At 44.9% G+C, this 72,089-nt stretch overlaps 2 protein-coding genes across 3 annotated transcripts in view; both read right to left on the reverse strand.

The window, feature by feature from the left end:
- Window positions 1-30,667: 30,667 nt before the first annotated feature.
- On the reverse strand, window positions 30,668-39,352 carry LOC115119420 (protein disulfide-isomerase A3-like). Its single transcript, XM_029648202.2, has 13 exons — window positions 39,041-39,352; window positions 37,541-37,619; window positions 37,241-37,358; window positions 37,030-37,137; window positions 36,770-36,899; window positions 34,187-34,303; window positions 33,770-33,895; window positions 33,299-33,481; window positions 32,612-32,720; window positions 32,265-32,393; window positions 32,091-32,170; window positions 31,929-31,986; window positions 30,668-31,150 (listed from the first exon to the last, which is right to left on the reverse strand). Exons 1-13 carry the CDS (start codon window positions 39,172-39,174, stop codon window positions 31,046-31,048), a joined length of 1,476 nt encoding a protein of 491 aa, XP_029504062.1. The 5' UTR covers window positions 39,175-39,352; the 3' UTR covers window positions 30,668-31,045.
- A 26,982-nt stretch (window positions 39,353-66,334) lies between these two features.
- Window positions 66,335-72,089, reverse strand: part of LOC115119417 (creatine kinase U-type, mitochondrial-like) — a 13,691-nt gene continuing 7,936 nt past the window's right edge. For both annotated transcript variants that reach the window (XM_029648194.2, XM_065002972.1), the window contains 2 exons: window positions 71,392-71,517; window positions 66,335-67,697 (listed from right to left, as the gene is read on the reverse strand). In XM_029648194.2, coding sequence (XP_029504054.1) covers window positions 67,590-67,697; window positions 71,392-71,517 — 234 coding nt within the window. In that variant the 3' untranslated portion in view covers window positions 66,335-67,589. The remainder of the gene's footprint in view (window positions 67,698-71,391; window positions 71,518-72,089) is intronic.

The following is a 72,089-nucleotide window of genomic DNA, read 5'->3' on the forward strand; positions in this document are numbered from 1 at the left end:
CATGTGGGTGAAGGTAGGGTTAGGGTGGACTATAGTGACATGTGGGTGAAGGTAGGTTAGGGTGGACTATAGTGACATGTGGGTGAAGGTAGGGGTTAGGGTGGAATATAGTGACATGTGGGTGAAGGTAGGGATAGGGTGGACTATATTGACATGTGGGTGAAGGTAGGGATTAGGTGGACTATAGTGACATGTGGGTGAAGGTAGGGGATAGGGTGGACTATATTGACATGTGGGTGAAGGTAGGGTTAGGTGGACTATAGTGATGTGGGTGAAGGTAGAGGTTAGGGTGGACTATAGTGACAGGTGGATGAAGGTAGGGTTAGGGTGGACTATAGTGACATGTGGGTGAAGGTAGGGGTTAGGGTGGACTATAGTGATGTGGGTGAAGGTAGAGGTTAGGTGGACTATAGTGACATGTGGATGAAGGTAGGGGTTAGGGTGGACTATAGTGATGTGCGTGAAGGTAGGGGTTAGGGTGGACTTCATGTGGGTGAAGGTAGGGGTTAGGGTGGACTATAGTGACATGTGGGTGAAGGTAGGGGTTAGGTGGATTATAGTGACATGTGGGTGAAGGTAGGGGGTTAGGGTGGAATATAGTGACATGTGGGTGAAGGTAGGGGATAGGGTGGACTATATTGACATGTGGGTGAAGGTAGGGATTAGGGTGGACTATAGTGACATGTGGGTGAAGGTAGGGGATAGGGTGGACTATATTGACATGTGGGTGAAGGTAGGGGTTAGGGTGGACTATAGTGACATGTGGATGAAGGTAGGGGTTAGGGTGGACTATAGTGATGTGGGTGAAGGTAGGGGTTAGGGTGGACTATAGTGACATGTGGGTGAAGGTAGGGGTTAGGGTGGACTATAGTGACATGTGGGTGAAGGTAGGGGTTAGGGTGGAATATAGTGACATGTGGTGAAGGTAGGGGATAGGGTGGACTATATTGACATGTGGGTGAAGGTAGGATTAGGGTGGACTATAGTGACATGTGGGTGAAGGTAGAGGATAGGTGGACTATATTGACATGTGGGTGAAGGTAGGGGTTAGGGTGGACTATAGTGATGTGGGTGAAGGTAGAGGTTGGACTATAGTGACATGTGGGTGAAGGTAGGGGTTAGGGTGGACTATAGTGACATGTGGGTGAAGGTAGGGGTTAGGGTGGACTATAGTGACATGTGGGTGAAGGTAGAGGTTAGGGTGGAATATAGTGACATGTGGGTGAAGGTAGAGGATAGGGTGGACTAGAGTGACATGTGGGTGAAGGTAGGGGTTAGGGTGGACTATAGTGACATGTGGGTGAAGGTAGGGGTTAGGTGGACTATAGTGACATGTGGTGAAGGTAGGGGTTAGGGTGGACTATAGTGACATGTGGGTGAAGGTAGGGATAGGGTGGACTATAGTGACATGTGGGTGAAGGTAGGGGTTAGGGTGGACTATAGTGACATGTGGGTGAAGGTAGGGGTTGGGGTGGACTATAGTGATGTGGGTGAAGGTAGGGGTTAGGGTGGACTATAGTGACATGTGGGTGAAGGTAGGGGTTAGGTGGACTATAGTGACATGTGGGTGAAGGTAGGGTTAGGGTGGACTATAGTGACATGTGGGTGAAGGTAGGGGGTTAGGTGGACTATAGGGACATGTGGGTGAAGGTAGGGGTATAGGGTGGACTATAGTGATGTGGGTTAAGGTAGGGGTTAGGGTGGACTATATTGACATGTGGGTGAAGGTAGGGGTTAGGGTGGACTATAGTGACATGTGGATGAAGGTAGGGGTTAGGTGGACTATAGTGATGTGGGTGAAGGTAGGGGTTAGGGTGGACTATAGTGACATGTGGGTGAAGGTAGGGGTTAGGGTGGACTATAGTGACATGTGGGTGAAGGTAGGGGTTAGTGTGGCCTATAGTGATGTGGGTGAAGGTAGAGGTTAGGGGTGGACTATAGTGACATGTGGGTGAAGGTAGGGGTTAGGTGGACTATAGTGACATGTGGTGAAGGTAGGGGTTAGGGTGGAATATAGTGACATGTAGGTAGTAGGGATAAGGTGGACTATATTGACATGTGGGTGAAGGTAGGGATTAGGGTGGACTATAGTGACATGTGGGTGAAGGTAGGGATATGGTGGACTATATTGACATGTAGGTGAAAGGTAGGGGTTAGGGTGGACTATAGTGACATGTGGATGAAGGTAGGGTTAGGGTGGACTATAGTGATGTGGGTGAAAGGTAGGGTTAGGGTGGACTATAGTGACATGTGGGTGAAGGTAGGGGTTAGGTGGACTATAGTGACATGTGGGTGAAGGTAGGGTTAGGGTGGAATATAGTGACATGTGGGTGAAGGTAGAGAGATAGGGTGGACTATAGTGACATGTGGGTGAAGGTAGGGGTTAGGGTGGACTATAGTGACATGTGGGTAAGGTAGAGGTTAGGGTGGAATATAGTGACATGTGGGTGAAGGTAGAGGATAGGGTGGACTATAGTGACATGTGGGTGAAGGTAGGGTTAGGGTGACTATAGTGACATGTGGGTGAAGGTAGGGGTTAGGGTGGACTATAGTGACATGTGGGTGAAGGTAGAGGTTAGGTGGAATATAGTGACATGTGGGTGAAGGTAGAGGGATAGGGTGGACTATAGTGACATGTGGGTGAAGGTAGGGGTTAGGGTGGACTATAGTGACATGTGGGTGAAGGTAGGGTTAGGGTGGACTATAGTGACATGTGGGTGAAGGTAGGGGTTAGGTGGACTATAGTGACATGTGGGTGAAGGTAGAGGTTAGGGTGGAATATAGTGACATGTGGGTGAAGGTAGAGGATAGGGTGGACTATAGTGACATGTGGGTGAAGGTAGGGTTAGGGTGGACTATAGTGACATGTGGGTGAAGGTAGGGGTTAGGGTGGACTATAGGGACATGTGGGTGAAGGTAGGGTATAGGGTGGACTATAGTGATGTGGGTGAAGGTAGAGGTTAGGTGGACTATAGTGACAGGTGGATGAAGGTAGGGGTTAGGGTGGACTATAGTGACATGTGGGTGAAGGTAGGGGGTTAGGGTGGACTATAGTGATGTGGGTGAAGGTAGGGTTAGGAGTGGACTATAGTGACATGTGGGTGAAGGTAGGGGATAGGGTGGACTATATTGACATGTGGGTGAAAAGGTAGGGGGTTAGGAGTGGACTATAGTGACATGTGGGTGAAGGTAGGGGTTAGGTGGACTATAGTGATGTGGGTGAAGGTAGGGTTAGGGTGGACTATCGTGACATGTGGATGAAGGTAGGGTTAGGTGGACTATAGTGACATGTAGGTGAAAGGTAGGGGTTAGGGTGGACTATAGTGACATGTGGGTGAAGTAGGGATAGGTGGACTATAGTGACATGTAGGTGAAGGTAGGGGTTAGGTGGACTATAGTGATGTGCGTGAGTAGGGGTTAGGGTGGACTTCATGTAGGTGAAGGTAGGGTTAGGTGGACTATAGTGACATGTGGGGTGAAGGTAGGGGTTAGGGTGGACTATAGTGACATGTGGGTGAAGGTAGGGTTAGGGTGGAATATAGTGACATGTGGGTGAAGGTAGAGGATAGGGTGGACTATAGTGACATGTAGGTGAAGGTAGGGGTTAGGGTGGACTATAGTGACATGTGTGTGGGTGAAGGTAGGGGTTAGGGTGGACTATAGTGACATGTGGGTGAAGGTAGGGGTTAGGGTGGACTATAGTGACATGTGGGTGAAGGTAGGGATAGGGTGGACTATAGTGACATGTGGGTGAAGGTAGGGGTTAGGGTGGACTATAGTGACATGTGGGTGAAGGTAGGGGTTAGGGTGGACTATGGTAGGGTTAGGTGGACTATAGTGACATGTAGGTGAAGGTAGGGGTTAGGGTGGACTATAGTGACATGTGGGTGAAGGTAGGGGTTAGGGTGGACTATAGGGACATGTGGGTGAAGGTAGGGTATAGGGTGGACTATAGTGATGTGGGTGAAGGTAGGGGTTAGGGTGGACTATATTGACATGTGGGTGAAGGTAGGGTTAGGTGGACTATAGTGACATGTGGATGAAGGTAGGGGTTAGGTGACTATAGTGATGTGGGTGGTAGGGGTTAGGGTGGACTATAGTGACATGTGGGTGAAGGTAGGGGTTAGGGTGGACTATAGTGACATGGGGTGAAGGTAGGGGTTAGTGTGGACTATAGTGATGTAGGTGAAGGTAGAGGTTAGGGTGGACTATAGTGACATGTGGGTGAAGAGTAGGGTTAGGGTGGACTATAGTGACATGTGGAGGTGAAGGTAGGGGTTAGGGTGGAATATAGTGACATGTGGGTGAAGGTAGGGATAGGGTGGACTATATTGACATGTGGGTGAAGGTAGGATTAGGTGGACTATAGTGACATGTGGGTGAAGGTAGGGATATGGTGGACTATATTGACATAGGTGAAGGTAGGGTTAGGGTGGACTATAGTGACATGTGGATGAAGGTAGGGTTAGGGTGGACTATAGTGATGTGGGTGAAGGTAGGGGTTAGGGGTGGACTATAGTGACATGTGGGTGAAGGTAGGGTTAGGTGGACTATAGTGACATGTGGGTGAAGGTAGAGGTTAGGGTGGAATATAGTGACATGTGGGTGAAGGTAGAGATAGGGTGGACTATAGTGACATGTGGGTGAAGGTAGGGGTTAGGGTGGACTATAGTGACATGTGGGTGAAGGTAGGGGTTAGGGTGGACTATAGTGACATGTGGGTGAAGGTAGGGGTTAGGTGGACTATAGTGACATGTGGGTGAAGGTAGGGGTTAGGGTGGACTATAGGGACATGTGGGTGAAGGTAGGGTATAGGGGTGGACTATAGTGATGTGGGTGAAGGTAGGGGTTAGGGTGGACTATAGTGATGTGGGTGAAGGTAGAGGTTAGGTGGACTATAGTGACAGGTGGATGAAGGTAGGGGTTAGGGTGACTATAGTGACATGTGGGTGAAGGTAGGGGTTAGGGTGGACTATAGTGATGTGGTGAAGGTAGAGGTTAGGTGGACTATAGTGACATGTGGGTGAAGGTAGGGGATAGGGTGGACTATATTGACATGTGGGTGAAGGTAGGGTTAGGTGGACTATAGTGACATGTGGGTGAAGGTAGGGGTTAGGGTGGACTATCGTGACATGGATGAAGGTAGGGGTTAGGGTGGACTATAGTGATGTGCGTGAAGGTAGGGGTTAGGGTGGACTTCATGTGGGTGAAGGTAGGGTTAGGGTGGACTATAGTGACATGTGGGTGAAGGTAGGGGTTAGGGTGGACTATAGTGACATGTGGGTGAAGGTAGGGGTTAGGGTGGAATATAGTGACATGTGGAGGTGAAGGTAGAGGATAGGGTGGACTATAGTGACATGTGGGTGAAGGTAGGGGTTAGGGTGGACTATAGTGACATGTGGGTGAAGGTAGGGGTTAGGGTGGACTATAGTGACATGTGGGTGAAGATGTAGAGGTTAGGTGGACTATAGTGACATGTGGGTGAAGGTAGGGATAGGGTGGACTATAGTGACATGTAGGTGAAGGTAGGGTTAGGGGTGGACTATAGTGACATGTGGGTGAAGGTAGGGGTTAGGTGGACTATAGTGATGTGGGTGAAGGTAGGGGTTAGGGGTGGATTATAGTGACATGTAGGTGAAGGTAGGGGTTAGGTGGACTATAGTGACATGTGGGTGAAGGTAGGGTTAGGTGGACTATAGTGATGTGGGTGAAGGTAGGGGTTAGGTGGACTATAGTAACATGTGGGTGAAGTTAGGGATAGGGTGGACTATAGTGATGTGGGTGAAGGTAGGGGTTAGGGTGGACTATAGTGACATGTGGGTGAAGGTAGGGTTAGGGTGGACTATAGTGATGTGGGTGAAGGTAGGGGTTAGGGTGGATTATAGTGACATGTGGGTGAAGGTAGGGGTTAGGGTGGACTATAGTGACATGTGGGTGAAGGTAGGGGTTAGGGTGGACTATAGTGATGTGGGTGAAGGTAGGGGTTAGGGTGGACTATAGTGACATGTGGGTGAAGGTAGGGGTTAGGGTGGACTATAGTGATGTGGGTGAAGGTAGGGGTTAGGGTGGATTATAGTGACATGTGGGTGAAGGTAGGGGTTAGGGTGGACTATAGTGACATGTGGGTGAAGGTAGGGTTAGGGTGGACTATAGTGATGTGGGTGAAGGTAGGGGTTAGGGTGGACTATAGTGACATGTGGGTGAAGGTAGGGGTTAGGGTGGACTATAGTGACATGTGGGTGAAGGTAGGGGTTAGGGTGGACTATAGTGATGTGGGTGAAGGTAGGGGTTAGGGTGGACTATAGTGACATGTGGGTGAAGGTAGGGGTTAGGGTGGACTATAGTGACATGTGGGTGAAGGTAGGGGTTAGTGTGGACTATAGTGATGTGGGTGAAGGTAGAGGTTAGGGTGGACTATAGTGACATGTGGGTGAAGGTAGGGGTTAGGGTGGACTATAGTGACATTTGGGTGAAGGTAGGGGTTAGGGTGGAATATAGTGACATGGGTGAAGGTAGGGGATAGGGTGGACTATATTGACATGTGGGTGAAGGTAGGGATTAGGTGGACTATAGTGACATGTGGGTGAAGGTAGGGGATAGGGTGGACTATATTGACATGTGGGTGAAGGTAGGGTTAGGGTGGACTATAGTGACATGTGGATGAAGGTAGGGGTTAGGGTGGACTATAGTGATGTGGGTGAAGGTAGGGGTTAGGGCGGACTATAGTGACATGTGGGTGAAGGTAGGGGTTAGGTGGACTATAGTGACATGTGGGTGAAGGTAGAGGTTAGGGTGGAATATAGTGACATGTGGGTGAAGGTAGAGGATAGGGTGGACTATAGTGACATGTGGGTGAAGGTAGGGGTTAGGGTGTACTATAGTGACATGGGTGAAGGTAGGGTTAGGGTGGACTATAGTGACATGGGTGAAGGTAGGGGTTAGGTGGACTATAGGACATGTGGGTGAAGGTAGGGTATAGGGTGGACTATAGTGATGTGGGTGAAGGTAGGGGTTAGGTGGACTATAGTGATGTGGGTGAAGGTAGAGGTTAGGGGTGGACTATAGTGACAGGTGGATGAAGGTAGGGTTAGGGTGGACTATAGTGACATGTGGGTGAAGGTAGGGGTTAGGTGGACTATAGTGATGTGGGTGAAGGTAGAGGTTAGGGTGGACTATAGTGACATGTGGATGAAGGTAGGGGTTAGGTGGACTATAGTGACATGGGTGAAGTTGGGGGTTAGGTGGACTATAGTGATGTGGGTGAAGGTAGGGGTTAGGTGGACTATCGTGACATGTGGATGAAGGTAGGGGTTAGGTGGACTATAGTGATGTGCGTGAAGGTAGGGGTTAGGGTGGACTTCATGTGGGTGAAGGTAGGGTTAGGTGGACTATAGTGACATGTGGGTGAAGGTAGGGGTTAGGTGGACTATAGTGACATGTAGGATGTAGGGGTTAGGGTGGAATATAGTGACATGTGGGTGAAGGTAGGGGATAGGGGTGGACTATATTGACATGTGGGTGAAGGTAGGGATTAGGTGGACTATAGTGACATGTGGGTGAAGGTAGGGATAGGGTGGACTATATTGACATGTGGGTGAAGGTAGGGGTTAGGTGGACTATAGTGACATGTGGATGAAGGTAGGGGTTAGGTGGACTATAGTGATGGGTGAAGGTAGGGGTTAGTGACTATAGTGATGTGGGTGAAGGTAGAGGTTAGGTGGACTATAGTGACATGTGGGTGAAGGTAGGGGTTAGGTGGACTATAGTGACATGTGGGTGAAGGTAGGGGTTAGGGTGGAATATAGTGACATGTGGGTGAAGGTAGGGATAGGGTGGACTATATTGACATGTGGGTGAAGGTAGGGATTAGGGTGGACTATAGTGACATGTGGGTGAAGGTAGGGATAGGGTGGACTATATTTACATGTGGGTGAAGGTAGGGGTTAGGGTGGACTATAGTGACATGTGGATGAAGGTAGGGTTAGGTGGACTATAGTGATGTGGGTGAAGGTAGAGGTTGGACTATAGTGACATGTGGGTGAAGGTAGGGGTTAGGGTGGACTATAGTGACATGTGGGTGAAGGTAGGGGTTAGGGTGGACTATAGTGACATGTGGGTGAAGGTAGAGGTTAGGGTGGAATATAGTGACATGTGGGTGAAGGTAGAGGATAGGGTGGACTATAGTGACATGTGGGTGAAGGTAGGGGGTTAGGGTGGACTATAGTGACATGTGGGTGAAGGTAGGGGTTAGGGTGGGACTATAGTGACATGGGTGAAGGTAGGGGTTAGGTGGACTATAGGGACATGTGGGTGAAGGTAGGGTATAGGGTGGACTATAGTGATGTGGGTGAAGGTAGGGGTTAGGTGGACTATATTGACATGTAGGTGAAGGTAGGGGGTTAGGTGGACTATAGTGACATGTGGATGAAGGTAGGGTTAGGTGGACTATAGTGATGTGGGTGAAGGTAGGGTTAGGTGGACTATAGTGACATGTGGGTGAAGGTAGGGGTTAGGGTGGACTATAGTGACATGTGGGTGAAGGTAGGGGTTAGTGGACTATAGTGATGTGGGTGAAGGTAGAGGTTAGGTGACTATAGTGACATGTGGGTGAAGGTAGGGGTTAGGGTGGACTATAGTGACATGTGGGTGAAGGTAGGGGTTAGGGTGGAATATAGTGACATGTGGGTGAAGGTAGGGGATAGGGTGGACTATATTGACATGTGGGTGAAGGTAGGGATTAGGTGGACTATAGTGACATGTGGGTGAAGGTAGGGGATAGGGTGGACTATATTGACATGTGGGTGAAGGTAGGGGTTAGGGTGGACTATAGTGACATGTGGATGAAGGTAGGGGTTAGGTGGACTATAGTGATGTGGGTGAAGGTAGGGGTTAGGTGGACTATAGTGACATGTGGGTGAAGGTAGGGGTTAGGGTGGACTATAGTGACATGTGGGTGAAGGTAGAGGTTAGGTGGAATATAGTGACATGTGGGTGAAGGTAGAGGATAGGGTGGACTATAGTGACATGTGGGTGAAGGTAGGGGTTAGGGTGGACTATAGTGACATGTGGGTGAAGGTAGGGGTTAGGGTGGACTATAGTGACATGTGGGGTGAAGGTAGGGGTTAGGTGGACTATAGTGACATGTGGGTGAAGGTAGGGTTAGGGTGGACTATAGGGACATGTGGGTGAAGGTAGGGTATAGGGTGGACTATAGTGATGTGGGTGAAGGTAGGGGTTAGGGTGGACTATAGTGATGTGGGTGAAGGTAGAGGTTAGGGTGGACTATAGTGACAGGTGGATGAAGGTAGGGGTTAGGGTGGACTATAGTGACATGTGGGTGAAGGTAGGGTTAGGTGGACTATAGTGATGTGGGTGAAGGTAGAGGTTAGGGTGGACTATAGTGACATGTGGGTGAAGGTAGGGGATAGGGTGGACTATATTGACATGTGGGTGAAGGTAGGGGTTAGGGTGGACTATAGTGACATGTGGTTGAAGGTAGGGGTTAGGGTGGACTATAGTGATGTGGGTGAAGGTAGGGGTTAGGGTGGACTATCGTGACATGTGGATGAAGGTAGGGGTTAGGGTGGACTATAGTGATGTGCGTGAAGGTAGGGGTTAGGGTGGACTTCATGTGGGTGAAGGTAGGGGTTAGGGTGGACTATAGTGACATGTGGGTGAAGGTAGGGGTTAGGGTGGACTATAGTGACATGTGGGTGAAGGTAGGGGTTAGGGTGGAATATAGTGACATGTGGGTGAAGGTAGAGGATAGGGTGGACTATAGTGACATGTGGGTGAAGGTAGGGGTTAGGGTGGACTATAGTGACATGTGGGTGAAGGTAGGGGTTAGGGTGGACTATAGTGACATGTGGGTGAAGGTAGGGGTTAGGGTGGACTATAGTGACATGTGGGTGAAGGTAGGGGATAGGGTGGACTATAGTGACATGTGGGTGAAGGTAGGGGTTAGGGTGGACTATAGTGACATGTGGGTGAAGGTAGGGGTTAGGGTGGACTATAGTGATGTGGGTGAAGGTAGGGGTTAGGGTGGATTATAGTGACATGTGGGTGAAGGTAGGGGTTAGGGTGGACTATAGTGACATGTGGGTGAAGGTAGGGGTTAGGGTGGACTATAGTGATGTGGGTGAAGGTAAGGTTAGGGTGGACTATAGTAACATGTGGTGAAGTTAGGGATAGGGTGGACTATAGTGATGTGGGTGAAGGTAGGGGTTAGGGTGGACTATAGTGACATGTGGGTGAAGGTAGGGGTTAGGGTGGACTATAGTGATGTGGGTGAAGGTAGGGTTAGGTGGATTATAGTGACATGTGGGTGAAGGTAGGGGTTAGGGTGGACTATAGTGACATGTGGGTGAAGGTAGGGGTTAGGGGTGGACTATAGTGATGTGGGTGAAGGTAGGGGTTAGGGTGGACTATAGTGACATGTGGGTGAAGGTAGGGGTTAGGTGGACTATAGTGACATGTGGGTGAAGGTAGGGGTTAGGGTGGACTATAGTGATGGGTGAAGGTAGAGGTTAGGGTGACTATAGTGACATGTGGGTGAAGGTAGGGGATAGGGTGGACTATATTGACATGTGGGTGAAGGTAGGGTTAGTGACTATAGTGACATGTGGGTGAAGGTAGGGTTAGGGTGGACTATAGTGATGTGGGTGAAGGTAGGGTTAGGTGGACTATCGTGACATGTGGATGAAGGTGAGTTAGGTGACTATAGTGATGTGCGTGAAGGTAGGGTTAGGGTGGACTTCATGTGGGTGAAGGTAGGGGTTAGGGTGGACTATAGTGACATGTGGGTGAAGGTAGGGGTTAGGTGGACTATAGTGACATGTGGGTGAAGGTAGGGGTTAGGGTGGAATATAGTGACATGTGGGTGAAGGTAGAGGATAGGGTGGACTATAGTGACATGGGTGAAGGTAGGGGGGTGAACTATAGTGACATGTGGGTGAAGGTAGGGGTTAGGTGGACTATAGTGACATGTGGGTGAAGGTAGGGTTAGGGTGGACTATAGTGACATGTGGGTGAAGGTAGGGGATAGGGTGGACTATAGTGATGTGGGTGAAGGTAGGGGTTAGGGTGGACTATAGTGACATGTGGGTGAAGGTAGGGGTTAGGTGGACTATAGTGATGTGGGTGAAGGTAGGGGTTAGGGTGGATTATAGTGACATGGGTGAAGGTAGGGGTTAGGGTGGACTATAGTGACATGTGGGTGAAGGTAGGGGTTAGGGTGGACTATAGTGATGTGGGTGAAGGTAGGGGTTAGGTGGACTATAGTGACATGTGGGTGAAGGAGGTAGGGGTTAGGTGGACTATAGTGATATGGGTGAAGGTAGGGGTTAGGTGGACTATAGTGACATGTGGGTGAAGGTAGGGATAGGGTGGACTATAGTGATGTGGGTGAAGGTAGGGGTGAGGTGAGATGAGATGTTGTAATTTAAAAGGATACTTTTACGTAAGCGGTAGTTTGAGGAGAGTTGAAAAGGGGAGGCATTTAGAAGGTGAGGGTAGTTGATTGCACTCCAATGCTTCATGGAACAAGTGAAAATGAGCTTCTGTAAATAGTCTCTCTGTGGCCTGCAACGTGAACAGAGCTCTGGAGAGAGGGAGGTTCAGACCCACCCTTTACATGTAGCACCATAAATGTGATCTGTCTATTTCGGATCAGATCCCATCGCTGCCACCAATTGCACAGCCAGGTAAAGTGTTCAGGATATCAATAGAACTGGATTATCATATAAAGGAGGGATCATCACCTAGATTCAGCCGCGGGCTTATTTTCTTCTTGTGCGGATAGCAGGGGGGCTGGAACATAATTTGAAAATATTTGTAGACGGCAAATTGACCACAAGAAGCTCAAACAGATATGTTTGACTAAAACACAATAATTTCAAACCTTCCTTACATTTGTATACGAGCACCTGTCTATCTATTATGCGTGGGAATACTTGGGAACAAATGTATTAAATGAAATTCACTTGAAGCTGATTATCCAGTGTTCTACAGTCTATTATGTCCAACAATAAAAATTACACATTTATTTTTTGGGGGGCTCAGAAAACTTGGTGGGCCAAATAAAACCACTCGCGGGCCATATTCGGCCTGCAGCCTGCTAGTTGGGGAACCCTGATATAAAGCAACAGCATATTTTCAGTTCTCATTAATTGTTTGACAACTTCATAGTAGAGCATTAGAAATCAATCATTCTCAACCAGTTTGAGTTGGCAATATTATATCATTGACAATGAAAAGGAACTTGCAGTGAGAGGTCTTGCTAAAGTCGCAAGCCTAGAAGGAAGTGTCTTCATGTATAGACAAAACCTGTTTTTCAAAGGTCAAAGGTACACTTCACGTGATCACGTTTACTTAAAATATGACCCAACCTGGGATTTAAACTCACACCTTTTTGATTTGAAGTACACTGACCTTTTTTGCTGTGCCACAAAGTCTGTAGTGTTCCCAATCATATTAATTACATATACTCTTTTAGTATTTAGCAAGACTGCCATCTTTACTGCTATTTTAGTTATCAGTTATTCTGTCTATACTCTCATCATTGATTTAATTTAATTATTTCAGAAATGCTAGTGTTTTCTGTATAGTTGTCTAATGTTGGTGTGTTAAATTATTCTGTTTTAATTACTCCTGAATCACCATGATAAATATAAATTGTTTTCTAAAGCTAATATTCGCTTTGAGGTCCAAAGTGTAGGATTATTGTGTAATATAATGTAGCTATTGACACAGACATGGTGGTGTAGTAGGAAGATTGGAATGCAGTGACCCAAGAGGTTGTGAGTTCACATCCCAGATAAGGACATGTTGTAATAATAACTACTCTATAAAAATATACACACAGTGTAGTCATATATGTCAAAGTGGGTCAAATATGTAAATTAGGAAACGGTATGTTAGAAGGACTGTGTGTATGATAGAGGGGGCATCCCTGTGAAATCTCATGTGAAAATGTGAATTCACATATGTAAGGTTATGCGACAAGTGGAAATCGACATGTGAAAAATCAACATGAAGTGTTCCTAAAACACATGGATTTCACATGTGAAATCATGTGGTTTTTCCATAGGGAATATAAAATTCTTATGTTCTATAGGATCAAATGTTACACACATGCTCTGTGGTGACACAATGCAAAGCCTGTAGAATAGTGCTGTGTTTATATAACGTAGAGTTTGTTACATAGTCCCCTATTTTAACCGTGATAAGAACGAGGGTTAGAAAATGTGAAAGGGTGATTGAAGTGAAATGAACTGAGTGATTCAGCATTCCAGAGTTAAATACAAATCTAGGTATTAGTTGTGGTCTTTGGTTCTTAGCATGGGAAACATTGAGGAACAATGCAATTAGTGAGTGAGTCAGTGGGTGGGGAAATAAATGACTTAGGAAGTGAAGGAGAGAGCTACAGGTCGAAGCATGTGTGTTACAGTATAAAGCAGATGAAGGATATTTGGTAGTGAGCCCCTTCAACCCCAAAATGTCACTGATGCAATGGTGGAGCAGGAATAATCTCTTAAACCAGGTCTGATCCGCTCAATGGGGGAGTCTGTGTGACGAAATCAACCCGAATGGCAGCACAATGCCTGGCTCCGTATTCCCATGGTGTGTGTGTGTGTGTGCAAACCGGCAGCACCACAGATAGTGGCACCATATATAATCAAAGGTCTTAAAGAATTTTATACAGTAAAGTGAGTAAACGATCGAAGAAAGACATCCAGCATCACGACTGGACAAATTCTGAGAATATAATACACCTACTGTATATAATGCACCTATATAATACACCTACTGTATATAATGCACCTATATAATACACATACTGTATATAATGCACCTATATAATACACCTACTGTATATAATACACCTACTGTATATAATGCCCCTATATAATACACCTACTGTATATAATGCACCTATATAATGCAACGACTGCGTGAATCAGGCATTCATGGTCAAATTGCTGTAAAAAAAAAAAAAAACACTACTAAATGACACCAATAAGAAGAATAGACTTGTTTGGGCGAAGAAACACAAGCAATGGACATTAGACTTTTGGAAATCTGTCCTTTGGTCTGATGAGTCCAAATTTGAGATTCTGGGTTCCAACAGCCATGTCTTTGTGAGACGCAGACAAGGTGAACGGATAATCTCGGCATGTGTGATTCCCACTGTGAAGCATGGAGGTGGTGTGATGGTACTTTGCAGTTGACACTATCAGTGATTTATTTAAAATTCAAGGCACTTAACCAGCATGGCAACCACAGCATTCGACAGAAATACACCATCCCATCTGGTTTGTGATTCGTTTTTCAACAGGACAACGAACCAAAACACACCTCCAGGCTGTGTAAGGGCAATTTGACCAAGGAGAGTGATGGAGTGCTGCATCAGATGACCTGGCTTCCACAATCACCCGACCACAACCCAATTGAGATGGTTTGGGATGAGTCGGACAGCAGAGTGAAGGAAAAGCAGCCAACAAGTGCTCAGCATATGTGGGAATTTCATGACTGTTAGAAAAGCACTCCTCATTAAGCTGCTTGAGGAAATGCCAAGTGTGCCAAGCTGTCAAGGCAAAGGGTGGCTACTTGAAGAATCTCAAATATATATTTTGATTTAACACTTCTGGTTCCATGATTCCATATGTGTCATTTCATAGTTTTGACATCTCCACTATTATTCTACAATGTAGAAAATAGTACAAAATTCAGAAAAACCCTTGGTGTCCAAACTTTTACAAGTACTGTAGGTCTGACACATCATGCTGCAGCATACAGCCAGAATAGGCACTGCAGCACCTGCCCAAGACCGGTCTGCTCGTCCGTTTTAACATCAGTGGACATTTGATTTCCCATAGTAACTGCATCTGCAGTCGTGCCTTTCACCTGAACAACTTCTAGGGTCTCTAGAGGAAAGCTGATTATATGAAAGACAAGAGGACATACATTTGACATGTCACCAAAGGTTTTGAAACAAAAGATTGAAACCATTTATTTTTAAGGCTTGCACTCCCACATAGTTTGAGGGAAAAAAACAAGTGGGAGTCAGGAAATCAGTATTAAAGACTGGGGGAAAAACTATTTCCATGATAGGAAACAAAAGGCTTTCGAGACTGGGGACAAAGTATGTGTTCTGATGTGGAACATTTAGAATTCTAAATTCAGAAGGGACAAAGTATGTGTTCTGATGTGGATCATTTAGAATTCTAAATTCAGAAGGACAAAGCACCTTAATTGGGGGAGGACCGGCTTGTAGTAATGGCTGGAGCGGAATGCTATCAAAAATACGTCAACCACATGGTTTCCATGTTTTTGATGCCATTCCATTAGCACCATTCCAGCCATTAATATGAGCCGTCCTCCCTCAACAGCCTCAATTTTTTGGACCGAGTGTACGTCCAGACAGAACCATGATTTCACCTTGCATACAACCTAAGTCCAGATCATTGCATGTGCATTTAAAGTTAAAGGCATTGTTTAACAGCAGCCATTTAACTCTAATTCAACACCAACATTTCTTTCCACAAAATGAACACAATCGTGTCTGCAACATGATTATTCAAATCACAACTTCAAACTCCATGCAACTCCATGCAAATATTTTCACAATATGTGAAATACAATATGCCCAATACAATATGCTGTATAAAATTTCCAAACCACATTTAAAGTAAAGTTACAACGTTTCATATCTGAATAGCACTAGTATCTGCAAGTTACATCAACCTCAACACAGGCTGTATTCCCAATTATCATCAAGCCTATTTCTTAATTCCTCCCACTTCAAATCATTGATAGAGATGAACAATTCCTCATCAAGCTAATTTCCTAATATATGTACTTACCATAGTTTGACCGGGGGGAGGAGGGAGCGGTAACTGGAGTGGAATCCTGGGGACTGTAAGACAGAGACTGGGTTTTGGGGACTACGACAGCTGACTTTGGAGGGCAAGGTTTTAATCATTAAAGCTGTGATTTTACCTGTGCTTTTATTAATCAGTTCTGTTTTTATCCCCCTCGAAGGAGTATTTTAGACCTGGAGCGAATGCTTTTTACTTCCTGTGGGGAGGCAAGTGGGAGAGGCTGAGGAGGGGAGGTGGTCAAGAGGCCCAGGTCCAAGGGGGAAAGGCTTGCCTGACCTCTACTTGTTCCTGGGCAGCCGCACAGCGTTACATCTGACTCTGGCCACCTCCCCGGTCAACAACAAGACACAGGCCCTCGCACGGTTCTGGCTGGGATCTTACCTCAGGACTCTGAGGCTGATCCCAGTCGACCTGCGAGCCCCAGTCTCTTTTCCTGCTACCCCCGCCCTACGTCCAGCTCCAGAAGTTTTTAAGACATTTTAAACTGGAAAAGAAACAGTCACGGTCTTAACAAAACACCGCTCTCTTCTCTCTCTTGTGCAGGATCGGGAACCAGTATGTCTAGTGCGCGGGCTCGCTATAGGTGAGCCCACAACGGTTTGGCGCAACGTGGCCCATCCTGCTCTCCTGAATCGGCATCGGGACCTGTCCTGGATGGTTGCCCACGAGATCCTCCCGGTCAGGGCCGTTATGCACTCACGGGCATGGCGAGACATCCGCGTGCCCCCGACCAGGCTGCGGCCAAGAAGAGTCGGTGAGGCACATGCTCTGGGAGTGCAGAGCCGCCAGGGACCTGTGGAAGGAAGCAGGCCCCTGATCTCCTCGTGTCTGCCAGCAGGGAGGACCTAAACCCTCAGCTCGTGCTGTATGGGGTGGGCGAAGGCCCTTTCCATCGAAGACCTTCACCAAGCTCTGGCCCACCCTCACGTGCCTGAAGGAAGCACTGTGGTCCTCCCGTAACCTGCTGGTAGCGAAAAACGTAGAGACCACCCCCCAGGCAGTGGCCATGGTAGCCACGGAAGCCCTGGGGTGGTACGAAAGGAAGGGGCCTCGACCCCAGGCGAAGGTCCCCCACAACACCCTAGGTCCCGGCTGCCACGGCCTGACAGCGCTGCGGCGCCTAGGGCGATGCGCCTAGGGAGGGATCTCCTCTGGGCCCCGAAGGACGGGACGATGATCTATTCAGAAGAGCAGGATGAGGGGAGCTTGATAAAGACTCACCCCGCTCCTGTACAAGGGACTGAAGACAGCTTTTTAACAAAGTGGTTTTTTTAACATGTTTTTCATGTCTTAAAAATGTTTTACCTTTGTTAGATCATTAGTACACATTTTAAATGGCTTTTACAGATTCAATGTTTTTTACAAAGAAAGTACTTATATTCATGGTTGTTTTCATTGGTTTTAACAACATGTACTTTTTAACAAATTTAAATGTAACGTTCGAATGCTGTGTTTTATGCTTTGTTGCCGTTTTATGTGTATAAATGATGTAAAAAAATGTATGAGCTGTTTTTAAAGGAATTGTGCCAATAAAACTTTTCCAAAAGAAAAAATGAACAATCAAAATGCCGTCAAACCACAACCATACGATACATGCTTAGCTAGCTTGATAGAGACATTGACTAACCAAAACGCTTTGCAAACAAATAATATCCTAAAACATTGGTAGCATTCCATACCTCTACTGACATGTGAGCCCGTCCGGAACACTCTACAAATGTTAATAACTTGGCACTGATTGGCTTGTACGCTGGTAAATCCCGCCTTTGGGGTTCGCATTCAACTCTGATTGGATTATATAATATACCTTTCATGCATTTCTACCAATCAAAGAAGAATACCAACTCCTGAGCCGCTGTCAGTCATTTTACGGAAGAACATCCACCTCAACAAAATGTATTGACAAACAGCAACAATGTTGCCCTCTACTGGATAGAAAGAACAGTTAGTTACTTTATCAATAATCCTCCACCGTTCAAATCTTATTCAAACCGATTGAAACACTGAGTACGGTTACATGCACACAATTAATGCGAATATTGTGAATAGTCAAATTAATATAATAGTTCGGTTAAACGTTTACATGCGTTGCAATTACCTTAACCTTAAATACATGTTAAATATAAAATTAAAATTAATAAAAAAATATTTCCTTAATAATCCTGTTTAAAAATTGACACATCTGAAATCAGGCTACCTGATGGCACTCTGATAAATGCAGAACATCGCAAATCAACTTTCTACCACAGCTACAGTACCATCCTAGGCAGTAACATCTCAGGCACCAGGGCGGCAGGGTAGCCTAGTGGTTAGAGCATTGACTAGTAACCGAAATTCAAATCCCCGAGCTGACAAGGTACACAATCTGTCGTTCTGCCCTGAACAGGCCGTTAACCCACTGTTCCTAGACCGTCATTGAAAATAAGAATTTGTTCTTAACTGACTTGCCTAGTAAAATAAAGGAAAAATAAAAAATCTAAGGCAGTACCATTCCAGGAAGTATCATGTCAGGCAGTACCATTCCAGGCTGTACCATCCTACGATTTACTGTAGAAAACTCTGCAGTAGCTGTTTTCAAAGCATTTCTGCTGTGCTGCTAATTGCACAAATAAATAGGAATCCTATATCCCACCTCAGGCAGCAACACCTCGCATTGTTCTGTGGCAACACTGCCTAGCAGGAGAGTTTTGTGCTCTGAGTGAAGTGCTGATAGATTCGTTTTTGGAGGCGCTGTACACAGACACAAAAGTTGGTCTTATTTACTCTAAAGTGTAAAATGTGAGACTTTGTCCGCGTGTTTCTTGGCTCTTTACATTGTTTTGTTCACAAGCTCGATTGTTTTTCAACGTTAGTTTGAGACTGCTGCTTCAACTGACAGCGAAGAGATGTCCTAGCAGTCAGATCCCAAATCTCACAGACACTCGTGACACCACTCAAGTGGCCACGGTAACCTCCAGCCCTTAAAAGGGGCAGCTGAACATTTTGTCTCATATAATATTTTGGTTAAAAGACACTGGTCATTTCTTGTTTTAGAAACATTAATGAATGGGCATCTGTTTTTTGTTTTTTGGGGGAATGTAATCTGAGTGGCCTGCCACAGTGGCTGGTAAAACAAAAAGTACATTTTTGCCCCTGGCCTGTGTTTGAATGAACCAGTGATGATTCGCTCACCCCTCACTGACCAGGTCAGTTAAGAACAAATTCTTATTTACAATGACGGCCTACCCTGGCCAAACCAAAACCACACTGGGCCAATTGTGCGTTGCCCTATGGGACTCCCAATCACAGATGGTTGTGATACAGCCTGGAATTGAACCAGGGTCTGTAGTGACATCTCTATGTACTGAGATGCAGTGCCTAAGACCACTGCGCCACTGTCTGGAGGGTAAGATAGAGCATATAGGTCTCTCCATGGATGGGAGATGGATATTTAAGCTCATCAACGTTCTCGTTATTTTACTGACTTGTTGAATGATGGATGAATTGATCCTTCCATCCCTCCATCTCTCCCCAGCCTTCCTCTCTTCTGAGGACCCAGTGAGGGTGGAGCTCATTCTGATAACTGTTGAGGGACTGGCTAGGCAGAACACTTCTACAGCCAGTGAGGTGAGAGGTCACACATGGTTTAAATGGTAAATATTTGTCACCATAGCGATTCATCTCATAAGAAAAAAGGGAATATGTTCCATCATCTATGTTCATTTACACTAATGCAAGTTGTCCACCGATATTCATGTAATTTCTCGCCCCTTTGGGTTGTATAAAAGTTGATTTCCCATCAAACACACACGTGTTCTGTGTTATTATGAAGGTCATTTGTATATAATGTGCTTTTCCCCACATTTCTGTTCATTGCTTGTGCATATTCAGTGGCCTGATTGCATCTAGACTAAATTCGAGCGCAATGCCTGTCCTGGCAGATAATGACCTATTGCGAACACAATGTGACTTTCGCGTATCCAGACCTAATGCAGCTTGGAGTGATCGGATGACAGAAGTTGCATTTACGTGCCCGGTATAACCGAGGCCATAGATGCCACATATCCATTACTTTGAGTGTTTTATATACTATAACTAAGTGTTTCTTTCTGTGTTGCAGGGGCAGTCAAGAAATGCAATGGCAAAGCCACAGAACATGACATGTTGTACGCAGAGCTGTGGGAGAGCACCTCAGCGTGCCCCTGGTAAAGCTGGGAGTGATGGTTACCACGCAACCACACCTTCAGCAGGCTTGAACAGTGGGATTGATCGGTTTGTTTCTGTTTTCAGGATTTATTTTATTGAACCTTATTTAACGAGGCAAGTCAGTTAAGAAAAATTATCTTATTTACAATGACGCCCTACCAGAAGGCATAAGGCCTCCTGCAGGACGGGGGCAGGGATAATTATATATATATATAGATATGACAAAACACACATCACAACAACACAACACTACATAAAATACAACAACACAGCAAGGCAGCAACACAACATGACAACAACATGGTAGCAACACAACATGGTACAAACATTTTGGGCACAGATAACAGCACAAAGGGCAAGAAGGTAGAGACAACAATACATCATGCAAAGCAGTCACAACTGTCAGTAAGAGTGTCCATGATTGAGTCTTTGAATGAAGAGATTGAGAAACTGTCCAGTTTGAGTGTTTGTTGCAGCGCGTTCCATTCGCTAGCTGCAGCGAACTGAAAAGAGGAGTGACCCAGAGATGTGTGCTTTCGGGACCTTTAACAGAATGTGACTGGCAGAACTGATGTTGTATGTGGAGGATGAGGGCTGCTGTAGATATATCAGATAGGGGGTGTGAGGCCTAGAGAGTTTTATAAATATGCATCAACTAGTGAGTCTTGCAATGAGTATAAAGAGATGACCAGTTTACGGAGGAGTATAGAGTGCAGTGATGTGTGCCCTATTGGTGGCAAATCTGATGGCTGAATGTTTATTTATTTATTTAACCAGGTAGGCTAGTTGAGAACAAGTTCTCATTTACAACTGTGACCTGGCCAAGATAAAGCAAAGCAGTGTGACACAAACAACATAGTTACACATGGAATAAACAAACATACAGTCAATAACAAAATAGAAAAGAATATTTACAGTGTGTGCAAATGAGGTAGGATAAGGAAGGTAAGGCAATAAATAGGCCATAGTGACGAAATAATGACAATTTAGCAATTAAACACTGGAGTGATAGATGTGCAAGTAGAGATACTGGGATGCAAAGGAGAAAAAGAAGAAAAAAAACAGTATGGGAATGAGGTAGTTGGATGTGCTGTTTAAATATGGGCTATGTACAGGTGCAGTGATCTGTGAGCTGCTCTGACAGCTGGTGCTTAAAGTTAGTGAGGGATATATGAGTCTCCAGCTTCAGTGATTTTTGCAATTCGTTCCAGTCATTGGCAGCAGAGAACTGGAAGGAAAGGCAGCCAAAAGAGGAATTGGCTTTGGGGGTGACCAGTGAAATATACCTGCTGGAGCGCGTGATATGGGTGGGTGCTGCTATGGTGACCAGTGAGCTGAGATGAGGCGGGGCTTAACCTAGCAGAGACTTATAGATGACCTGGAGCCAGTGGGTTTGGCGACGAATATGAAGCGAGGGCCAACCAACGTCTTAGAGTGATTATCTTAATTTACCGAGGTTAGCTAGCCAGCTATTTGTCGTCCTTAACGTAGGAGACACTGCTAGCTAGCCAACAGCTAGCCAACGTCTACCGAATAGAACTTCCTCACTCAACAACCCGGTCGCATTCGCTCCACAGGTAGTATCACATTTTCATTTCATTTCATTACAGTACAACGGTTTGATTTGTTTGATCGTAGCTAGCTACATAGCTAGCTACATAGCCGTCTTTGTATCAAAGATAATTGTGTAGTCTAGAGCGATTTTCTAGGTTAGCTAGCCAGCTATTGTCGTTCTTTTAACGCAACGTAACATAATCAACACTGCTAGCTAGCCAGCTAGCCCCCGAATAGCAGCACTGTAGAAACTATCACACTCAACGGAACGACTTGATTAGTGTAGTGCCAACAACGCAGCCACTGCCAGCTAGCCTACAAAGTCAACAACGCAGCCACTGCCAGCTAGCCTACTTCAGCAGTACTGTATCATTTTAATCATTTTAGTCAATAAGATTCTTGCTACGTAAGCTTAACTTTCTGAACATTCGAGACGTGTAGTCCACTTGTCATTCCAATCTCCTTTGCATTAGCGTAGCCTCTTCTGTAGCCTGTCAACTATGTGTCTGTCTATCCCTGTTCTCTCCTCTCTGCACAGACCATACAAACGCTCCACACCGCGTGGCCGCGGCCACCCTAATCTGGTGGTCCCAGCGCACGACCTCCACGTGGAGTTCCAGGTCTCCGGTAGCCTCTGGAACTGCCGATCTGCGGCCAACAAGGCAGAGTTCATCTCAGCCTATGCCTCCCTCCAGTCCCTCGACTTCTTGGCACTGACGGAAACATGGATCACCACAGATAACACTGCTACTCCTACTGCTCTCTCTTCGTCCGCCCACGTGTTCTCGCACACCCCGAGAGCTTCTGGTCAGCGGGGTGGTGGCACCGGGATCCTCATCTCTCCCAAGTGGTCATTCTCTCTTTCTCCCTTACCCATCTGTCTATCGCCTCCTTTGAATTCCATGCTGTCACAATTACCAGCCCTTTCAAGCTTAACATCCTTATCATTTATCGCCCTCCAGGTTCCCTCGGAGAGTTCATCAATGAGCTTGATGCCTTGATAAGCTCCTTTCCTGAGGACGGCCCACCTCTCTCACAGTTCTGGGCGACTTTAACCTCCCCACGTCTACCTTTGACTCATTCCTCTCTGCCTCCTTCTTTCCACTCCTCTCCTCTTTTGACCTCACCCTCTCACCTTCCCCCTACTCACAAGGCAGGCAATACGCCGACCTCATCTTTACTAGATGCTCTTCTTCCACTAACCTCACTGCAACTCCCCTCCAAGTCTCCGACCACTACCTTGTATCCTTTTCCCTCTCGCTCTCATCCAACACTTCCCACACTGCCCCTACTCGGATGGTATCGCGCCGTCCCAACCTTCGCTCTCTCTCCCCGCTACTCTCTCCTCTTCCATCCTATCATCTCTTCCCTCTGCTCAAACCTTCTCCAACCCATCTCCTGATTCTGCCTCCTCAACCCTCCTCTCCTCCCTTTCTGCATCCTTTGACTCTCTATGTCCCCTATCCTCCAGGCCGGCTCGGTCCTCCCTCCCGCTCCGTGGCTCGACGACTCATTGCGAGCTCACAGAACAGGGCTCCCGGGCAGCCGAGCGGAAATGGAGGAAAACTCGCCTCCCTCACGGACCTGGCATCCTTTCACTCCCTCCTCTCTACATTTTCCTCTTCTGTCTCTGCTGCCAAAGCCACTTTCTACCACTCTAAATTCCAAGCATCTGCCTCTAACCCTAGGAAGCTCTTTGCCACCTTCTCTCCCTCCTGAATCCTCCTCCCCTCCCCCCCTCCTCCCTCTCTGCAGATGACTTCGTCAACCATTTTGAAAAGAAGGTCGACGACATCCGATCCTCGTTTTGCTAAGTCAAACGACACCGCTGGTTCTGCTCACACTGCCCTACCCTGTGCTCTGACCTCTTTCTCCCTCTCTCTCCAGATGAAATCTCGCGTCTTGTGACGGCCGGCCGCCCAACAACCTGCCCGCTTGACCCTATCCCCTCCTCTCTTCTCCAGACCATTTCCGGAGACCTTCTCCTTACCTCACCAACTCATCCCTGACCGCTGGCTACGTCCCTTCCGTCTTCAAGAGAGCGAGAGTTGCACCCTTCTGAAAAAACCTACACTCGATCCCTCCGATGTCAACAACTACAGACCAGTATCCCTTCTTTCTTTTCTCTCCAAAACTCTTGAACGTGCCGTCCTTGGCCAGCTCTCCCGCTATCTCTCTCAGAATGACCTTCTTGATCCAAATCAGTCAGGTTTCAAGACTAGTCATTCAACTGAGACTGCTCTTCTCCGTATCACGGAGGCGCTCCGCACTGCTAAAGCTAACTTTCTCTCCTCTGCTCTCATCCTTCTAGACCTATCGGCTGCCTTCGATACTGTGAACCATCAGATCCTCCTCTCCACCCTCTCCGAGTTGGGCATCTCCGGCGCGCCCACGCTTGGATTCGTCCTACCCTGACAGGTCGCTCCTACCAGGTGGCGTGGCGAGAATCTGTCTCCTCACCACGCGCTCTCACCACTGGCGTCCCCCAGGGCTCTGTTCTAGGCCCTCTCCTATTCTCGCTATACACCAAGTCACTTGGCTCTGTCATAACCTCACATGGTCTCTCCTATCATTGCTATGCAGACGACACACAATTAATCTTCTCCTTTCCCCCTTCTGATGACCAGGTGGCGAATCGCATCTCTGCATGTCTGGCAGACATATCAGTGTGGATGACGGATCACCACCTCAAGCTGAACTCGGCAAGACGGAGCTGCTCTTCCTCCCGGGAAGGACTGCCCGTTCCATGATCTCGCCATCACGGTTGACAACTCCATTGTGTCCTCCTCCCAGAGCGCTAAGAACCTTGGCGTGATCCTGACAACACCCTGTCGTTCTCAACTAACATCAAGGCGGTGGCCCGTTCTGTAGGTTCATGCTCTACAACATCCGCAGAGTACGACCCTGCCCACACAGGAAGCGGCGCAGGTCCTAATCCAGGCACTTGTCATCTCCCGTCTGGATTACTGCAACTCGCTGTTGGCTGGGCTCCCTGCCTGTGCCATTAAACCCCTACAACTCATCCAGAACGCCGCAGCCCGTCTGGTGTTCAACCTTCCAAGTTCTCTCACGTCACCCCGCCTCCTCCGCTCTCTCCACTGGCTTCCAGTTGAAGCTCGCATCCGCTACAAGACCATGGTGCTTGCCTACGGAGCTGTGGGAGGGGAACGGCACCTCAGTACCTCCAGGCTCTGATCAGGCCCTACACCCAAACAAGGGCACTGCGTTCATCCACCTCTGGCCTGCTCGCCTCCCTACCACTGAGGAAGTACAGTTCCCCAAGCAGCCCAGTCAAAATTGTTCGCTGCTCTGGCCCCCCAATGGTGGAACAAACTCCCTCACGACGCCAGGACAGCGGAGTCAATCACCACCTTCCGGAGACACCTGAAACCCCACCTCTTTCAGGAATACCTAGGATAGGATAAAGTAATCCTTCTCACCCCCTTAAAAGATTTAGATGCACTATTGTAAAGTGGCTGTTCCACTGGATGTCTTAAGGTGAACCCACCAATTTGTAAGTCGCTCTGGATAAGAGCGTCTGCTAAATGACTTAAATGTAAATGTAAGCATACAGGTCGCAGTCGTGGGTAGTATATGGGCTTTGGTGTTAAAAAGGATGGCACTATGATAGACTGCATCCAATTTTCTGAGTAGAGTGTTGGAGGCTATTTTATAGATGACATCGCTGAAGTCAAGGATCAGTAGGATAGTCAGTTTACGAGGGTATGTTTGGAAGCATGAGTGAACGATGCTTTGTTGCGAAATAGGAAGCCGATTCTAGATTTAATTTTGGATTGGAGATGCTTAATGAGTCTGGAAGGAGAGTTTACAGTCTGCCCAGACACCTAGGTATTTGTAGATGTCCACATATTCTAAGTCAGAACCGTCCAGAGTAGTGATGCTGGACAGGCGCTGGTAGCGATCGGTTGAAGAGCACACATTTAGTTTTACTTGCATTTAGGAGCAGTTGGAGGCCACGGAAGGAGAGTTGTATGGCATTGAAGCTTGTCTGGAGGTTAGTTAACAGTGTCCAATGAAGGGGCCAGAAGACGACAGAATGGTTTTGTCTGCGTAGAGGAGGATCAGAGAATCCCCCAGCAAGAGCAACATCATTGTTGTATACAGAGAAAAGAGTCAGCCCGTGAATTCAACCCTATGGCACCCTCATAGAGAATGCCAGAGTTCCAGACAACAGACCCTCTGATTTGACACACTGAAATCTGAGAAGTAGTTGGTGAACCAGGCGAGGCAGTCATTTGAGAAACCAAGGCTGTTGAGTCTGCCGATAAGAATGTGGTGATTGACAGAGTCGAAAGCCTTGGCCAGGTCTTTGAATACAGCTGCACAGTATTGTCTCTTAATCGATGGAGGTTATGATAACGTTTAGGACCTTTAGCGTGGCTGAGGGGCACCAATGACCAGCTCGGAAACCAGATTGCATAGTGTAGAATGTACGGTGGGATTCGAAGTATCAAGCTGATTCTATACCATTTTACAGAGGCCAGTTTTTTAGCAAGCGTGTATGACAAATCAGGACAGGTCGTTTCACTGAGCAGCCATTACGAACACAGACTGCTAAACAGTGATCGCTAAGGTCATTACAGAAAACACCAGACGGATACCTATCAGGATTATTTGTGATAACATCAAGAAGAGTAGCCTTTTCTGGGTGTTTGGAGTCATACCTTGTGGGATTGGTAATAATATGAGAAAGATTTAGGGAGTCCCATTGTTTTAGGACTTGGTCAGCCGGTGTAAGCATGTCCCAGTTTAGGTCACCTAGCAGGACAAATTCAGACTTAGTGTAAGGGGTCAGAGAGAGCTTAGGACAGGTGGGGGTATAGGCGGTGCTGATGGAGGACGATAGCACCCAGCAACAAAGAGCTATTTGAGAGTTTAATACTTAAAACCAGTAAATCAAATTGTCTGGAGACAGACTTGTGGAGACAACTGAGCACTGAAGGTGACCATTGGTAAAGATTGCCACTCCACCAACTTTGGAAGATCTGTCTTGCCTAAAAAGGTTATAACCAGAAAGGTTAACATCAGTATTCAAAACACTCTTCCTAAACCACATCTCAGTAATGACCAACACATCTGGATTGTAGCTGTGAACCCACACTTTCAATTGATCCATTTTAGGTAATAAGCTTCTCGTGTTAACGTGCAGAAAACCCAGGCTTTTACGAGAGCAGAAATCAGTGAAGCAGATATCAGAGCACAAGTCAGAATTGGTACTAGCAACTGTAGATGGGCCAGGGTGTACATGCACATTTCCAGATATCATCAACAGTAATACAATCAGGAAATGGCAGAGGACAGCGAGAGCTCTGCAGTGCTGATTTATGACATCAGAATGTGCATCAGATGGCAACAAGATCATATTGTTCCGTAATTTCATCAGGTAACATGAATACAAAGCCGGCGAGAGGTGGTTAGAATAGGATGGGAGGCCAAAAGTCTCTGTAACCAATAGAGTCAGAGTCTCGAGTGTGGGAACAAACATGGTCTGTCCCACGATTGGGTAAAGAATGTTCGTAGTCAACAAAGCATGCAGGAGTCGTGATGCAAATAGCATAATTCACAATAAAATATTTTATATATAACGAGGGGGTAGCCATTGTAAATTCAGAGTCACTCGCCCCAACAGTGGGGAGGGGAGTGGGGGGGGGAGACAACCAGGGCAGACGGTGAACAGATCACCAGGTGGAATCCAAGCAGCAGTGCAGCAGGCAACAGGAGTAGGTGTCACACCCACTTGGGAGAAGCTTTTATTTCTGGAGGCAGATTTCTTGTAGAAAATGCCAGTCTCTGAACAGCAGGAGGGGGCTTCAAGGCCTCTGGGTTTGGGTGGGGTAGCCTGGGTGGGGTAGCCTGGGTGGGGTAGCCGGGGTAGCCTGGGTGGGGTAGCCTGGGTGGGGTAGCCTGGGTGGGGTAGCCTGCCATTTGTTGGGCTCAAAGGCTTCGACACCTCTCGCTTCACAAGTCAGTGCTAATTGAAGTTGTATCTCTTTGCCCTAGCAAGATTGGTAGCTTTCAGTCCTTTATAAAGGCAAATATCATTGTAATGTATTTTCCGTCTTGGCTTTTGAAAGTAAAAAATAGCTTCAGACTAAGCATTACTCACTCGGTTCCAGGTTGGATGGTGTTTTCAGGTTTCTGTTTGCTTCCCGGAACATTTGCTGTATAGTTTGGGAATAATAATCCTTGGGTGTAAGAAGCATTACAGGTAATATCGTCCAAAATCAGGTTGTAGGGTTGGAGTTTTGATTTGGAGTGAAGGTTATGTTGTTTAGTTAAATCCTTTGACATATTGTTGATTTCTCAATTTTTAATTTAACAAAAATGCACTGGATTGGTTGAAAAGTGATATTAAATTTACTGAGTGTGCAAAATCTTAAGAACACCTTCCTAATATTGAGTGCACCTACTACCCCGTTCATAGGCACTGAAATATTTTTGTCTTGCCCATTCACCCTCTGAATTGCACACATACACGATCCATGTCTCAAGGCTTATAAATCCTTCTTTAACCTGTCTCCTCCCCTTCATTACACTGATTGAAGTGGATTGAACAAGTGACATCAATAAGGGATCATGGATTCACCTGGTCAGTCTGTCATGGAAACAGCAGGTGTTCTATAATGTCTTGTACACCAAGTGTATATCATGCACAATTTTGACAAGGTGAAAGATATATACTGAATTTGTACTGTTTTTCACATATTTGTTAATTGGTTTATCAATATGTTGATGCCATTGATTAAGGGTAAAAATATAAACTTGTTTTACTCCATTGTTTGTAAACAGTATAATTTTTGGTTTGCATAAATAATGATTAAATGTTACATGAAATGTAAATATAAAATAGCAAAACCGAATGAAAACCCCTTTGCTAATAACTATTGGCATTAATTCACTTAACGAGACATGGAATAATAAATGTATTTTGGATGTTTGAATATCCACTGGATGTCATAAGGTGAATGCACCAATTTGTAAGTCGCTCTGGATAAGAGCGTCTGCTAAATGACTTAAATGTAAATGTAATATCAGTAGGTGATTTGAGTCAGGCTTCTTCAGTAGTGAAATAAATCTTGAATGTTGTAAAAACAATGGTGTGTGTAAATACTGGAGTGATGTATGATGGTTAATAAAATTGTTCATAGACCAATTTTTGATACTGTGTCCATGAATATGCAAGCATGTTTGGGCTCCCAAGTGGCACATCGGTCTAAGGCACTGCATCTCAGTGCTAGGGGAGTCACTACAGACCCCTGGTTCCATCCCAGGCTGTATCACAGCGGTCTAAGGCACTGCATCTCAGTGCTTAAGGTGTCACAACAGACCCTGGTTCAATTCCAGGTTGTATCGATTCAAATCCAATATTTTTTATTTTTTATATAGCCCTTCGTACATCAGCTGATATCTCAAAGTGCTGTACAGAAACCCAGCCTAAAACCCCAAACAGCAAGCAATGCAGGTGTAGAAGCACGGTGGCTAGGAAAAACTCCCTAGAAAGGCCAAAACCTAGGAAGAAACCTAGAGAGGAACCAGGCTGGCTATGTGGGGTGGCCAGTCCTCTTCTGGCTGTGCGGGGTGGAGATTATAACAGAACATGGCCAAGATGTTCAAATGTTCATAAATGACCAGCATGGTCCAATAATAATAAGGCAGAACACTTGAAACTGGAGCAGCAGCACGGCCAGGTGGACTGGGGACAGCAAGGAGTCATGTCAGGTAGTCCTGAGGCATGGTCCTAGGGCTCAGGTCCTCCGAGAGAGAGAAATAGAATTAGAGAGAGCACACTTAAATTCACACAGGACACCGAATAGGACAGAAGTACTCCAGATATAACAAACTGACCCTAGCCCCCTGACACAAACTACTGCAGCATAAATACTGGAGGCTGAGACAGGAGGGGTCAGGAGACACTGTGGCCCCATCCGAGGACACCCCCGGACAGGGCCAAACAGGAAGGATATAACCCCACCCACTTTGCCAAAGCACAGCCCCCATACCACTAGAGGGATATCTTCAACCACCAACTCCAGTCCCATAGGGCGGCGCACGTCGTCCAGATTAGGGTTTGGCTGGTGTAGGCCGTCATGGTAAATAAGATTTTTTTCTTAAATGACTTGCCTAGTTGAATAAAGGTTCAATAAAATGTTGAAATGACATTTAAGTCATTTCACCTTTTAATCAGAACCAAATGTAGATGTGTATAGTCATCTTTTCAACAACTTTTCCCTAGATGGGAAAACCCAGGGTCAGGTAATCATGGCTGGCTCAATTCCATTTTGACTTCCAGAAAAATCAGTTGCCAAATTTAGGAAGGGTGTTTTGTCTTGCCAGTATCTCTGCCCTGCCCCACCAGTCACTTCAATAGGAATTGTCAGTGGTCAAAGCGGATTTTCACACCTCTGCTCTGGGATCAATGAAATTACACAGCAACATCTTCAAAGTGTAAACTATTCACTTTCGTTGAGAAGCAAGGCAGTGTTTCACGAGATGAAAATAAACCGTGACACTTTACTTTAGTACAAAGACAGAGCACATTGGTGTCTGGAAGTAGCCGCTTACAAGCAAGGCCAGTTTCCTGGAAACAAGCCTATACCAGGTCCAAAACAACCTTTCAGTAACTCTGTTGAGCATTTCAGTCCAGAAGTTAGCCTAGACTGCATCCAGGAAACACGCCCGTTAGAAGTGCAACACTACATTTATTGAATGGGTCCCGTGTGATTTAATTTACCCTTTAATTAGGGAAATCAGTTAGATTCTTATTTACAATGACAGCCAAACCCTAGCCTGGAAGACACTGGGACAATTGTGTGCCGCCGCGCCGTGACTCCCGCCCTATGTGACTCCCAATCACGGCCGGTTGTGATACAGCCTGGAATCGAAACCAGGGTCTTTAGTGACTCCTCTAGCAGAGACGCAGTGCCTTAGACCGCTGCACCAATCAGGAAGAATATAGTTTAGAAATACCCCCCCCCCCTCAAGGAATTCAGAAACGAGCCGCATCTCATAAATTCAAACAAAACATATTGGTTTTGTGGGCCTTTTTATTTCACAATCCTTTCAAATGTACAAAAACAAAGACATGGTACAAAATAAAAGGAATTCACCATAACTCCCCTCTTCCAGAAATAATAAACTAATAGATGACTGGAAATTGTTATTGTACCAAAGTGCATCAGAGGTACAGACAGACCAGGGGAAATACTCAATTTCATTGAGGCAACAAAAAAATAAAAAATATTCAGGCAGGCCCTGGACACCACCGTCACTTTCCACAGTGTTCGCAGAGCGGCAGGACCCTCATCTCAACTGGGCTCAGAGCATTCTGTAGTTCACTAAAGATTGGAATATAATTTAGTTGTCAGTGTTTTCCCCTCCTTGGAATGTGGGCTCCAGTTGAGCTTCTATAGCTCGATCTTCTTCTTGGACGTCTCCTCTTCCTGAGCCACCAGGGGGTTGGTGGCCTCCTCCTTCAGGTAGGAGATGAAGTCACTGACCTCACGACCTCCCTGAAAGAAAGGAAAACATCGACAAGCCAGGTTAGCTGCAGCATCAATGTGACACAATAAGTCCTACATGTGAGTGAGAGTATCCTTGGAATCTTCTATGAGCGATGTTTATTAACAGCGAGAATCGCAGAATGGTGAACTTAACTAAACGACTGAGAGTTTGACTGTGTGATAGATTGCTTCTTGTGTAAATATTTTCTGTCTGGATTTTAAAGATTTGCATTTATATCAAAAATGTATTTTTATTTTTACAACTAAACCAAGCTAGACCAAAGCAGTCGTTTCAAATGGGAACAAATGAGTTGTAGTGGGCAGAACAAGTAGCATCTAGCGAGAACCTATGGGTATTCTAGCCTACATTTGCATATTTCCGTTAGGGAACGCCTACTCTGAAGAGCGTGTGTGCAATACCTCAATTTGCCTTTTCACTCCTAAAAAATAAAAAAATAATTTAAAATAATTTTTTAAACAAAGAGTGAAGTCGACACAAAAAAATGTAATCTAGAAAATCAACTTAGTCCACTCTGTTCATAGCAGATTATAGTTTTGGGAACAGAAAAACACTATTGAGATCAAAGGTTGTTTCACCGATGAGAAAATGTGCAGAATGTAAACCAAACTTCATCACCTTCCATATCCTCCCACTGGTAACCAATGAGCTTCCTCTCATCACCATATTTGGTAGTGAGTGGAAATACCAAGCGGATGCTTCACATTTATACATCCGGTGAAATGTGTCATTGTTCTATCTGGGGTTGTGTGTATACTCGGAACAAACCTCGTATTTCTTCGGGCTCATTTTCTGTCCAGCTGGAGAGAAGAAGATGGTGGGGAATCTGAAACATGGAATTTAAAAGCATAATGATTAAGGAGCAACAGCCATGACATGTACACCGCCTGCATGTCAAACACTTGCTAAATAGTGAAATGTATCACTCACCCTCTGACTTCGTATTGGGATGGCACGTCATTGGCTGTGGCATCCATCTTTGCGATGACAATGTTGGGATCACTGGACAGCTGCGAGGTAGAAAGGGGGGGGGGGGGGGGGTTTAGTATCACATGCCAATGAAGAATGGCCATAATCACATCATTTCAAATCAGTAGCCCTTACCTTCTCTCCCAGCTCTTTCCACTTGGGCTCCAGGCTCTTGCAGTGACCACACCAGGGGGCGTAGAACTCAATCAGCACGTCCTTGTCCTCCTCGTTCACAATGGCGTCAAAGTTCTCAGCTACCACAGTCTGGAGGACAACAAAGGATGGAAAGGGTTGGCCTTGGTGAGAATGGTTTACACAGACAAACCTAGAAAAGCCATGCCTCTTTGTAGAGTAAAACAGGGACATCTGTCAGACAGTGCAACACAAACAGATCCTCCCCAAACGCACTGCTCCAATTGGAAACCATCGAAGTTGCTGCTTCCATTACACATTTTGTCAGTCAGTCTCAAGCGCAGACTCACCTTGACTGGGCCGTCGTTGTTCTCAGGGATTGGCTCAGACTTGAGGTAACGCTTCAGCTTGCCGTCAAAGTAGTCCTGCAGAAAACGCTCCAGGGCCTTGCCGTCACGTCTGTGTAAAAACCCAAGGCATTGTACTGAACCAGTAGAGAAATAAAACCCAGACACAGGAAGTTCCTACCTGTAGGAGGGCACCGTGACCCATTAGAGCTGCTATATTTCATTGTACTGAACCAGTAGAGAAATAAAACCCAGACACAGGAAGTTCCTACCTGTAGGAGGGCACCGTAACCCATTAGAGCTGCTATATTTCAGTGGAAAGTAAAGCATTTAACTTGCTGGTAGTAAGACAATACGTGTGTAAATCTTTGTCTGCTTTTAAACTGCAGTTCTGGCTGATATCCTTTGTTGCAGAGAGTTTCAAATGTCAAACTTGGCAACAAAGCCCCAAAACCTTTAACATTTTTCAAGGGATGCTTGAAAATCTTCCTTTTCTATGGCAGATTAGACTGAGTGAGTGAGAGCACACTCACAAACAGTAAGTGAATTCCCTAGTTAAATAACAGGTAGCACTTGTCTGATCAATAAACTCTTAACCAGTAAATTCTCCACCAATGTTCATCACCCTATCCTAAGGGATACCATGTCCGAAGAGCCATTTGGAGTTGTGTGGTGATAAGTGACACTTACGAGAACTCCTCGGTCATGACGTATTTGTCTCCCTTGGCGGTGCGGATACCGACCACGGGAAGCTCCCCGGAGCTGGCGTCCAGGCCCATCTCAGCGATGTCTTGGCTAAAGCCGTTCTTGCTGGCCACAGCAAAGTTCAGCTTGTTCCCCTGGTCCAGGAAACCCTTAGCCACCTTCATTACCCTATAGACAGTGAGAGAGAGGAAGTTGGGTTCATTGCATATAACAACACCTTGGAACATTTATCATGCATCCCAAATAGGCCACTGAAATGCAAATCTGTTGCAAATCTCCATTGAACATGCTTTACCATCCGTGTCCAGGAAACCAGCCTTCAGAGTACACAACATGAGGTACAAGTTGAGTCTTAGGGACTGACAGCTGGAGAGATTACACGTTAACAAGACATAGCACATGAGACAAAAGGAAGGTTCCCTCCTGGGATTAAGTGTTATTTATTAGGGACCCTACCGGTTCCTCCAGTAGTTGGAGCCTTTGGGGTTCTTCTCATAGTCCACATCGTAGTAGGCCACCAGCAGGTCCTTGCCCTTCATTTGGTCCTTGTTGTCGTCAGTCATGTGGGGGCACATTCCAAAGCTGACGGAGAAAGAGAAACATGCAGTGTAAGAGGTACAACTTGTTTCATAAAATGTCAGCATGCAAGACGCAGTAGACTAGAGGTACAACTTGTCAAGAAAAACAATCCCCTCATTCTAGACAGTGGGATTGAACAAAAAAAAATTAGAGGCTGCTCTTGACAGAGAAACTGGTCTTAACTGGTCCATACGTCTCCCAAGAACTCATTCAAAAAGAATCCCTTGAAAACTGCCTAAAAAAGGGTCACCAGTGCCAGCAACACAAAAGGGAGAAAATTGTGGTAAAACTCACATGTTGTCCTGGATGAACGGCTTGATCTTGGCGTTGGTAAACGTGTCCTCGCTGAACTTCACACTGCTCTCTTCAAATTTGTTGTTGAGGCGTGATGGACGGAACAGAATGATTCCCCTGCAATAAAACAGAACACGAGATGATACTGGCATCAGATTACACATCAAACAAGAAAACAGTGAGCATTATTAAAACAGGGACGCAAACACAGTGAGCATTATTAAAACAGGGACGCAAACACAGTGAGCATTATTAAACCAGGGACGCAAACACAGTGAGCATTATTAAACCAGGGACGCAAACAGTGAGCATTATTAAACCAGGGACGCAAACAGTGAGCATTATTAAACCAGGGACGCAAACAGTGAGCATTATTAAACCAGGGACGCAAACAGTGAGCATTATTAAACCAGGGACGCAAACAGTGAGCATTATTAAACCAGGGACGCAAACAGTGAGCATTATTAAACCAGGGACGCAAACAGTGAGCATTATTAAACCAGGGACGCAAACAGTGAGCATTATTAAACCAGGGACGCAAACAGTGAGCATTATTAAACCAGGGACGCAAACAGTGAGCATTATTAAACCAGGGACGCAAACAGTGAGCATTATTAAACCAGGGACGCAAACAGTGAGCATTATTAAACCAGGGACGCAAACAGTGAGCATTATTAAACCAGGGACGCAAACAGTGAGCATTATTAAACCAGGGACGCAAACAGTGAGCATTATTAAACCAGGGACGCAAACAGTGAGCATTATTAAACCAGGGACGCAAACAGTGAGCATTATTAAACCAGGGACGCAAACAGTGAGCATTATTAAAACAGGGACGCAAACAGTGAGCATTATTAAAACAGGGACGCAAACAGTGAGCATTATTAAAACAGGGACGCAAACAGTGAGCATTATTAAAACAGGGACGCAAACTGGTGAGGGTCCAAAAAGGTGACACTTCATTTTTGCACTGAAACATAGGAGGAAAATAAAATGCAGGAAAATGCAGGTTTTAACTAATTAAACAAAGAATGTTCTACATGATCAGTCTCTGTGTGTAAAATAAAAAGTGGTTAATCTGAACCTAACTCACAGCTAAAAGAATGTAAGCAACCCAATGTCATTTGTTGCCTAGACTTTACTGCAAATGACACTCAAGTCTTGAGAAGAAAAAAAACACACTAATATTGCAGTTAGCCACGACAGCCTTTATAATAGAACACTTGTGATCACACACACATCTAAATATCGCACTTGTGAAAAAAATCTTAAAGTAGAAATAGAATTGCTCTATTATAGTGGCCACTATAGCAGACATCTATCAAGTGCACAAGGCTACATGTGTGCAAAAATAAAGTTCACTGAGTAAAAAAAATGAAATAACCACCCCCTCACTCACAAAAGTCATATCTGTGTGCTACACTGCACATTACTACATTGTTCACTGTCTGCCTGTGGACATCTGTTCTACAATGTGCCAGCAGAGCATGATACCCTATGTTGGCATAATCTATTTCAGGCAGAGAGAACCTGGCATACCTCTTTTTATCCACTGTATTGAAAGAGGGAAAGTGTGTGGTGTTCCTTTCAACTCTACAGTGGCATCCAGTTTAAGACAGGCTCCAGCTGCAGCTACACTTGAAACTCCTAATTTTCACTTAATTCTCTCATTCTGAAAATTAACCACATACTGTAGAGCAAAAACATTTGATCACAGATAGTTCGTTAGCTAGTTAACATTTCACACAGATTGCCAGGGTCCAGTAAGCAGCTAACACGTTATAACTTGAGGAATGGCAAGGAGTCGTATACCAGTTAACACTATAGCGAATTGGTTAGGTTACTAACGTTAGCTAACTGTCTGACTTTATTAGCCAGCTAATGTTCAAAACAATAGACTCAATTATTTGATATGCTAAGTTAGCTAATGTTGCTCAACATTTCTCTGGCTAGCTTACGGAGGAGAAATAGATCCAGCTAACAAGATACTTAACAATGCTAATACTTGTTCCACCACACTTTCTCCCTCACCTCAAACTTTCCAAATGCCAGTTGTTTTTCCAGTTACAGCTCATGAAGTACGCTTCATCACCTTCATTCACCCCCGTCTCCGTGGTCAGGCTTCTGACCTACCTCTTGGTTATCGTTCAGGGGACGCGCTGCTGTAAATTAACTGGCAAACTGCCTTTGCACCCTACTGCTGTATTTCCAGAGCGCTCACTGATGCTGTAAGCAGCACATTGGTTGCGTCTCCTCTCTTCAGTCGCGTGCTGCATTCTGTTATGTAACGATTGGCAGAGGTGCATCACTCGTTCGCTTACAGCCAGTAGTGATTAAACCCCCCCCCCGTAAACATCTCATTGGATTTACGATTCACGTACGTCACCCATTTTGGATTCAAAACAGCGAATTTCACAAAAAGGTGACTAGTTTGTGTCCCTGATTAAAGTGACAGTTCACTTAAAATACAAGTTAACATGATTTTCCGCTTACCTGACGCCTACAGTGGAGAAAACATGTTTGTATTTTGAGTGAACCATCCCTTTACAGGGATGAACAAGCCAATGATCAGAGAACACTCACTCTCCCTCTACGCCATGTTTCTGGAGAAGATCCTCTGAGTCGGTGTGTGCAAAGCGGAAGGACTCTCGGAGGGCACTGGCCGACTTCAGGAACTCTGCTTTGGCTGGGCTTCCACCGTCGGCAAAGAAACCTGGACAAGACAGACACAGGAAACACAGCATACAGTCAAATATCAGACGACAAAGGCAAATAGTAGACATTTTACTCAGTCATTTGGTTTTGTTTATTCATGCAGAACTCAACGTTAAGGCAAAACCTACCCACAACACTTGCGTCACGGTCTCCGACATACTTTGTGAAATCTGCCTCGGTCTTGAGCTCCACAGAAGCTGGGCCGGCCTGCTTTTTAAGATGGCTGACAATTCCATCTGACAAGAGAAACAATTGAAATACAAAAACATGTAATTAGGTGGATAACAGGCAGTGACTCAGCCCATCAGGACAAGACGATATTGAATGTTGGCTAAATACCTGCATTTCTGGGTCCATCGTAGGCACCAGCGTCCTCTCCATCTCTGAAGATCTTCAGTGTTGGGTAACCGCTGACTCCGTATTTCTGGCACACGTTGTTGTGGACTGTGCAGTCGACCTAAAGCAAGATGTCCATCACTTAAGTGTGACCTAGAGCACAAACTGTGCAACTAGCTCAGTTTATAGAAACCTTATGGACATGGCTGTCTTTACATAAGTGTGGGGTAGGTATTACACACACACACAACCTTTTAAGACCAAAAGGTCAAAAATGTAAGGTGCATTAAGTGGCTGAAGTACCTTGGCCAATCCGACGATGCCTTTCAGACGTGTGGCTGCCACCTCATACTCCGGAGCTAGTTTTTTACAATGGCCACACCTACAGGACAAACAAGTGAGGTAAACTGATCATCTGTAAAACAATAAAATCTTGGCCTTTATGTTGCCTTCCCAGGCAGTGAACCGTTCAGGCCTTAGTGATAGTTAAAAGCAGGGGGAATTTGATACCACGGTGACAGATCAAATTGACGTGTAAATGGACGTTGAAATAAATGCAGCAGCAATGTTTTGAGAGAAAAAAGGAAATCCACATATTGCTTGGAAAATACAAACCTGTATGAAGTTATCAAATCTGATCACCCATCTTGAAAAGATTATCTGATTATCTGAGGAAGCCCTGCCAAAGTTTGACAGCATTGTTGAACTATGTAAAGGTTTTTGGGACCAATCGGGAGTAGCCACCCAAGCTTCACTGGCCAATCATAAGGTTACAACTAAACTAATATTGTCACTGAGGTAAAGAACCTAGCAGGGTCATAGCCAGAAGAGATCCAGCATTTGTCAAATTAACAGATTTGACAGGTTAGGAAAATTTATGCAGCGGGTTAGGAGAATTAGGTTAAGGTTAGGACTAGCTTTAAATAAAATGCACAAAAAAAATTGACAAACGCTGGATCCTTCTAGCAATGACCACGTAGCAGGCGTAAAAAAATAAACCCCTGAGAAGAAGCCACATTCAGTTTAGTTACATCCTTGAAATCCGGATGCATCGGAATTTTGGCAACTCTGCTAAGAGTGGATCGTCACTCGGCATAATTATGTCTAAGCCCCGCCCATTTCTATAATTTATCTTTTTAAAATATTTTTATAAACCTAACCCTACATGTTTTGTTTTCACCCATTTTTAAGATGGTCAATGTTTTACTTTGTGGCTGCGTTAACTAGTGACAACCCAAAAGAGAGGGTTACAACAGTGGCAGGCCAAGCCCCCGACGTCGTTATTGTTAACTTCATTGTAAGGTAATTTCCAATAGTAATAGCTAATAATTTAGCCTTAAGGTTAAAGTCAGAGGTAGACAAGATAACTTAGTAAACTAATGATCAAAACAAACTACGAATTAGGCCATTTATTATTAAAACATGAAACGTTCTGGATAGCCAGGCTCAACTAGTTAGCCAACAAACCAGACACCTTAAGTTAACTAGTTAGCGAACACATTTAATAACGCGTAGCAAAGTGCATTTAACAAATGGGAGCAGAAAAGAGAGTCACAAGACTAGGCTGTGGCAAATTAGATAACAAGTTAGGAAGTGCATGGCTATGAGTTAACCATTATCAGCTAGGTAACAGTACCTAGCTAGCTAGATGCAGTTGGGGGACACAATTTTGCTAACGTTAACCCACGTTTATATCAATTCTAAAAAGGCCCATTAACCTTTTGGACAAGCCAATGTTATTCCTCTTGCTTGAGTAACTGAACAGTATAAGATATACAGAAACGCAAAGCTAGTATATCTTACCATGGCGCAAAGAATTCCACGAGAATCATCCCGTGGTCTCCAATTTTACTGTCAAAATCGTCATCCGTGAATTCAATCACATCACTCGCCAGAGCAACCCGGGCGAGAACAACAATGAAAAACAATTTCAACATTGTAAAACGCGCCAACGTCTTCTAAATCCTGCAATAATAAAAAATAAAAAAGAGGCGCAATTTGAAATGTAAAGCTTGTTTTTAAATGGGGGGGAAATCTAATGTACAAGGCTTTCTCGCTAGGCCCAATGTTGGTGGCACTGTTCGAAAGAGAGAAAAGGTTAGTGGTGAGGATGTGTATTACCGGAGCTTCTCAAAGGAACCCAAGTGTGGCATCTTACCATTGGAGTTTAAACAGCGTCATACGGTCTTAATCAGCCAATAAGAGTCCGGCACACGTTATTTCCTTGTTCACGACCAATCTCCATTCATCTCCTTGGCTATATCGTGAATAATTGTATTGAAAAGAAATCATACTGATATTGATCCCTTAGCTCAATTAATTAAAATACAGTAAAACAAACGTTATTTCTTTGAAAAATAACATACAATCACAGATATTAAAATAGTCTTTATTTTTATGTTCATTGCCTATTCATATCTGTTCATAACAGTCTATGACTTGGGTGACTGGAGTCTCTGACAATTTTATGGGATTTCCTGGATTGCAGGAAGCTTGGCCCCAGTGATGTACTGGGCCATATGCACTACCCTCTGTAGCGCCTATCGGTCAGATGCCGAGCAGTTGCCATACCAGGCGGTGATGCAACCGGTTAGGATGCTCTCGCTGTAGAACTTTTTGAGGATCTGGGGACCCATGCCAAGTCTTTTCAGTCTCCTGAGGGGAAAATGTTTTGTCGTGCCCTCTTCACAACTGTCTTGGTGTGTTTGGACCATGATAGATCGTTGGTGATGTGGACACCAAGAAATTTGAAACTCTCGACCCGCTCTACTACAGCCCCGTTGATGTTAATGGGGGCCTGTTCGGCCTGCCTTTTCCTGTAGTCCACAATCAGCTTCTTTGTCTTGCTCACGTTGAGGGAGAGGTTGTTGTCCTGGCACCACACGGCCAGTTCTCTGACCTCCTCCCTATAGGCTGTCTCATCGTTGTCTGTGATCAGGCCTTACACTGTTGTGTCGTCAGCAAACTTAATGATGGTGCTGGAGTCGTGTTTGGCCATGAGGTGGTGGGTGAACAGGGAGTACAGGAAGGGACTAAAAACACACCCCTGAGGGGCCCCAGTGTGTTTAGGAACAGCGTGGCAGACGTGTTGTTGCCTACCCTTACCAACTGCGGGGGCGGCCCGTCAGAAAGTCCAGGATACAGTTGCAGGTGTTTAGTCCCAGAGTCCTTAGCTTAGTGATGAGTTTCATGGGCACTGTGGTGTTGAACGCTGAACTGTAGTCAATGAACAGCATTTTCATGTAGGTATTATTTTTGTCCAGTTGGGAAAGGGCAGTGTGGAGTGCGATTGAGATTGCGTCATCTGTGGATCTGTTCGGTGGGATGCGCGGGTGGAGTGGGTCTAGGGTGTCCGGGAGGATGCTATTGATGTGAGCAATGACCAGCCTTTCAAAGCACTTCATAGCTATCGACGTGAGTGCTACGGGAGGGTAATAGTGTAGGCAGGGTACCTTCGCTTCCTTGGGCGCATGGACTATGGTGGTCTGCTTGAAACGTAGGTATTACAGACTCAGTCAGGGAGAGGTTGAAAATGTCAGTGAAGACACTTGCCAGTTGGTCCGCGCATGCTTTGAGTACATGTCCTGGTAATCCATCTGGCCCCGTGGCTTTGTGAATGTTGACCTGGTTTAAAGGTCTTGCTCACATCGGTTACCGAGAGTGTTATCACACAGTCATCCAGAACAGCTGGTGCTCTCGTGCATGCTTTAGTGTTGCTACCCTCGAAGCGAGCATCAACGTCTGGGTTTCCCTTTGTAGTCCGTAATAGTTTTCAAGCCCTGCCACATCCAACAAGCGTCAGAGCTGGTGTAGTAGGATTGAATCTTGATCCTGTATTGACGCTTTGCTTGTTTGATGGTTCGCCTGAGGGCATAGCGGGATTTCTTATAGGCGTCCGGATTTGTGTCCTTCTCCTTGAAAGTGGCAGCTCTAGCCTTTAGCTCGATGCGGATGTTGCCTGTAATCCATGGCTTCTGGCTGGAATGTACGTACGATCACTGTGGGGACGACGACGTCGATGCACTTATTGATGAAGCCAATGACTGAGGTGGTATACTGCCAAATGGAGGGCGAGGGAGAGCTTTGTATGCATCTCTGTGTGTGGAGAAAAGGTGGTCTAGAGTTTTTTTCCCCTCTGCTTGCACATGTGACATGCTGGTAAATATTTGCTATAACTGATTTAAGTTTGCCTGCATTAAAGTCCCCGGCCACTAGGAGCGCCACTTCTGTGTGAGCATTTTCTTGTTTGCTTATGGCCTTATAGAGTTGGTTGAGTGCAGTCTTAGTGCCAACATTGGTCTGTGGTGGTAAATAGACGGCTAGGAATAATATAATGAGAACTCTTGGTAGATAGTGTGGTTTACAGATTATCATAAGGTACTCTACCTCAGGTGAGCAATACCTCAAGACTTTTTTAATATTAGATATCACGCACCAGCTGTTATTGACAAAAAGACACACACCCCATCCCTCGTCTTGCCAGACGTAGCTTCTCTGTTCTGCCGGTGCATTGAAAATCCCTCCAGCTCTATATTATCCTTGTAGTCGTTCAGCCACGGCTCAGTGAAACATAAGATATTACAGTTCTTAATGTCCCGTTGGTAAGATAATTGTAGGTCATCAATTTTATTTTCCAATGACTGCATGTTAGCAAGTAGAACAGATGGCAGTGGGAGTTTACTCGCTCGCCTACGGATTATCAAAAGCCAGCCCGATCTGCATCCTCTTTTCCTCCGTCTTTTCTTCACGCTAATGACGTGGATCTGGGCCTGTTCCCGGGAGAGCAGTATATCTTTCTCGTCTTGACTTGTTAAAGGAAAAAGCTTCTTTCAAGTTTGTGGTGAGAAATCCCAGTTCTGATGTCCAGAAGTTATTTTCAGTCATAAAAGATGGTAGCAGCAACATTATGTGCAAAATAAGTTAAAATATAAGTTACAAACAATGCAAAAACGTCAGCCATCCTCTTCGGCGCCATTTTAACTTGATGTGATTAAAGAGAGTCGCACACTCTATGTATAAAATCCCAGTAATTTATTGGGTAAAACACCAATGTTTCAGCGTCACTGTGCCTTCTTCAGGGTGCGATGCCGAAACGTTGGTGTTTTACTAGAGTGCGCAACTCTCTTTATTTATTTATTTTCATAGCTTACAGTTTATTCGCTGTTAGTCAGCACCTCTACACTAAATAACTTTCTCTAGGTGTGTGCCAGCTCAATGCTTTTTATTATACTTGAGGTGATTAAACACTACACCTGATAGGCTCAACAGCTCATACCTTTTGTTATAAACTGCATGCTAAATAACAAGGGTGTATGTTTGTGTGTGAGAGAGAGACAGACGAGGAGAAGTACACTAGTCTAATGGGGAAAGACACACACCAGCTGGTGTGCTTTGAGATCTCCCCATCTCCCCCAGTGGGGCAGCACCATCACCATGGACCGACATCGCCAGGGACGACTGGATTCTAGAGACTAACTCTCCACAGAGTCTTGAATGGAAAACTAAAGCCTTGGGTTTTAGTTGTGCCTGGAAATGTCATGGCGGGGGGATTTTACTATGGCGATGTACTTGAGACTCATATTGAATGTTTTTGTTGTTGTTGATCAGTGTTTTTTTTCATTATAATTTAAAGCAATATTTCAGATGTAGTTCAGCTTTGCACATATTCCTTTCTATTGTATTGTTTACTGTATATTGTATAATATTATTGTGGGGCTAATCTTCTGTTTGATGCGTGGGTTCACCATGATTAATGCCACAACAAAGAAAACTTGTTGATGTGGTTTATTACATAAGTAACATATAACTCACAGCACAGTGTGAACAAGTACCTAGCAGCTAGTTAGTATGAGTTAGTTAGGACGCTTCAGCTTTGGCACAAAACGAGCAGTCCTGTGTCATTAAGCCATCAAGAGATCAATTTACTAACTGACAATCACCGGGTGCATGCCCACTATATTAAATACCCATATACTATGGTAGCCAATAGAATTACAGGAAACGTGCCAACGTGCACGCACGCACGCGCACACACACCTTGAAATAATTCTTCAGGTAAAATATTTACGAATACCATTGTATTGGAGAAACAAGCAGGTGAAACATATTAAAGTCTCCCTCAACTAATATGTAATGCATATTACCACAGTCGAGTCTACCTGCAGCTCTTGTAAAAACAAACAGATGAACATTGACTGGAATTTTCAATGACATAAGATTTTTGCACTACATTTAGTAGACACACTTGTCCAGAGCGACTTACAGTAGTGAGCGCATGGTGCTGGTACCCTGTAGGAATCGAACCCACAGCCCTGGTGATACAAATGTCATACTCTACCAACTGAGCTACATGGAACCTAGCTTGAATGCCTACTCCATTTAAAAAATTCTTACTGTATTTATCTCACTCTCTTAATTAGTTTCGTTTTTACAACATATTTTGTCACAACTTTCAGTAGCCTGTTTGCCAGGTCTGCAGATGATCTGTCTTCACTTTAGCTTGGTTTTTGCTCTCTGGACTAGAAGTAGATCTGGCAACCTGACTATTCTTTCTGCCCAGAGGTGTTTGACAACATGGACCCCAAGCTGGAGATCCAGAAGCTGGTTCTGGACATGTTGGACCGGATCATCCTGGCACTCTTCTTAGTAGAGATCTTCCTGAAGTGGGTAGACAAAATCTGATACTTCTGGAAAAGCACCTGGAATATCATAGATTTTTACTGAGAGTCAAACCAAGAAATAATTAAATAACGAGTTCTCTGTGAATGTACTGTAAACTGCATGTGAGGTAAATAGATACAGTAGATACACACAGTGGTGGAAAAAGTACCCAATTGTCATACTTGAGTTAAAGTAAAGTTAGTAAGTCAAAGTATTTGGTTTTAAATATACTTAAGTATCAAAAGTAAATGTATAAATCATTTCAAATTCCTTCTATTAAGCCATAATTTTTTTTTTTTTTTTTTAATTTATGGATAGCCAGGGGCACACTCCTCCACCATTATAAACGAAGCATGTGTGTTTAATGAGTCCACCAGATCAGAGGCAGTAGTAATGACCAGGGATTTTCTCTTGATAAGTGTGTGAACTGGACAATTTTCCTGTCCTAAGCATTCAAAATGTAACGAGTACTTTTGGGTGTCACGGAAAATTGATGGAGTAAAAACTACATTATTTTCTTTAGGACTATAGTGAAGTAAAGGTTGTAAAATATATAAATAGTAAAGTAAAGATACCCCAAAAACGACTTTAGTAGTACTTTCAAGTACTTAAGTACTTTACACCACTGAATACACGTAAATAAATACATACAAACCACATAAACTCAGCAAAAAAAGAAACGTCCCTTTCATTCAAAGATAATTCGTAAAAGTCCGAATAACTTCACAGATCTGCATTGTAAAGGGTTTAAACACTGTTTCCCATGCTTGTTCAATGAACCATAAACAATCAATGAACATGCACCTGTGGAACGGTCGTTAAGACACTTACAGCTTACAGATGGTAGGCAATTGAGGTAACAGTTATGAAAACTTAGGACACTAAAGAGGCCTTTCTACTGACTCTGAAAAACACCAAAAGAAAGATGCCCAGTGTCCCTGCTCATCTGCGTGAACGTGCCTTATGCATGCTGCAAGGAGGCATGAGGACTGCAAATGTGGCCAGGGCAATAAATTGCAATGTCCGTACTGTGAGACGCCTAAGACAGCACTACAGGGAGACAGGACGGACAGCTGATCGTCCTCGCAGTGGCAGACCACGTGTAACAACACCTGCACAGGATCGGTACATCCGAACATCACATCTGCGGGACAGGTACAGGATGGCAACAACAACTGCCCGAGTTACACCAGGAACGCACAATCCCTCTGTCAGTGCTGACTGTCCGCAGTAGCCTGAGAGAGGCTGGACTGAGGGCTTGTAGGCTTGTTGTAAGACAGGTCCTCACCAGACATCACCTGCAACAACGTCGCCTATGGGCACAAACCCACCGTCGCTGGACCAGACACTGACGAGTCGCGGTTTTGTCTCACCAGGGGTGATGGTCGGATTCGCGTTTATCTTCGAAGGAATGAGCGTTACACCGAGGCCTGAGGTGTGTCACAGCATCATCGGACTGAGGTTGTTGTCATTGCAGGCAATCTCAACGCTGTGCGTTTCAGGGAAGACATCCTCCTCCCTCATGTGGTACCCTTCCTGCAGGCACTGCAGTACTTAATGCAGCTGGTGGCCACAACAGATACTGACTGTTACTGTTGATATTGCCCCCCTTTGTTCAGAGACACATTATTCCATTTCTGTTTGTCACATGTCTGTGGAACTTGTACAGTTTATGTCTCAGTTGTTGAATCTTGTTATGTTCATACACATATTTACACATGCTAAGTTTGCTGAAAATAAATGCAGTTGACAGTGAGAGAACATATATTTTTTGGCTGAGTTTAGATATTATGCCTATTATATATACAGTACGTATACCAAACATTAGGAACACCTCACTAATATTGAGTTGCACTGGCTTTTCCCCTCAGAACAGCCTCAATTCGTCGGGGCTCAACAAGGTGTCAAAAGCATTCCACAGGGATGCTGGCCCATGTTGACTTCAATGCTTGCCACAGTTGTGCCATGTTGGCTGGATTTCCTTTGGGTGGTGGACCATTCTTGATACACACAGGAAACTGTTGAGCATGAAAAACCCAACAGTGTTGCAGTTCTTGACACAAACCGGTGTGCCTGGCACCTACTACCATACCCCGTTCAAAGGCCCTTAAATATTTTGTCTTGCCTTTTCACCCTCTGAATGGCACACATACACAATCCATGTCTCAATTGTCTCAAGGCTTAAAAGTTATTCTTTAACCTGTCTCCTCCCTTTTCATCTATACTGATTGAAGTGGATTTTACTTTATGTTTTGTATACTCAGTGTATTTAAAAAATAATAATGTATTTAACTAGGGCAAGTCAGTTAAGAACAAATTCTTATTTACAATGATGGCCTACCCTGGCCAAATCCTAACCCAGACGACGCTGGGCCAGTTGTGCACAGCTCTATGGGACTTCCAATCACAGCTGGGTGTGATACAGCCTGGAATGGAACCAGGGTCTGTAGTGATGCCTCTAGCTCTGAGATTTATTTTTTTATTTTTTTATTTCACCAGGTAGGCCAGTTGAGAACAAGTTCTCATTTGCAACTGCGACCTGGCCAAGATAAAGCATAGCAGTGTGAACAGACAACACAGAGTTACACATGGAGTAAACAATTAACAAGTCAATAATACAGTAGAAAAAATGAGAGTCTATATACATTGTGTGCCAAAAGGCATGAGGAGGTAGGCGAATAATTACAATTTTGCAGATTAACACTGGAGTGATAAATGATCAGATGGTCATGTACAGGTAGATATATTGGTGTGCAAAAGAGCATAAAATAAAATAAATAAAAACAGTATGGGGATGAGGTAGGTAAAAATGGGTGGGCTATTTACCGATAGACTATGTACAGTGGCAGCGATCGGTTAGCTGCTCAGATAGCAGATGTTTGAAGTTGGTGAGGGAGATAAAAGTCTCCAACTTCAGCGATTTTTGCAATTCGTTCCAGTCACAGGCAGCAGAGAACTGGAACGAAAGGCGGCCAAATGAGGTGTTGGCTTTAGGGATGATCAGTGAGATACACCTGCTGGAGCGCGTGTTATGGGTGGGTGTTGCCATCGTGACCAGTGAACTGAGATAAGGCGGAGCTTTACCTAGCATGGACTTGTAGATGACCTGGAGCCAGTGGGTCTGGCGACGAATATGTAGCGAGGGCCAGCCGACTAGAGCATACAGGTCGCAGTGGTGGGTGGTATAAGGTGCTTTAGTGACAAAACGGATGGCACTGTGATAAACTGCATAGTAGAGTGTTGAGTAGAGTGAGTAGAGTGTTGGAAGCAATTTTGTAGATGACATCACCGAAGTCGAGGATCGGTAGGATAGTCAGTTTTACTAGGGTAAGTTTGTCGGCGTGAGTGAAGGAGGTTTTGTTGCGGAATAGAAAGCTGACTCTTGATTTGATTTTCGATTGGAGATGTTTGATATGAGTCTGGAAGGAGAGTTTACAGTCTAGCCAGACACCTAGGTACTTATAGATGTCCACATATTCAAGGTCGGAACCATCCAGGGTGGTGATGCTGGTCAGGCGTGCGGGTGCAGGCAGCAAACAGTTGAAAAGCATGCATTTGGTTTTACTAGCGTTTAAGAGCAGTTGGAGACCACGGAAGGAGTGTATGGCATTGAAGCTCGTTTGGAGGTTAGATAGCACAGTGTCCAAGGACGGGCCGGAAGTATATAGAATGGTGTCGTCTGCGTAGAGGTGGATCAGGGAATCGCCCGCAGCAAGAGCAGCATCATTGATATATACAGAGAAAAGAGTCGGCCCGAGAATTGAACCCTGTGGCACCCGCATAGAGACTGCCAGAGGACCGGACAGCATGCCCTCCGATTTGACACAAAGTCTGTCTGCAAAGTAATTGGTGAACCAGGCAAGGCAGTCATCCGAAAAACCGAGGCTACCGAGTCTGCCGATAAGAATATGGTGATTGACAGAGTCGAAAGCCTTGGCAAGGTCGATGAAGACGGCTGCACAGCACTGTCTTTTATCGATGGCGGTTATGATATCGTTTAGTACCTTGAGCATGGCTGAGGTGCACCCGTAACCGGCTCGGAAACCAGATTGCACAGCGGAGAAGGTACGGTGGGATTCGAGATGGTCAGTGACCTGTTTGTTGACTTGGCTTTCGAAGACCTTAGATAGGCAGGGCAGGATGGATATAGGTCTGTAACAGTTTGGGTCCAGGGTGTCTCCCCCTTTGAAGAGGGGGATGACTGCGGCAGCTTTCAAATCCTTGGGGATCTCAAACGATATGAAAGAGAGGTTGAACAGGCTGGTAATAGGGGTTGCGACAATGGCGGCGGATAGTTTCAGAAATAGAGGGTCCAGATTGTCAAGCCCATCTGATTTGTACGGGATGCAGTGCCTTTGAACGCTACACCACTCGAGAGCCCCCTGTACAGATAGACACAAAATAGTTGGTAGAAATTATAGAAATGTTGAAACACCCAGAGACGATAGGTATTGGCCAATACAGATTAGCAGGCCTAAATCTTAAAGGAAACTTCCACCCAAAAAGTGTATTTTGGTATTTGTTTCATTAGTCCATTATTTTTTATAGTCTCAATGTTTTTCATGTCAGCAATCAAGTTTTCAAGATGTATAACTTTCAAAATACAGAAATACTGCCGGTATTGAAAACTTGATTGCTAGTGTAGCCGATTCGAAATGGCTAGCTAGTTAGCGGTGGTGCTCGCTGATAGCGTTTCAATCGGTGACGTCACTCGCTCTGAGACCTTGAAGTAGTGGTTCCCCTTGCTCTGCAAGGGCCGCGGTTTTTGTGGAGCGATGGGTAACGATGCTTCGAGGGTGAATGTTGACGTGTGCAGAGCGTCCCTGGTTCGTGCCCAGGTCGGGGCGAGGGGACGGACGCAAAGTCTATACTGTTACACTGAAATGCAAAACATTTTGGGACTAGAAAAATGAAATGGGTTGTATTTCTGTATTTTGTATTTCTGTATTTTGAAAGTTATATACACTTGTCGTGTCTTTACAATCATTAACTCAAGACTTTTTTTTTTTTATCAAAGATTCTCTGTAATTAGCATTTCGTGATTAACTACTCAGGCAAATGTAATTAACTAGGAAGTCGGGGCACCAAGGAAAATATTCAGATTACAAAGTTATAATTTTCCTAATACAACTTTTCAGATATTTTAATATCTGATCAATTAGTCTTCTTAATAAATTATTTATTTATTTGACCTCACGTTAGTCTCATTCCAAACGCCGTAAATTGTTGGTTATCTGCACGAACCCTGTCTTCACTATGAGTCATCCATACATCAATTGTCTTAAAATAATTTATTTACTAACTAAGTAACTCACAGAAATGCATAAACAACAGTAGATAGTTACAAGGAAATGATAACGGAGTTTCCCTAGTGGGATAAACTGGCATCGCGACTTGGTGTCCAAAAGGGAAGTGGGGGTTGACTGAGATGAGACAACACACAGTTGATAATTATAACAATTGAAATGCTAATCCTTTGCACATGAACGCTCACTCTTTCGGAAAATTGCAATCAATATATATATTTACTCTGTGTGTTGTCGGGATCTCTGCTGAAAAGTTTGTTTCTGTTGGAGAGTTTGTCCGTCCTCTCTGTCGTGGTTAGAATGGATAGTTCAGAGTGACATTCATTCATGTTGTTATGGGTAGATGTTTCGGCGGTTGTCGGTCATCGCATTCAATGATACCGAATTCCTAGCTGCAGACTAGTAATTAATATCTTATTCTGTCGGTATCGATAGTCTAAGAGTTTAAACACGTGGGATGGTTAAAAGATTCAGCAGTCTGGTCTCAAACCTTGGCCCTCTCGTTATCGAGGTAAGTTGGTCTGCAACCTTTGTCCTCTCGTAATTGAGAGCAACATGGTCTGTTGAGAAATTCTCAAGGTGGGGTTTTTATTCGGAATTGCAGAAAAGGGCCTGTCCCAGGATGCCCGACCGACCACAACTGTGCTCATGGGCGGCCCTCTGATTTAGTTAAACTCCAAAGGGAATTGGAGTTTCCTTCATTAAACAGTCCAAAATCACATTATACAATTTCACAAACAGTATCATCCTCACTCATTCATCTTATACAGCAATTAGATGTAAGCCTCATATCTGAGGCTATTATATAAACAGCGTTAATGTGGCCGTATTGTCTCCCATGAGTTTCCCAAAAGTGTACCAAACGGACCAGTTCGTAGCTGGATTCTTCACCGATCTTTTATACCTTCTCCAGAACATAAATGTTGTTCGGACCTCAAGTTCTGTGAGGTGGAAGAAATTCCTTTGTTCTCTATGAAAATGTACTCTGTCTCTTGTCACGAACCGGCTCAAAGCCCGTAACAAAGGGAGACAACGTGGAGATAAGGAGTAGCAAAACATATATTTATTAACTAAATAACTAAGTATAATTTACAATGGTGTGTGTAATCAGTAATCAGTAGTGTAAGTGAGTGTTTTGCATGCATGAATGTGATAAAGCAGGGTGTTGAAAGGTGCCAAAGCAAACAAACAAAAGGCCACCAAGAACCACAACACAATCTACAAAGGTGTCTGCATGGAGAGAGTCTCCTCCATGAATGTGGAAGAGGTCTATTTATCCTGGGAGTCACCTGGCCCAGGTGTTTCCCATGTAGCTGACGACCCTCTGCACTCCGCCCACCGGCATCCTAATAAGGAAACAAGAACAAAGACAGACTACGGCAGACAAGAGTGGGAGGGTCGTCACATTCCCCCCCATAAAACCGGGGACCAACAAGGACCCCCGGAACAACATACCAGCCTCCCGCGCCCCAAATTGACACAGGCCCCTGCGTCCCAAATTGACACAGGCCTCTGCGTCCCAAATTGACGAGGGGTTATGTGTTCACACCTCCACCTGCACCAACCAACCTCCTCCTCCCCAGACCTCAGCAACCTTTATGCATAGGAAGCAATATTTTAAGAGGAAAGAAGAACACAAGACCAGGAGGGAACAGACAGGAAAGATAGAACATGACAACCCGAAACAATGGTCAGTCACGTAAACATTCAGGAACATGGCACAAAAGACCAACAGCTACAAGCTCCAACGAAAAGAACATCAGGGTCCTTCTTAATTTTTACAACTCACAACGATTCATAGTCACTTCCAACGATTCATAGATTTCACGTGCCCTACTCGTCAGTGGCACCTGCCAATAGCCTTTTAACAGGTCAAATTTGCTCACAAACTTAGCTGCACCGACTTGATCAACACAGTCCTCCATCCGAGGAAGAGGAAATGAATCTGGCTTTGTGACACTGTTTACCTTACGGTAGTCCGTACAAAAACGGTTTGTTCCATCCGGTTTCCTGATCAAGATACAGGGAGAAGCCCAACTGGAGAAAGAAGGCTCTGCTATCTTACTCTCCAGCATGTACTTGACCTCAGCATCCAGACAACGTAGTTTCTCTGAAGAAACTCTATAGAACCGCTGACGAATGGGGTCAGCACCTCCAATGTCAATATCATGTTCTATTAAGTTTGTACGTGTAGGTGTATCAGAAAACAAACCTGGAAATCTCTGAATCAGACCAACCATCTCTTTCCGCCCATCAACAGGTAGGTGAGTGAGAAGACTGACAAATTCAGAAACACTGGATATTTTAGACAATCTACCCTGCAATATACAATCGTCAGGACCAGGAACATCTTCCTCCTCATGCACAGATCTAGCACGACAAGAACCCAAGGAAACAACGGTATCAGCCAAAAGAACAGGTTTTACCGTCCTCTGTAGAATCCCACTGTTCAGTCTCAGAGGAACGTGCATAATAGGGTTTTAACAGATTTACATGGCACAGCTGGTGTGCTTTCCTCCGTTCTGGAGTGGCAACTAGATAATTTTGCTCAGTGTACTGGCGCACCACTGTATATGGACCTTGAAACTTGGCTTGAAAAGGAGAACCAACAATTGGCAGCAGAGCAAGAACCTGGTCACCTGGACTAAAGTGACGAGGCTCAGTTCGGCGATCAAATATGCCCTTCATCCTCTCCTGTGAAGATGATAACTTCTCTTTAGCCATTTCACCAGCGGCGTACAGCCGTCGCCGGAAATCACACACATATGATAACAGGGACTGAGGAGGCTCGGGAAACTTCCAGTCATCCTGGAGAACAGATAAAAGTCCACGCACCCTATGTCCAAACACAAGGTCATTTGGACTGAAACCTGTGCTCTCCTGTGAAACTTCCCTAGCGGCTAACAGTAAACAAGGCAACCCCTCCTCCCAATCCTTATCCATCTCAGTACAATAAGCTCTCAACAAAGACTTAAGTGTTTGATGGAAACGTTCCAGTGCTCCTTGACTTTGCGCGTGACAGGCGCTAGACAAATTGTGTTTAATATGGAGCTGTTGAAGAACCTGACCAAACAGATTAGAGGTAAAATTAGATCCTTGATCACTCTGAATGACCTTTGGGATTCCAAACAATGAGAGAAACTGAGTCAAAGCTTTTAACACCGATTTAGTCGTGATAGATCGGAGAGGATAGGCAGCAGGAAACCTAGTGGTCTGACACATCACAGTGAACAGGTAACTGCTACCCTTTTTAGAACGAGGCAGAGGACCCACACAGTCAATAATCAGATACTCAAAAGGTTGGCTGAGTACAGGAATAGGAAACAATGGTACTGTTTTAATAGCTTGATTAGGCTTACCAGTTAATTGACAGGTGTGACAAGTTTTGATAAAATCAGAAACATCCCTCTTTAATCTAGGCCAAAAGAAATGTCTTAATATGCGATTGTAGGTTTTCCTCACCCCCATATGTCCAGCAACGTCGCTGTGAGAAGTTTCCAACACCAACTCATGAAGCTTAACTGGTACAACAACCTGACTAATTGCCTCCCCAGAAAAACACTATCATGAGACACCCACTTTCTCATCAGGACATCCTCTTGGAGAAAATAGCCATGGGCGACATCTCCCAACTGTTCTATAGGCACAATTTGATCACGCAACTCTTCCAACGTGGGGTCATCCCGTTGCGCATTGATTAGATCTGAGCGGGTTACAGATAACGGGATAACAGGGAAAACAGTGACATACTTTGTATTATTATCATTAGTCGGCGCAGTGACCAGTTCGCCACGGCTCATAGAACGTGTCACTGCACACGCAGAGAACACCTCTGGGAAACTCTGTACACTCATCAGGAATCCCAACAAATGACGGCTTAGTGGAAACCACTGGAGATGGAAACACGACAGGCCATACACGCTCACCAGCCAAGTTATTCCCAAGGATAACATCGATACCCTCAATAGGCAACGAAGGACGCACACCCACAACAACTTCACCCTTCACCAGCCCACAATCCAACATCAGTTTATGCAATGGAACTGACAGAGTGTTCAAACCTATTCCCTAATTAGAACACTATTCCCGAATCAGTCTCAGCAGAAAAGGGTAACACAGACTCCAACACAAATGATTCAGAGGCACCTGTGTCTCTCAGGATCTTCACTGGCACAAGGTCTTTACTTCCTAACATAGACACAAAACCTTCCGTAATGAAAGGTAAATAGTCTGGATCAATATGGACTTTCACATTCTCCTGGGCCTGAGGTAATGAGTCATGAATAAACTGATGTGGAACAGGTGCAGCTAACGCAGTAGGCTTAGATTTAGCGTAAGCACCCCTTGACCTGAGAAGTGGACATTCGTTTTTCCAATGACCTGAACCTTGACAGTAGTGACACTCCTGCCCAAAGTCAGCTTTACCATGGGAGTCAGGTTCAACCCTAGTTGAATAGAACTCTGCCCGAGAACCAAAGTATCTCGGTGAGCGAAGCCCAAATCTATCCGAACGCCCCCACTCTTTCCGAAAACTGGGCTCTGCAAAGACACTTTTGTGAGTCAACACATACTTGTCCGCCAAAACCGCAGCTTCAGCAACCTTCTTTACTTTCTGTTCATTAATATACGTGGCAATACGATCAGGAATTGTGTCCTTAAATTGCTCTAACATAATCAGATCACACAGCCCTTGGAAAGTCACAACTGCAGAGGCGGAACACCAGCGATTAAACTGTAAAGATAACTGTCGCGCAAACTCAACATGAGTCTGGTTATCATCCCTTTTTAAAGTTCTAAATCGTTGGCGGTAAGCCTCAGGGACCAATTCATAAATCTGTAACACAGCTGTTTTAACTTTATCATAACTGGCACTGTCGTGTACACTAAGAGCTGAATATGCTTCCTGCGCTTTACCAGTCAGCACACACTGCAACATTAAAGTGCGGTCAGAATCAGGCCAACTCCTAGCGTCAGCAACCCGCTCAAACAACGAAAAGAATGTCTCGGGGTCCCTTTCATTAAACCGAGGCAATAACCGTAAGTTCCCAACAATATCAAATGTCTCTGGGGCACGACCAAAAGCGGAACTACCCCTAGGTAAATCTGGGTCACCTTCCCAAAACAAACTCTCCCCTGAGATCTTTCCTTCCCTAACCAACTCTATACGTTCTTGTTGCAACTTGATTTTAGCACGCTCCATATCTTGTTTAAATGCCAATTCCTTTTCATATTTTACATGATCATGCTCTAGCGTCTCACGATCATGCTGCCGATCATGCTCCCTCTTCTCACGATCATGCTCCAGCTGTAATAAAAGCAGTTCTTTCTGCTGTTCAAAAAGAAGGCTACTAGCACTAACCGATGGAATGGCCATTGTAACATTATGGGGAGATGACAAATCCTCAGCAGAGGCTGGCCCGGTGGTAACTTCAAGAATACCACTCTCCATCAGATTGGCCTTCAATATCAACCTAATATAATTCTTTAGACGTTTATCACTAATCTCAACCTTGTAGTGTTCCGCGACCTTTAACAGCTGTTCTTTCGTACCTAAATCTAACAATTCCTCTGATGGAGAGCGAATAAACTTATCTACATAAGACGCCATAATCACACACAAAAAAAATTCTCGCTCTTCCCTTCTGCTGAGCACACCAGACCACAACCCGAGAATTGACAATCACCCTGAGCACCACAGAAGAGAGATGAGATACGGAGCTTCCCCAAAACCTACAATAACTCAACCCTAGTCTTCGTGCAGATTTGCGGTGGGAATTTATGCACTGTAGCCCGCTGGCAAGGAAATAGAACTCCCCAGCATGCTGGCAAATTCCACCAAGCCACAGATGTGCCCCCGAGACAACTGCTCAGTCCACAGACACCACACAAAAATAACAAACATTAACCATGCCCAACATATTCCAAAAAATGAAACACGTCGCTAAACCTATCAGGGGAAAAAGGCTATAGCTCCGGGTAGCAAGTTCCACTACCCTACCCAAATCTCCCACCGAGGTACACAGCAGATTACTCACCTCAGACTGACGTCCCAACAGAAAGTAGAACAAGAGTTCAGGCTAGGCAGGGCCTGGAAACTAACCATTATACTCTCTCCAACACAGCACACAAACCAAACAACAAAGGCAACCAATACTGGGCCTATCAAACTCAAACAAAATATGCAAACCAAACACGTACCTTCACGGTCTCCCAAAACAATAGTTCAAATATCCCGGACGAGCCCCCACTTGTCACGAACCGGCTCAAAGCCCGTAACAAAGGGAGACAACGTGGAGATAAGGAGTAGCAAAACATATATTTATTAACTAAATAACTAAGTATAATTTACAATGGTGTGTGTAATCAGTAGTGTAAGTGAGTGTTTTGCATGCATGAATGTGATAAAGCAGGGTGTTGAAAGGTGCCAAAGCAAACAAACAAAAGGCCACCAAGAACCACAACACAATCTACAAAGGTGTCTGCATGGAGAGAGTCTCCTCCATGAATGTGGAAGAGGTCTATTTATCCTGGGAGTCACCTGGCCCAGGTGTTTCCCATGTAGCTGACGACCCTCTGCACTCCGCCCACCGGCATCCTAATAAGGAAACAAGAACAAAGACAGACTACGGCAGACAAGAGTGGGAGGGTCGTCACACTCTATACTGTGGCCATGAGGAGATAATCTCCTCCAGGAATTTACAACCTCTCTCTGACCACAGCAGCCTGGGTGTAGGAGACAGGGGAATGGTGCATAGAAAAGGCCGGTGCAGAGGGAGGGGTGCTCTCTGTACCCAAAGAGGGCAACGTCATGACACACTGAACAAAAATATAAAGGCAACATTTAAAGTGTTGGTCCCATGTTTCATGAGCTGAATTTGCCATATGCACAAAAAGCTTATTTCTCTTAGATGTTGTGCACAAATTAGTTTACATCCCTGTTAGTGAGCATTTATCCTTTGCCAATATAATCCATCCACCTGACAGGTGTGGCATATCAAGAAGCTGATTAAACAGCATGATCATTACACAGGTGTACCTTGTGCTGAGGACAATAAAAGGCCACTCTAAAATGTTCAGTTTTGTCACACAACACAATGCCACAGATGTCTCAAGTTTCGAGGAAGCGTGCGATTGGCGAGCTGTTTGCTGATGTCAACTAATTGAACAGACTGCCCCATGGTGGCGGTGGGGTTATGGTATGGGCAGGCATAAGCTGCATGAGGCACATGGCAGTCACACCAGGTACTGACTGGTTTTCTGATCCACGCCCTTTTCTTGAAGGTATCTGTGACCAACAGATGCATAGCTATATTACCAGTAGTGTCCAATTCAAAGATTAGGGCCTAATGCATTTATTTCAATTGACTGTTTCCTTATATGAACTGTAACTCAGTGAAATCTTTGAAATTGTTGCATGTTGCGTTTATATTTTTGCTGACATGCAAAAACATTGTGGGACGATATCAACAATGGACGAGGAGAGGAAGAGGCTGCAGAACAGACTGGACGAGGAGAGGAAGAGGCTGAAGAACATCCTGGACGAGAAGAGAGGAAGAGACTGCAGAACAGACTGGACGAGGAGAGGAAGAGGCTGAAGAACAGCCTGGACGAAGAGAGGAAGAGGCTGCAGAACAGACTGGACGAGGAGAGGAAGAGGCTGCAGAACAGACTGGACGAGGAGAGGAAGAGGCTGCAGAACAGACTGGACGAGGAGAGGAAGAGACTGCAGAACAGACTGGATGAGGAGAGGAAGAGGCTGCAGAACAGACTGGATGAGGAGAGGAAGAGGCTCCGGAACAGACTGGATAAGGAGAGGAAGAGACTGCAGAACCACCTGGATGAGGAGAGGAAGAGGCTGCAGAACATCCTGGACGAGGAGAGGAAGAGGCTGCAGAACATCCTGGACAAGGAGAGGAAGAGGGTGCAAAACATCCTGGACGAGGAGAGGAAGAGACTGCAGAACCACCTGGATGAGGATAGGAAGAGACTGCAGACCACCTGGATGAGGAGAGGAAGAGGCTGCAAAACATCCTGGACGAGGAGAGGAAGAGGCTGCAGAACCACCTGGACGAGGAGAGGAAGAGGCTGCAGAACCACCTGGACGAGGAGAGGAAGAGGCTGCAGAACCACCTGGACGAGGAGAGGAAGAGGCTGCAGAACAGACTTGACGAGGAGAGGAAGAGACTGCAGAACCACCTGGATGAGGAGAGGAAGAGGCTGCAAAACATCCTGGACGAGGAGAGGAAGAGACTGCAGAACCACCTGGATGTGTAACTCTGTGTCGTTGTATGTGTCGAACTGCTTTGCTTTATCTTGGCCAGGTCGCAATTGTAAATGAGAACTTGTTCTCAACTTGCCTACCTGGTTAAATAAAGGTGAAATAAAAAATAAAAAATAAATGAGGAGAGGAAGAGGCTGCAGAACAGACTGGATGAGGAGAGGAAGAGGCTGCAGAACAGACTGGACGAGGAGAGGAAGAGGCTGCAGAACAGACTGGACGAGGAGAGGAAGAGGCTGCAGAACCACCTGGATGAGGAGAGGAAGAGACTGCAGAACCACCTGGATGAGGAGAGGAAGAGGCTGCAGAACAGACTGGATTAGGAGAGGAAGAGGCTGCAGAACAACCTGGACGAGGAGAGGAAGAGGCTGCAGAACATCCTGGACGAGGAGAGGAAGAGGCTGCAGAACCACCTGGACGAGGAGAGGAAGTGGCTTCAGAACGTGGCAGGTAAGGAATCACATGTGTAGTAGTAGTCCCCTACCAGAATGGATTTAGGCAGGGAAGAGACTGGGGTCAGGTTAGGGCTGCATCTCAATAGTCATAAGTCGCTTCATTTGTTTCCTTGTCTCCTTTCCTTCATCTGCACTGATCAGTGATAATGAAAGAGATGAGATGGGCCAATGAGGTCAAATATATTTCTTTCTTTTGATAGTAAACTTGAATGGCCTCACACTTCCACAGGATTTTCAATAGGGGGCGCTCTTACACAGTTTTCAGTGAGCCCCCTGGTAGGCCATGAACAATATCCACCAGTTCTCCTTGGGATTATTCCCTGGAATCAAATCCTCATATAACAGAGTTTAGATATGCCTATCTGGTAAATACAACATTTGTTGTCAGGGTGAATCATGTTTTTACTTTCTCATTGAACGGTTTCCAATGATTTCCCAGTTTCTGCCCCTAAAATGTAGGAACGGGGATATTTAATGTCCAGGTCATTCTTGCAATGGGTTGGTATTTGCATCCCTTTGCAACCATGAAAAACACTTGACAAATAGTTACACATCATACATATTTAAATATTTATCAATGATAAAACAAAATGCAAGTCCTTCATATTGCAAAACGTTTATGCATTGTTTAAAGTGCTAGTAAATAGTTTTTTTCCTGTAAAGATGAGTAGAGTTGTTGTGTCATGTTTTGGGGATTTAAAGATATCTATTATTTTGAAAGCTAGAACGTAAACAAAAATATTTCATATATTGTAAATATCAATAAAAACAAAAGGATATTAAAATATATTTTTTAACAAATATAATATATGTCCCTAAGTTATATGTCATTGTTGTTACCGTCTCGACAATCTGTCATTACAAAGATATACTACGACGTTGAACATTCCCTCCAGTGGCAAACTTATCGGAGGGGTTTATATTAATGATTATAAATTATTAGCTAATCAGACCCTTTTATGATGTCATATTACATATCACTTAAGAAAATGATTAGCTAATCAGATCACATATCACTTTAGACAGGGTTGATTACTTTAGATTTGAGCATCTGCATCCTCCATTTAAGAAAATCCTCAATGACCTAAAATGTTTCATTGGTGTTACCATCATTGGTGTTACCATCATTGGTGTTACTACGCCTACCGGTGGCACAATGTTATCATAACGGTTACAAACATTCAAAGAGTTCTTAAGATTCCATTTGAGTTCATTTAGAATGGAAAGTTGTTCCCAAATACATTTAACAGGCTGGGAATGGGTGTTTTGACAATGGGTTTACAAGTGGATCAAAATAATCTTCTCTTGAACTTGATTGGTCAAGTCCCTCAGTCCTCCTGCATCAACTTACATTTACATTTGATTGGACAAGTCCCTCAGTCCTCCTGCATCAACTTACATTTACATTTGATTGGACAAGTCCCTCAGTCCTCCTGCATCAACTTACATTTACATTTGATTGGACAAGTCCCTCAGTCCTCCTGCATCAACTTACATTTACATTTGTAGCATTTTGGTTTGCTGCAGTTCAGTGTTGTGGCACTTTAACTTTGCCCCACTCAGAGGGATGTAAGGACTCTCAAGATCAGCCACCAAAGATATAGGATAAAAGGCAGGAATTCCTTTGGTAAGGGATTAGTATCGTACCCTTCCTGTTAGTAGAGAACTTGAAAAGTAGGAATATGAAAATAAATAGTTAACATGCAAAAAAGGCTAAAAAGCAATCATTTTGTAAAAATGTGCTCAACTAGGGTTTGATATGTCATTACAAAGTATGGTGGACTAAGTGTCGGGTACATAATTTTAAAAAGTACAATTATTTTGGTGAAAATTATTTAACTGTTGACAACACACTATATTAGACAACATACACTGGTTAAACCACATTTTATGATCCATGGGGTCAATTAATAATCAATAGTTGGTCTCCTATAAAATAATGCTTATAATAGTAATAAAATAAAAGCAATTGAATATTCATATTTGGACATACAAAATGACCATAATTAGACATCAGTCCTTATTTAACAATGCTTCACCTACATATAAAAGCCACTGAAGCAGACCTAAAGTTATTTTTATAATTTTGTTGAAATTATAATATAGCATTGCTGGTGTCGACCTTCTTTTGGCTTTTCAACCGCCTGGTAGAACTCTATTATTTCCTGAATACCATCTGGTAGGGCTCTATTATTTCCTTAATACCGTCTGATAGGGCTCTATTATTTCCTGAATACCATCTGGTAGGGCTCTATTATTTCCTGAATACCGTCTGGTAGGGCTCTATTATTTCCTGAATACCATCTGGTAGGGCTCTATTATTTCCTGAATACCGTCTGGTAGGGCTCTATTATTTCCTGAATACCGTCTGGTAGGGCTCTATTATTTCCTGAATACCGTCTGGTAGGGCTCTATTATTTCCTGAATACCGTCTGGTAGGGCTCTATTATTTCCTGAATACCGTCTGGTATAACTATTATTTCCTGAATTCCGTCTGGTAGGGCTCTATTATTTCCTGAATTCCGTCTGGTAGGGCTCTATTATTTCCTGAATTCCGTCTGGTAGGGCTCTATTATTTCCTGAATACAGCCTGGTATAACTATTATTTCCTGAATTCCGTCTGGTAGGGCTCTATTATTTCCTGAATTCCGTCTGGTAGGGCTCTATTATTTCCTGAATACCGTCTGGTAGGGCTCTATTATTTCCTGAATTCCGTCTGGTAGGGCTCTATTATTTCCTGAATACAGCCTGGTATAACTCTATTATTTCCTGAATTCCGTCTGGTAGGGCTCTATTATTTCCTGAATTCCGTCTGGTAGGGCTCTATTATTTCCTGAATACAGCCTGGTATAACTCTATTATTTCCTGAATACAGCCTGGTAGAATTACATTGGTTTCCTTACCCTGTAATTAGTCGATGGATAAGGTACGACAGCAATATATGCTGTGTTTTTGATTACCTGGCCATTGTCTCCAAATGCTATAAATTTGGCATTTGTGGGAAGTCAATATGCCTGATATTTTCACATTTTATCATGTCCACATTTACAGTGCATTCAGACCTCTTGACTTTACACACATTTTGTTACGTTACAGCTTTATTCTAAAATTTATCAATCCACAATCCTCATCAATCCACACACATTTTTGCAAATATATTACAATTAAAAAACAGGAATACCTTATTTTTTATGTAAGTATTCAGACCCTTTGCTATGAGACTTGAAATTGAGCTCAGGTGCCTCCTGCTTCCATTGATCATTTATTTAACTTTTATTTAACTAGGCAAGTCAGTTAAGAACAAATTCTTATTGACAATCGGGGGCAGAATGACAGATTTGTACCTTGTCAGCTCGGGGATTCGATGACCAACAGATGCATATCTGTATTCCCAGTCATGTGAAATCCATACATTAGAGCCTTGTATGAACAGTAACTCAGTAGAATCTTAGAAATGGTTGCATGTTGTGTTTATAGTTTTGTTCAGTGTAACGACAAACCAAGGGGTCACCAAGAATACAAACTGCCCTGCAAAGATTAACATCAGTCTTGTACACACAGAAGTTTGATGCAAAACAGCCAAGGGCCATCCAGAGGGCCTTCAGGCAAGCAGGACCCACAACAATGACATCATCAGTCACACGCCGGCAGGTCAGACTTCGTTGATAACATTGTCTGGTTGCAGGACAACCCACCAATCAGTACCTGACCAGAAGTACAATCAGCTTTAGAAGAACGTTTGAATGTCAAAAAAACTCCACTCCAGCTGGACAATGCTTTACGGAGTACGGTAGCAATAACATTGATGGCAGTCGTCATATTTTATGCTTACATTTTTTTTTCTCCCCCAGTGTAGTCACACTGATGTCAAAAGACTGATGAATTTTGTAAGATTGCCGTAGTCTTTAAAATGTACACAATGTCAAACCAACCTGAATATCACATCACTGTTCACTGTTCCATTTATTTAATCAAATCACGTCCTCACAAGGGCACATTACAGGAATAACTTATTGACCTACTTATACAGTGCCATCTCTGACTCTTTGGCTAACTTGTGTTCAGGCGTCTCTTTCAGCTCTGGGTCGTGTTCATTCGGAACAAAATGGAAGAAAATGGACTGAAGCAGTGGGGCACTATCTGGACTTGTCCAATAAGAAACACTTGTTTTCATTTTGCATTGCAAGACGTTTTAAAACTGGCAGACGACCCTTTGTTAATCTATTTAATGCAGCTAGATAAACAGACCCTCTGTAATTGTAATCAGATTACTGCAGAATAATAAAGACCACTGCAGACCTGTCTGTAGGAGTTACATCCTCATGTGGGACTGTCTCCAGTGCTGTAATACTGTGTACTGGCAGCCGTTAACATCTGTAGTAGTAGTGCACTGCAGTGGTTTTGTGCCACCGGATAATATGGTACTGGTTGTCTTAGTATTTCAAAAGCCTCATGGGTAAAAAAAAATTAAAAACCTGTCCTTATCATTTTCTATAATAAAAAGGTTGTTTCTAAAGAAAGATTACATCTACCACCATTCATAGACTTTAAAACACTGGGCTACAGTTCCATTAAACACTGGGCTAGAGTTCCATTAAACACTGGGCTAGAGTTCCATTAAACACTGGGCTAGAGTTCCATTAAACACTGGGCTAGAGTTCCATTAAACACTGGGCTAGAGTTCCATTAAACACTGGGCTAGAGTTCCATTAAACTCTGGGCTACAGTTCCATTAAACACTGGGCTAGAGTTACATTAAACACTGAGCTACAGTTACATTAAACACTGGGCTAGAGTTTCAATCCATTTTAGAATAAGGCAGTAATGTAACAAAATGTGGAAAGGTCAAGAGGTCCGAATACTTTCCGAAGGCACTGTTTTGGGCAACAGACGACCACACCGGGTCCCACTCCTATCAGAGAAAAACAAGAAGAAGTGGCTCCAGTGGACACGCGATCACCAACACTGGATAATTGAGGAGTGGAAAAACATTGCCTGGTCTGACAAATCCCGGTTCCTGTTGCGTCATGAGTCAGGTTTTGGAGTGAACAGCATGAGTCCATGGCCCCTTCCTGCCTGGTGTCAACAGTACAGGCTTGTGGCGGTGGTGTGATGGTGTGGGGAATGTTTTCCTGGCACACGTTAGGTCTCTTAACACCATATGAGCAATGTTTCCATGCTCAGAAGAATTCAGGCTGTTCTGGAGACAAAGGGGGGACTGACCCAGTACTAGATGGGTGTACCTAATAAATTGGCCAAAGTGTATATGGCATGCTTTATTATAAACTCAGCAAAAACACAAACGTCCCTTTTTCAGGACTGTCTTTCAAAGATAATTCGTAAAAATCCAAATAACTTCACAGATCTGCAATGTAAAGGGTTTAAACACCATTTCCCATGCTTGTTCAATGAACCATAAACAATGAATGAACATGCACCTGTGGAACGGTCGTTAAGAGACTAAAAGCTTACAGACGGTAGGCAATTAAGGTAACAGTTATGAAAACTTAGGACACTAAAGAGGCCTTTCTACTGACTCTGAAAAACACCAAAAGAAAGATGCCCAGGGTCCCTGCTCATCTGCGTGAACATGCCTTAGGCATGCTGCAAGGAGGCATGAGGACTGAGGGCTTGTAGGCCTGTTGTAAGGCAGGTCCTCACCAGAAATAACATTGCCTATGGGCACCAACCCACCATTGCTGGACCAGACAAGACTGGCAAAAAGGGCTCTTCACTGACGAGTCACGGTTTTGTCTCACCAGGTATGATGGTCGGATTCGCATTTGTCATCGAAGGAATGAGCGTTACACCGAGGCCTGTACTCTGGAGCCGGATCAATTTGGAGGTGGAGGGTCAGTCATGGTCTGGGGCGATGTGTCACAGCATCATCGGACTGAGCTTGTTGTCACTGCAGGCAATCTCAACGCTGTGCGTTACAGGGAAGAAGTCCTCCTCCCTCATGTGGTATCCTTCCTACAGGCTCATCCTGACATGACCCTCCAGCATGACAATGCCACAAGCCATACTGCTCCTTCTGTGTGTGATTTCCTGCAAGACAGGAATGTCAGTGTTCTGCCATCACCAGCTGAAGAGCCCGGATCTCGAGCACGTCTGGGACCTGTTGGACTGGAGGGTGAAGGCTAGGGCCATTTCTCACAGAAATATCCGGGAACTTGCAGGTGCCTTGGCAGAAGAGTGAGGTAACATCTCACGGCAAGAACTGGCAAATCTGGTGCAGTCCATGAAGAGGAAATGCACTGCAGTACTTAATGCAGCTGGTGGCCACACCAGATACTGACTGTTACTTTTGATTTTGACCCCCCCCATTTCTGTTAGTCACATGTCTGTGGAACTTGTTCAGTTTATGTCTCAGTTGTTGAATCTTGTTATGTTCATACAAATATTAAAATAACTGATTGTGATCAGACCTATTTGACTGTCTCCGGAGGTAGTCTGTGACAGATTGATTGGTTGGATGAATACTAAGGGAGAGAGTAGGTTGGCGGGTCAGGGAGGATAGAGGGTCATGGAGGTGGATGGAATAGGTTGGAGGGCCAGGAAGGTAAATTGGAGATGGTTGCAGGGTCCGGCAGCTGGATCGGAGGGTCCGGGAGGTGGAGGTGGATGGAGGGTCAGGGAGCTGGTTGGAGGGTCCGGGAGGTGGAGGTGGATGGAGGGTCAGGGAGGTGGAAGTGGTTGGAGGTTGAGGGAGGTGGAAGTGGTTGGAGGTTGAGGGAGGTGGAAGTGGATAGAGGGTCAGGGAGGTGGATAGAGGGTCAGGGAGGTGGAGGTGGATAGAGGGTCAGGGACCTCCCTGACCCCTGGAGGTGGATAGAGGGTCAGGGACCTCCCTGATCCCTGGAGGTGGATAGAGGGTCAGGGAGGTGGATCGAGGGTCAGGGAGGTGGATAGAGGGTCAGGGAGGTGGAGGTGGAGGTGGATAGAGGGTCAGGGAGGTGGAAGTGGTTGGAGAGTCAGGGAGGTGGAGTGGTTGGAGGTCAGGGAGGTGGATCGAGGGTCAGGGAGGTGGATCGAGGGTCAGGGAGGTGGAGGTGGATAGAGGGTCAGGGAGGTGGAAGTGGTTGGAGGGTCAGGGAGGTGGATAGAGGGTCAGGGAGGTGGAGGGTCACGGAGGTGGGTCGTGGAGGTGGATCGAGGGTCAGGGAGGTGGAGGTGGATCGAGGGTCAGGGAGGTGGATAGAGGGTCAGGGAGGTGGATCGAGGGTCAGGGAGGTGGATCGAGGGAGGTGGAGGTGGATAGAGGGTCAGGGAGGTGGATCGAGGGTCAGGGAGGTGGATCGAGGGTCAGGGAGGTGGAGGTGGATAGAGGGTCAGGGAGGTGGATAGAGGGTCAGGGAGGTGGATAGAGGGTCAGGGAGGTGGTTAGAAGGTAAAGGAGGTAGGTTGGAGGGCGTTAAATACAGGTTACGACACCAAAGGTTGACCGTTCTAAACCCATTGTAGCTTTTGATTTTCAACCCTACCCAGCACAACAACAAAAAATAGTAAAGGTCTATTTATAGCCCTGGTTACATTTTAATTAATGTGATTTTGGTGCTCTGGCCCGGATGACCCAGGTACAACACATCCCGACTACATCTGGAGTAAGATCATTACAATCACTTATTTAATCGTATACACCAATCTAAAAATGTGGGCACAATCAGAATGTGGACATGATCAGGACACACATTGGCACCAGGTTAAAATGGCAAGGAAATACTTGGTCCAATAAGAACAGCTTATTTTCGTTTTGCTACGCTGTCCTCTAAAAAAACAACAACAACAACCCAGATTTCAGTAACAACATGCTTCTCCAATGCTTTTCAAACAATTCCACCGCCGGATTGTGTTACAATGTCCAATGTTAGCCTGGTCCAATGTTAGCCTGGTCCAATGTTAGCCTGGCTGGCAGATCTGAGGGGCAGTGCTCTGGTGACAACTTCTAATATCAGATTTTATTTTATTAACAATGATTTAGGATTACAATTGTAGTAATTGTTTATATTGTGAAAGCTTGGCAGATATTCAGTTCTGACATATCGTACATTGTCATAGCTAACATTACTTGTCACTTACTGTACAAACAGAAAAGAAATCAATGCAAACTCACACTTTTTTACCTTAAATCTGGGTACAGTAAAAGTAGTAGTGTGTACAGTGCAGTGTTGTTTAGAGTATCAGTGTCATCACGACACCAAACCCTACCAAGCTGATCACAATCAAGCACCTGAGCGCTTGGCTACCATGGCGCTCACCTACTGTAAGTCAGTCAAAGATTTTGCTTTCATACACGCACACACACACATATACACCAGCCTTGAACAGTTAAAAGGTTACTAAAGTCTGCAACAGGCATGCAACAGGTTTAAAATATTAATGACAAATGAGAAAGATATTAAATAGATGGTTTCTTTAATAAAATATGTTTGAGAATGACATTCAATGGTGAGTTGAAATGATATTGCTGCTTGATACATACAGTACTTCATCAAGCACTGAGCAGAGTAGTTTAGCATGAGTTATTAGTAGGACTTAGTTCAACCCGTGTCTTACTAATAACCCCAGCATACAGACAAACCCCTTACAAGTTATTATCAGTCCAACATGGCTGTTGTGCTACATTCAAGTTGTCAACAATCACTACATGGTTACACTGAATGTAGACTACCACAAATGGATGGATTGTGTCAGGGATAATCAACACGGTGCTCTATGCGGTCTATGGAAAACAATTAACGACGTGGAAGGTGTGTTTCACGACGCGCTACAAAGAGCGGCATTGACCTTCCACGGAGTCACATTATTTTCCAGAGAACGCATAGAGAGAGCACCGTGTTGATGATCCCTTTTGTACCATGGCTAAAATGTAAAATGTTCCGCTAGATGCGTGTTCATTTTCCAGTAGAAATGTGTTTTATTAACATCCACTGAAGTTGCTAACAAGCTTACTAGAAAGCTACGGTAGTTGTCTTAGTAACCAAACAAACAGACTTGCTAGTTTAGCTAACCAAACCCATCAGTAAATTACTAGCTTGCCATTATGAAAATCTAATTCAGCAATGCTAATAAATTTTCCATTCGACTTTCGCTTTCAAAAGCAGCTCAAAACATGTAAGAATTAACTATAGCCTTTGAATTCTACCGTGCTGATATACTGTGCTTTATAGAGAAATAATGCACGCTCTAGAATGCTTTTCAAGCCAATCAGAAACTAGCATTCAACAATACCATGGTATATAGAATATAGGCATCCACCCAATAATACACAGGAGAGGATAAATGGTAGTAGACACATTGAGTATAGGACATGCTGTAGTTTAGGGTTAGGAGGTTAATTGTATTTATTTAACCTATATTTAGCCAGGTTAGTCTATTTTTCAAAAGAGACCTGGTTTAGTTGTTAAGCAGGAGTCCATTACGTATAATTTTATAGGGATTAGAGCTACAGGTATGCAGAGTTCAGCCAACTTGTCAGGCATTTTGGCTCCAAACGCCCCAATGACTACCAGAATAATGATCTTGAAACGTTTGGTGCCATTTAAATCTGACATCTCAAAGAGAGTTGGATGTGTACACATTACATATGGCTCTGATGGGGATGAGACAGAGGTTGGTAGGAAGAGGTATATCTGGGTTGGGAGGGGGTTAGTCTACTTCCTGACCGGCGGAGGGATCTTGATGTCCTGACCCTTCTCCAGCTTCTTCTCACATTCGATCAGGTAGTTGACGCCGTCCACCACCGTCTGCACTAGCTGGACCTGATCACAGAGAGCGACAGTGGGCGTGTTAGCGAGCGACTGCATTGCAGAGGCATGACAGATCTCACAACATCTAGGTAAGGGGTTTAGCATATCAGCTAAAGCACATCATATGATATTGGCCTAGCAAGCTGATGCCCGTTGGCACAGTCGTGGACGTGGCACGCATCCAAAGCATGTGCGTGTTTGAGATCGACTGCATTGCGGCCAGACAGTGGCCAAATCACTGATCTACGAATGATCTTACATCCCAAATAACTAGTCATTATGTGATCAAGTTTAGTGATCAGAATTCTAAGCCCTGCTCAAACTAATCCCCTCAATCATGTGGACTGAGAGATTGTGGAGGGTCAAAAGTTCTCTCTCTCTCTTGCTCTCCACGTTTTTTTTTCTCGCACACTACAGTTTTTGTTTCTTCACTCTCTCAAACTTGTCCTTCCATTCCTCACTGATTGGTCCTGGAGAGCTGCAGTGTGTACAGGGCTTTCATTCCCAGTGCTGTAATACCTCATTCCTCATTCAACTGATCAACCATATCTTGACTAGCTGAATCATGTGTGTATGTGTCAATGCACAGTGTTATTAGAGGATCTACCTCCCCCTTCTTACCATGCATTCACCCATCATACAACCCATGTTAATAATCCCATCATACAATCCATGTTAATAATCCCATCATACAACCCAGGCATGACAATACTGATGAGGAATCCCAACGTACAGAATAGTGACGTGTACAGCAGTCCCACCGTACAGAATAGTGACGTGTACAGGAGTCCCACCGTACAGAATAGTGACGTGTACAGGAGTCCCACCGTACAGAATAGTGACGTGTACAGGAGTCCCACCGTACAGAATAGTGACGTGTACAGGAGTCCCACCGTACAGAATAGTGACGTGTACAGGAGTCCCACCGTACAGAATAGTGACGTGTACAGGAGTCCCACCGTACAGAATAGTGACGTGTACAGGAGTCCCACCGTACAGGAATAGAATAGTGACGTGTACAGGAGTCCCACCGTACAGAATAGTGACGTGTACAGGAGTCCCACCGTACAGAATAGTGACGTGTACAGGAGTCCCACCGTACAGAATACAGGAGTCCCACCGTACAGAATAGTGTACAGGAGTCCCACCGTACAGAATAGTGACGTGTACAGGAGTCCCACCGTACAGAATAGTGACGTGTACAGGAGTCCCACCGTACAGAATAGTGACGTGTACAGGAGTCCCACCGTACAGAATAGTGACGTGTACAGGAGTCCCACCGTACAGAATAGTGACGTGTACAGGAGTCCCACCGTACAGAATAGTGACGTGTACAGGAGTCCCACCGTACAGAATAGTGACGTGTACAGGAGTCCCACCGTACAGAATAGTGACGTGTACAGGAGTCCCACCGTACAGAATAGTGACGTGTACAGGAGTCCCACCGTACAGAACAGTGACGTGTACAGGAGTCCCACCGTACAGAATAGTGACGTGTACAGGAGTCCCACCGTACAGAACAGTGACGTGTACAGGAGTCCCACCGTACAGAATAGTGACGTGTACAGGAGTCCTGTCCCTATGCTGCTCTGTACCATCATTCATTCATATATCCAGTACATATTCTTTATACACTGTGTATAAGACAGTAGTTTACAGTTAGTTAGTACCCATTGTCAGAACTAGAAGCACGCATTTGTACAGCAGTAACCTAACCATGTGTATGTGACAAATAAAATTTGATTTGATTTAGTCCCACAGAATAGTGACGTGTACAGGAGTCCCACCGTACAGAATAGTGACGTGTACAGGAGTCCCACCGTACAGAATAGTGACGTGTACAGGAGTCCCACCGTACAGAATAGTGAGTACAGAATAGTGTGTACAGGAGAATACAGTGACGTGTACAGAGTCCCACCGTGCAGAATAGTAAGTACAGGAGTACAGAATAACGTGTACAGGAGTACAGGAGTCCCACCGTACAGAATAGTAACGTGTACAGGAGTCCCACCGTACAGAATAGTAACGTGTACAGGAGTCCCACCGTACAGAAGTCCCACCGTACAGAATAGTGACGTGTACAGGAGTCCCACCGTACAGAATAGTGACGTGTACAGGAGTCCCACCGTACAGAATAGTGACGTGTACACGAGTCCCACCGTACAGAATAGTGACGTGTACAGGAGTCCCACCGTACAGAATAGTGACGTGTACAGGAGTCCCACCGTACAGAATAGTGACGTGTACAGGAGTCCCACCGTACAGAACAGTGACGTGTACAGGAGTCCCACCGTACAGAACAGTGACGTGTACAGGAGTCCCACCGTACAGAACAGTGACGTGTACAGGAGTCCCACCGTACAGAACAGTGACGTGTACAGGAGTCCCACCGTACAGAACAGTGACGTGTACAGCAGTCCCACCGTACAGAATAGTGACGTGTACAGGAGTCCCACCGTACAGAACAGTGACGTGTACAGGAGTCCCACCGTACAGAACAGTGACGTGTACAGGAGTCCCACCGTACAGAATAGTGACGTGTACAGGAGTCCTGTATCTTGCCTATGCTGCTCTGTACCATCATTCATTCATATATCCTTATGTACATATTCTTTATCCCCTTACACTGTGTATAAGACAGTAGTTTAGGAATTGTTAGTTAGATTACTTGTTGGTTATTACTGCATTGTCGGAACTAGAAGCACAAGCATTTCGCTACACTCGCATTAACATCTGCTAACCATGTGTATGTGACAAATAAAATTTGATTTGATTTAGTCCCACCGTACAGAATAGTGACGTGTACAGAGTCCCACCGTACAGAATAGTGACGTGTACAGGAGTCCCACCGTACAGAATAGTGACGTGTACAGGAGTCCCACCGTACAGAATAGTGACGTGTACAGGAGTCCCACCGTACAGAATAGTGACGTGTACAGGAGTCCCACCGTACAGAATAGTGACGTGTACAGGAGTCCCACCATACAGAATAGTGACGTGTACAGGAGTCCCACCGTACAGAATAGTGACGTGTACAGGAGTCCCACCGTACAGAATAGTGACGTGTACAGGAGTCCCACCGTACAGAATAGTGATGTGTACAGGAGTCCCACCGTACAGAATAGTGATGTGTACAGGAGTCACACCGTATAGAATACTGATGTGTACTTGACTTATGTCTCCCATCCAGACACAGGAGAGGGTTAAACACAGGCATGACAGTCTGTCTCCTCAAGACATTCCTCAAGCCTTCCAGTGCAACCCATAGCCGCATCTCAATAGTCTAAAATGGATTCCTCTCTCATATTCTTTCATTCACTTGACTGATGGGTAAAGTGAATGGATTTGCTACACTCCCCCTACCATCTGTAATGGGTAATAACTTTGACTTGACTCAAGCCTTTGGCTCCTCCTACAAGGAGCGGAGGCTACTGAGGAATGTCCTCCATCTCGATCCCTTCTGGGAAAAATGTTCCTGGTCGTACCAGTTGTAATGACCAAGTGAATTTATTTTGCATGGCCTTGTAATGTAGCGTACGCCATTTTAAACAATTGACATGCACCCAGTAGCTGTGTGGGATGACAATTCTCCTAGGTACAGTTTCCCCTCCTAAACCCAACTGAAACCATTAGTAGTGGGGTGGGGGGGGACATTAAACCAACCCAAGATCCGTGTCCAAACCTAACACCATGTATTCCCCATTACCTCTGACTGGCCCAGTCTGTCCAGGTTGGAGATGTCGAAGGTGCTTCCCACGGCTGCAGTGTCCACTCCCCCGGTTCCTCTCTTCTGCAGACGCAGGTTGTCCAGGATCTTAGTGAAGCGAGGGTCCTGCAGGTTTACCAGACAGGAGTCACTTTTAGTAGACGCCCAAACAGAAAAACGGTTGGAAAATGGAGAGATACCATCTCATCGCTCGTTTACCCCTTTTTATATTTTTTTCTGTTACGGTGTACCCTAACAAAGAGAAACATTCAGAAGACGGTGGGTGGTGGATGACTGGCTCGTGGGGATCATATTGGTCCCTGGTTTAAGGGTATAGGTCTCAATCATGTCCTACCATGGAGGTCTGGAGTACTGCTGGTTTTCGGTTCTACCTGATCATTAATTGCACCCACCTGGTGTCTGAAATCTAAATCAGTCCCTGATTACAGGGGAAGAAGGGTGAAAAAAGAAGTGGAACTGGCTTCGAGGTCCAGATTTGAATTGAAGGGGTTTGTGTATTTAAGAATCTGTATTTGGAAAATCCAAAGATAGCCTGTGGGTTGGGAACGACATGGGTGGCAGGTAGCCTAGCGGTTAAGAGCATTGGGCTGGTAACCGAAAGGTCACTGGTTCGAATCTCCAAGCCGACGAGGTGAAAAATCTGTTGATGTGCCCTTGAGCAACGCACTTGACCCTAA

The sequence above is a fragment of the Oncorhynchus nerka genome, linkage group LG17 (assembly GCF_034236695.1).
Source record: "Oncorhynchus nerka isolate Pitt River linkage group LG17, Oner_Uvic_2.0, whole genome shotgun sequence".
Lineage (NCBI taxonomy): Eukaryota > Metazoa > Chordata > Actinopteri > Salmoniformes > Salmonidae > Oncorhynchus > Oncorhynchus nerka.

Excerpts from the sequence above, each read along its gene's own strand:
- LOC115119420 (XM_029648202.2), bottom strand. The coding sequence starts at position 39,174 with ATGTTGAAATTGTTTTTCATTGTTGTTCTCGCCCGGGTTGCTCTGGCG. Across the intron at positions 32,394-32,611 it reads ACAACGACGGCCCAGTCAAG|ACTGTGGTAGCTGAGAACTT; the intron begins GTGAGTCTGCGC and ends GTTGTCCTCCAG. Across the intron at positions 31,151-31,928 it reads TGAGCCCGAAGAAATACGAG|GGAGGTCGTGAGGTCAGTGA; the intron begins GTTTGTTCCGAG and ends CCTTTCTTTCAG.